The 72,089-nt window shown below is 42.9% G+C and overlaps 3 protein-coding genes across 3 annotated transcripts; all 3 read left to right on the top strand.

Annotated features, from left to right (window-relative positions):
- The first annotated feature begins 31,545 nt into the window (after positions 1 to 31,545).
- On the top strand, positions 31,546 to 33,327 carry LOC134353909 (histone H1-like). The gene is made up of 2 exons (XM_063062427.1): positions 31,546 to 32,154; positions 33,222 to 33,327. Exons 1-2 carry the CDS (start codon positions 31,565 to 31,567, stop codon positions 33,226 to 33,228), a joined length of 597 nt encoding a protein of 198 aa, XP_062918497.1. The 5' UTR covers positions 31,546 to 31,564; the 3' UTR covers positions 33,229 to 33,327.
- On the top strand, positions 32,172 to 53,715 carry LOC134353491 (uncharacterized). Its single transcript, XM_063061496.1, has 3 exons — positions 32,172 to 33,649; positions 48,622 to 49,243; positions 51,134 to 53,715. The coding sequence occupies exons 1-3, from the start codon at positions 33,247 to 33,249 to the stop codon at positions 51,546 to 51,548; spliced, it is 1,440 nt and encodes a 479-aa protein (XP_062917566.1). The 5' UTR covers positions 32,172 to 33,246; the 3' UTR covers positions 51,549 to 53,715.
- On the top strand, positions 48,598 to 55,753 carry LOC134353910 (histone H1-like). Its single transcript, XM_063062428.1, has 2 exons — positions 48,598 to 49,680; positions 53,724 to 55,753. Exon 1 carries the CDS (start codon positions 48,654 to 48,656, stop codon positions 49,245 to 49,247), a length of 594 nt encoding a protein of 197 aa, XP_062918498.1. The 5' UTR covers positions 48,598 to 48,653; the 3' UTR covers positions 49,248 to 49,680; positions 53,724 to 55,753.
- The last annotated feature ends 16,336 nt before the right edge of the window (positions 55,754 to 72,089 follow it).

The raw sequence follows: 72,089 nt of genomic DNA, 5'->3' as shown, positions 1-72,089 counted from the left end.
CTTCTGATCGATAAAGCTCCATCATCTACAAAATGTGACTTACCCACCCCAGTAATATCTCAAAGAAAATATCATTAATCATAATATTAAACAATAAAGAGCTACAAATACTGCCAGGTGGGGTCCAATTATCTCATAGAGGCCCAAATATACCTTACTTACCCTTACCTGCATAGACCATACAAATAAAAAAAAACTCAAAAAATATATAGCCTTCCTCTCACTCCTAATTTCCATAATTTAATCATAGACCTTCCTTCCATAACATATCATATGCCTTTTCAATATCAAAAAAAAGCTGCTAGCACAACTTCTTTATTTACCTGTTCTTTCCTAATATCATCTTCCAAACATAAAACTGAATCCAATGTTATTCTATGCTTCCAAAATCTGCTCAATCTCTCTGATAATGCTTATCACCTCTTTTTTCACAAAATACAATTTGCGCTCTATTACCACATGTTCCATAAGTTTACACAAATGGAACGTTAATGATACTGGTCTATAACTAGAAGGATCCAAAGCAGGTTTCCTAGGTTTTACAATAGGCACTACTGCTGCCATTTTCCATGAAGGGGCGAGATGGACTAAACTCCAAATACATGATTCAAAAATTTTAATATCATCTCAAAGAGAGTTGTCAGCCATATGTTTAAACATACAATAACATATATCATCCTTTCCTGGAGCTGTCTGATCTGTACTACTAATAGCGTTCTTAAATTCACACAAAGAAAACTCTACATCACTAATATCTACATTGCTACAGCTGGCTTCCAACACATCAGGATATTCCCTTAGAGCCTTATCCTTACATTGTTCAGCCTCTTCACTTGAATTATCTCCATTATGAATTGCAGCAAATGACTGAGCCAGTAACTCACCCTTCTCTATTTCAGTAACAATCAGATTACTTACTGGAATGTTATTAACCCCATGAATCCCCCCCCCCCCCATTTTCTTAATCATTCCCAAAACATCTCCAAGTTTAACACAAACAACAGGAATTCTGCAGATGCTGGAAATTCAAGCAACACACATCAAAGTTGCTGGTGAACGCAGCAGGCCAAGCAGCATCTGTAGGAAGAGGTGCAGTCGACGTTTCAGGCCGAGACCCTTCGTCAGGACTAACTGAAGGAAGGTTTAACATCTTTTAACCAAGTTTAACATCTTTTCCAATACTTTCACAAAATGACATCCAGTAAACCCTTTTTCACAACCTTCACCACTTTCCTCACCATGGCCTGTGCCCTTTTATACTTGGAGAGTGATAATTCTTAACTTTCCTAAACACCTTATTTTTCTCCCTAATTGCCTCTTCACATTCCTCCATCCATGATAGTTCAGCCTTTCTTCTATTAATGCCCTTTTTAATAGGAATCACTTCCTCTGCAGTTTGATGAATAATGTGACATAATCTTTCATTACAGAAATCCATATTACAGAAATCAACATTGAGCCCCAACAAACATTCTTCACATAAAACCTTAAACTTCACCCAATTTGCTTTACCAAAATTCCTCCTAAATGTGGCCTCCTGTCCCCTATATAAATCCAAACCCAAGCTTATAAATATAGGAAAATGAACACTCTCCAATGCTTTATGTCACTTGACATTCCACTCACTCACTCCAGCCAGAATGTTTGAAACTGAAGCTTAATCTATAGCAGTTTCAGAACTATTATGAACATTAAATCTCATACCCCTCCCATATTAAGACAAACAAAATGGGACATAAATTTCTTCTACAATCAAAGCATTACTATCATTCCATGAACAACCCCACAGTGAACTATGTGCGTTAAAATCCCCACAACATACAACCCTTAATGAGCTAGAATAACATGTGGTTTCCAACAGATCACCATAAAGTTTTCAACAAGAGTTTTAAAAATCAACTACTTTAATAACGCGACCTGTTGAATCAAACATTTCTACAAGTGCCTCAATATACTTCATTGACATCCACAACTCTGTATCCTATCCCTTTCCTTAGATATCTTGCAACACCACCCCCTCTACCAACTATCCTATCACACCCAATTACAATATAACCCTACAAAGAAAAACTTAAATGTGGTAATAACCAGTTTTCCTGAATACATATAACGTCGGTGGATTTGATAAATCAGAAATAAACTTCTTGACCATGAGAAATCAGGTTTCTTACATTCCACTGCAATGTTCTTAACCACATTATGTACCTTCACAAGGGACTGAAATACAGATACCCCACCCATCGAAGCTTCATTTACAACTTCCCACACAACACCAACTACTTTTCAGCAGCTTTCACTATAATTTTAATTTTATCAGTACAACTAGATGTCTGAACAGTACAATTATCCACTATTTCTATTATAATCAGATTCAGGTTTATTATCACCAGCATGTGACGTGAAATTTGTTAACTTAGCAGCAGCAGCTCAATGGAACACATAATCTAGCAGAGAAAAAATAATTAAAAAAATAATAAATAGACAAGTAAATCAATTACATATATTGAATAGATTAAAAAAGTGCAGAAACGGAAATACTGTCACATCACAAACTTGATTTTATCAACAAGTATCTTTAGTAAGAGAAGTATGATGCCAACATATAGCCTCTGACTTCACATTCTGTTCTCTGACGGAAATTCTTTATCAACATTAGGTTTAACTTTTTGCAAGGCCTCTGCATAAGACTTAGGTGTATCTTACTTTAACCTGTTGAACCTCAGCTGCCTTCTTAAGCACTTCACATCTTCTATGAGCTGCACCAAGTTCTCCACCACAACATTTAAGCTGTACACCTTCACCATCTTCGAACTTATGTTCGCCACCACACTTACTAGATTTAGTTTCCCACAACATACTGCCAAAATATGTCCAAACCTCTGACATTTGTAACATCTTAGCAGGGGTGGAATACAAGCTCATGCATTATAACTAACCTACCCCAAACTAACTTTATCAGGGAGCTTCACTTCATCGAAACATATCAATATACAAATACACACACAGGCGTCTTCACTCTGTGGGCCACTTCTTCAGAACGAAGACCATCATCCTCGACCTCGAGGGATAGCCATGACGACGACGATCACTATAGATAAGCTATCCATCAGTTCCTCATTTCTGACTACTTGCAATCTCTTTACCTCCTTAACCATGCCTCCCAAGGAATGAGATTTAACCTCTTCTAACAAACTTTCCACAGGAACATCCAATATAACACCCCTAAAACTTTATACTTTATTGTTGGCAAACAATTGATACTAGAACGTACAATCATCACAGCGATATTTGATTCTGCGCTTCCCACTCCCTGGATTACAAATATTAAATATTAAAACTATTAAAAATTAATAAATATTAAAAATTTAAATTATAGATCATAAATAGAAAATAGAAAAATGGAAAGTAAGGTAGTGCAAAAAAAAACCGAGAGGCAGGTCCGGATATTTGGAGGGTACGGCCCAGATCTGGGTCAGGATCCGTTCAGCAGTCTTACCACAGTTGAAAAGAAGCTGTTCCCAAATCTGGCTGTACGAGTCTTCAAGCTCTTGAGCCTTCTCCCGGAGGGAAGAGGGATGAAAGGTGTGTTGGCTGGGTGGGTCATGTCCTTGATTATCCTGGCAGCACTGCTCCGACAGCGTGCGGTGTAAAGTGAGTCCACGGACGGAAGATTGGTTTGTGTGATGTGCTGTGCCGTATTCACGATCTTCTGCAGCTTCTTGTCTTGGACAGGACAACTTCTATTTCTAATCGCTCTATTTTCATTAGGCAATATAGACACCATCTTTTTGTCAAGTAGAGTCTTCAATCATAACATCTTCTCACATTGTTTATTATCCTTACAAAAAATTAACACATCACCTCCTCTTAAAGTACAAGCACAACATATATTCCCTATTTCCAATGTTAACTCTGTAGTTAATTTAATGGGTTGACAGTAGAAGTCTGCTCTGCTCAAATTTAAACAATACCTTGAAGTCTTCTTTTCTTTTTTCAAAATATCCCACCTTTCCTCTCCATCACTTGAAATCATTCCAATATTGTTTCTTTTTCTGTTTTCCAGATCTAGACTCAACTTCATTTCAACCTCCTTCCACCAATACACACTCACCCGAACCTTCCAGTTACAGTTCCCTTTCCAGATCCTCCTCACCCCTACCTGAACTTACACTTTGTCCCCCAACATCCCCACCGATTCACAGCCAACACCACCAACCACAACTCCGCCCCCTTACCTCTTCTATTCCCTGCAGCTTAGACGCATCTAGGCATATTACTGCCCTTCGTAGGATGTATAACTAATTATAGAATTTCAAGAAACTCAAATTCTCAAAGATAAACTAGTCGCATGTATAAATTGAATAATAAACTCTTCAATCAGATAGTGGTTCTCTTGGTGGCCAAACAAGGATTTAATAGAAAAACAAAATACATTTAAGTCAGACAGCCTCTTAAACAATATGCTTCTTTCAATTTTATATCGATTACAACTCAGCAAAACATGCTGAGCTGTCTCTGCACTACCACAGTCACATAATCCAGTAGGATGTTTTCCTATACCTTTAAATAATAGTTTAGCCCACAATGCCCCAACCTAAGTCTTGCTAATTTCACCATACCTCTACGATTTGAAAAGTAACAGTCTGAGACCTTTTTAACTAGTGGGTAACTAGAAAAGAAATGCCTTCCCTTTAATTCATTTTTCCAATCCTCCTGCCACTTCTTCTCTATACCTTTTTTTTAAAATCCTACTTCTCAATTCTGCTCCGCCTAGGGGCACTAATTTCTGCTTGCCTGCTCTGTAAGGAAGACTTTGCAATGCCATGCACAATTTCATTTCCCTCCACCTCAGCATGCTCAGGTATCCATATAAATCTGACTTCACAACCCATCTTCCCTACTCTAAACAAAACTATGAGAATCTCAGTAACTATGTCAGGATGAGCTTTTGATTTATTCCCTTTTATAGCCTCTAAGGCAGCAGCAGAATCCGAACAGATGATAACCCTCCATGGTTGAGAGTCTTCTATCCACCATAAGGCCCAGAAGATTGCTAATAATTCTGTTGCAAAGACCTGCCTGTACCAATACGACATTCTGCCCAGGCTTCTCTGGCTCTTCACACCTTAAGAGTTCCCCATGACTGTCATAGAGGGCATTGAGAGGAGAACCAACAAGCACCTGCGGAGATGGTTGGGAGTTCCCCCAAGCTTCTCTTCAGTGGGCCTCTACATTCGTTCTGGGAAACTGCAGCTTCCCCTGTCATCTGTTGTGGAGGAATTCAAGGTGGCAAAATGCAGAGCCTTATTAAGCTTGAGAGATTCCAATGTCTTGGTAAAGCAAGCAGGCATTATAACCAGATCTGGGCACAAGTGGGCAGCCAACGCAACCGTGGAGGAGGCAGTGTGTTCTCTTAAGCTGCGAGATATCATCGGCAACCCCTGCGTCGGGCAGCAAGGCCTCAGCTCAGTTCGCTTCCAGAAATGGGGAAACGCAAGCATAAGGAACAGGCGAGACATGAGACAGGCAGAAGTACTGATCCATGAGGAAGAGAAGTGGATTTCAAAGGCAGTGAACAAGGGTCCCAGGGTGCCTGGACAAAATGGGATCTGCCTAAGCTCAAGATATCATGGGCAGAGTTATGGAGACTGGAGCCCTTCTGTATTTCCTTCCTCTTGCAATCCGTGTATGACACCCTTCCTTCACCATTACATCTGTACACATGGGAGATGAGAGAGGACCCGAACTGTAAGCTCTGTGGTCAAAAGGGGACACTGGCTCATATACTGTCCAGGTGTAAAACAGCTCTAACTCAAGGACGGTATAGGTGGCGCCATGATAAGGTGCTTCTGGCTCTTGCTGACACACTAGAGCGGGAGAGATGCAAGAAGCGGACGGCTAGCACAGATTTGAGGAAGGCCATCACCTTCATCAAAGAGGGAGCTAGGCCTTTCATAACCAAACAACCAAAGCCCAATCTGCTGCTAACAGCCAGGTCTTGGGAGATGAGGGTCGATGTGGGAAGGAGGTTGCAGTTCCCGGATGTGGTGCACACAACCCTACGCCCGGACATTGTACTGTGGTCAACCAAAGACAAGAAAATAATTCAGGTTGAGCTGACTGTGCCGTGGGAGGAGGGATGGGAAGAGGCCCCTCGAGAGAAAGGCCTTGAAGTTCCAGCCCTTAGTGCAGGAGTGTAAAGACAAGGGATGGCAGGCATGGTTGTTCCCTGTGGAGATCGGCTGCAGAGGTTTCCCAGCCAAATCAGCATGGCGGTTGTTGTCAGATCTGGGCCTGGACGAAAGCAGACACCCCACCTCTCCCGGAAGTTCCGGGAGTCTCCCGCATATTAATAGTGGCTCCCTGATGCCCTCAAATTATATACAATATCATGGAAATTAATTTTTTTGAGAGTGAGCGTGAGAAAGCAAGAGAGCGCAAGAGCGACCATGAGAGAGAGCACGCGCACGAGAGAGAGCAAGACTGCGCAAGAGAGAGCGAAAGCAAGCGAGGGCGCGCCATGGCAGAGTGTTCCAAAAAAAATATAAAATGTACATCACCCCAGACTACACTAAAGTGTACCCCTGCCTAACAGGGGTCAAAATAATGAGTGTTGCTCGCTGCACTGTTTGCAACAGTGACTTTTCTATTGCCCATGGTGGGTTAAGACTGTAAAAGACGTGTTGAGGTGAGTTTAACAGGTGTCATTCATTCATTAGCATAGCTAACATTATTTAAACTAGCAGGCTAGCTGCTAAGGAGCTACTCTATTGCAGACATCCCACCTCTCCCGGAAGTCTCCCGCAAATTGATGGTGCTACCTCCCTGAAATGAGTTTTTGTGGGGTGGGATGTCTGCGAAAGGAGCGAAAAAACAAGCAGCTCGTAGGATGGGGGAAGAGGCAGTATGAGCCTCTTGTTAGATTTGGAGTAGGCGAGAGGAGGGAAGCTGGAAGCCAGGAGCAGATGGGCAGTGATTTGGCCACCACTGCTGGCCCACCAACTGGAGAGTGTCGTGGTTAAGGGTCGAAACACTCGGTGAAGGTTGGGAACCACCTGATGACATCTGTTACCTTATAAGGTAACTGGAGAATGCACCCTAACAGGTGTATGTAACAAGTGAGTAAGAAACACCATCTGAAACCTGTTGACCAATATTAACTCCAAGTTGAGACACGTACATCCCAAATCCTGCCTTACCGCCCTCTGGGTCCACTGAACCATCAGTAAAAATCTTCAAATAAGACCCCCATTTATTATTTAAATATTCATTTATGATCAATGCTGTTGAAATTGTTCTTCCTTGAAGCTGAAAAAGGAGATCTACTTCTGGTTCTGGCAAAAGCCAAAAAGGAACAGGTGGCAAGCAAATTTGGTCAGCTATGTCTTCCTCAATCAGTTTCAATTTCACAGCCCAGTTATTAACCAAATCTAAAAATGGATATCTTTTAATTTTACTTTGGCGCTCTGACTTCCCCTGCAAAAGACACTTTAGCAGATAGCTGTGATTGAAGCCATTTAGTTTTGCCCAATACTGCAGGCCCATCTGAACTCGTCTTAAATGTAGAGGCACTTCTCCCATCTCCACACATAATGCCGGGACTGATATTATTCTAAAAGCTCCACAACAGAGTCTAAGTGCTTTGGACTGCACGGGGTGTCTAGTTTTCCAAGCACTGCTGTAGTAGCGGAACCATAAGCAATACAACCATAATCAATAACTGATCTAATCATAGCTAGATATATTAAGTACACAGTTTCCCGTCCTGCTCCCCAGTCACATCCAGCAATACTTACCATAACATTTAAAACTTTCTCACACTTTCCAATTGTTTATCTATATGAACCCTCCAAGTAAGTCTTGCATCAAACCAGACACCTAAAAACTTGAATACCTTGACTTTTTCTAATGCAGAATCATATAGGCACAATTCACAATCAGAAATCTTTCTTCTAAAGCCAAAAATCCTATATTTGGACTTAGAAGCAGAAATCCTGAAACCTCGTTTATTAGCCCAGTTTTCAACTGATCTTAAAGCCTTTTGTACCTGCCTTAATATATAATTGACGTTTCTTCCTCTTTTCCAGATTGCACCATCGTCTGCAAACAACGATTTGCCAAATCCTGTCCCTACCTGATCAAAGATATTGTTTATCATGACATTAAAAAGAACTAGACTAATGACACTTCCTTAAGGGGTACCATTACCTATTTTAACTGACTTGGAGCTTGTTCTGCCTATTCTTACTTGAAATGTCCTTTCCTTAAGGAAATCTTTGATCAAATTAAACATTCTACCTCTAATTCCTGCATCATAGAGTTTAATTAATAAACCATGCTTCCATAGTGAGTCATATGTACTTTCAATCTCTAGAAATACACTTACCATTACTTCTCTATCTTGAAACGCATTTTTAATATCATGATCTAAAAGGGCAACAGATTCCATTGTTGATCTTCCAGTTTTAAAACCATTTTGATAGGCAGCAAAATGACCCTTATTTTGTAAAAAAATAAACAAGTCTGTTGATGACCATTCATCCCATAATTTTACAAAGCACTGATGTTAAAGCTACAGGCCGAATCGAACTAGGACTAGACTTGTCTTTACCTGGCTTTAAAACTGGAACTACCACCACATGCTTCCATTCTACTGGTAATTTTCCTTCTTTCCACACTGAATTAAACAAAGCTAGCATTTCTATTAATACAGAGTCATCTAAATGCTTAAGCAATTCATAACACAGTCCATCCCTACCAGGAGAAGTGTTTGAACCTGATTGGACAGCTTCCTGCAATTCTTGAAAGGAGAAAAACAAATTTATGGAGCTATTATCATCCAATCTCCTGTCCAATTTCCTTTAACATTTCCTGTAACTTTAACATTTCCTTTCTCAAATCACCTCGCTTTCCAGAACTGTGTAATGCTTGGAACACCTCTACAAACATATCAGCCTTTTTCCTTATTGGTTACAGCTTCAATATCTCCTTCCAGCAAAGCTGGGATAGATGGTTTCCTATATATCCCTGACATTCTGTGAATGATTGTCCATAGCTGCTTTATAGGTGTCTCAGGGCCCAGGGTTCCACAAAATCTTCTCCAACTATCCCTGTTACGTACCCCGTAACTGGGTTGCCAAACCAGCAGAAATGGATCACTCAGTTGGAGTCTAGAGTACTAGAACTAAGAAAGTTTTATTAAAGAAACAAGCAACACAGTAATCGAAAGGATAATAAATGCAACAGTTCAGCAATGATAAACACACATGTGCACAGAATTAAGATAACAGGATCAATCAAGCTCTATCGTTGTCTAGGGGTAAATGACCAATTTCAAAGTGACACAAAAGTCCAGTTCAATTTAGTTCAGTTGGCAGTAATGGTTGCCATGGTGATGGACAACGTGGGGGGAGGGAGAGAGAGAACGAGAACGACTGATCATTCAGAACGGCTTCCACTCACAGACCTGCAATATTGCTCACAAGCAGCTTTCGGGCGAGTCCTTTGTGATGTCACCTGAGGTCACAACTGTGACCCCTCCTCCAGATGCGGTCGATCCTCTGCAGTGAACCCGGCACCCAAGCAAGGGCAGACACACACCGGGTTCCCGCTGATTGTACCTTTCCACCCTGTGCGTTTAAGGTTGATCCCCCGATCAGCCGTCCAAGAGCTTCCCACCGACTAGTGAGAGGCGCACCGCTTCCAGGGTCTCGTTACCTCGGGGTGTCGTGTGTGTGTCCCGCCTTAGCGAACCTGTCCCTTTTTATCCCCCTGCTGGGGTATCGCCTGTCCATCACTTCAAACAGTTCAGGGTTCAAAGGGGGAGCCGCTCTTGACAATACCCAGACTGATGGCTCCTTCATTAACATCTCCAAATGCTGCTTCATTGTGTGCCTTATCTCTCCCTCCCCTGAGGATAGGTGGCAGACCACTGCTGATGCCACTGGTGCAAGCCCAGGCCAGCAAACATCTTAATTTATGTGTATTCTCGTCACATCCCTCTTTGCATCTTAATTACTCTCCTTGCTACTGCTCTTTCCTTTTTATACTCCATAACATTATCTAACACTGAGTACTTTCTTAATTTCCTGTAAGTTCTATTTCTGTTTCTTACTGCTATATCACAATTTTTATTCCACCACGGAACTAATGCCTTAGGAACAGTCCATAGTAGAGTAGTCAACTGAGCAACTTTATGAATTATAGAACATTCATTCCAATCGTCTATGGAGCCCTCGCTATCAATCTCTTCTATTATATCCACAGCTTTCTCCTGGTACTCATCCCAACAGGCCAAAGAAAAATTATAGCTAGCAGCCCTCTCCTCAACTTCTACCATCAAATTTCTACCAAATCTACATAATATAGGACAGTGATCACTTCCTTGTGTATATCTGTCCATAACATCCCATTCCCTGACCCTGGCTAAGTTTGAGGAAGTGATTGATAAGTCTAAGTGACTACAAGTATTCTTTAAATCTTGTAGGCCTTCCGTCATTTAGAAGTACCATGTTGTATTTATCTAGAAACTCCTCTACCACCGCTCCACTACTAGGTTTACTTTCACTACCCCATATAGGATTATGGGCATTGAAATCTCCAACCCAGAATACTGGGGATTTTACCCTATTCATAATTTCATCGAAATCTGATAACATCATACTACATGGATTATAAAAGTTAATCACAGTTGTTTGACCACCAGAGCTCCAAACTCCACAGCCACAATTTCAAGGTTAGATTTAAAATCAAGTCTTCTGAACTAGAGTCCTATTTTTATGAAAGTTACACACCCTCCACTAGATTTACCCATTCTGTCAGCTCTCAAACTATCATATCCAGGGATCCAAAATTTAAATGAGGCTTTAATCATGTCTCAAATCAGGCTTGTCTTTAAAAGTTCCAACAAATCTTTTTAATTCTTGACCATTTGCAGTTAAAACTTCTTGCATTCCATTGTAATATTAAAAACATCCACATACTAATTATTGGCCTCTTCATCCACATAAAGCTCCTCCGTACTGACCCCGACAACTGGGAAGTATTTAGTGATTGTTTGTCTGTCATATATTCATGAAATTTTTCTGGTAAAACCTGTTTCATATCAAGGAATCTCTCTGCAGCTCCAACAACTAATTTTATCATATCTGACCTCTTAGTTGTAGTTTTAGCCCTGACCAGTACATCAACAACAAACACCAAAAAAGACTCTTTAGTCATCAACAACATGTCTTAAGGAACCATAGTTGGAGACCTCAGAATGAACTGACTCCCCATCGTTCCAATCTTTTCTTTACTTATCGTTCGCTCTCTATCAACTTTCTTTACTGCCTCAGCATATGATATTTTTTGTTGGTTACTAACAACCTGAATCTGCTTTGTCTTGATAAAATACTCACATCCTCTGAACGCTGCTATATGGTCCCCTCCACAGTTACTGCATTTAGGTGCCGCTGCCTTATTTGCTTTGATATCATGACCCTCTCCACATTTCATACATCTTCTTTTACCTCAACATGAACCAGCAATATGTCCAAATCTCTGGCAATTATAACAGCGCAAGGAAGGTCTAATATATTCTGTAACTTGATGAGACATGCTCCCAAGATAAGACTCTAGTTGGAAGAACATCACCTGCAAAAACCAGGACAGGAGAATCCCAATCACCTCCTTCTCTCAATTTTAATCGGTTGGCTTCAATCACTTGAACACCTTTAATACTGTCCAGACCAAATACCATACACTACCCCAACTAACTCCCTTCCTTTCAGAGTAATACACTCCACTTTCACAACCAATTTTCCCACCATTTTAGCACTGCTATATTGGTCAACGTCTTGCAAAAAATTTTCAGCAATCCATTAGACAAAATCTTGGCCTGGAATCCTTTACCTATTTGGTTCTCTAATGCTGCTACCACTTACAAAGGATTAAGGGCTCTAAATCCTCCTTCCTCTTCCTTCTGATCTTTAATTTTATACAGAACTATAAATTCCTCGAAGTCACCCATTCTCCTCAATTTGTTGTCCCCCATTACATCGGCTCTTTCACTTGATGCACCCCTTTTTTGGCTACCCTTACTTCTAGAGTATTCCACAGCCTCCCACCCTCCTCCTTCAATCTCAACTCCCCCCCCCCTCCTTTGCAGCCATAGGCTACAAACTAACCCTTTCCAAACTACTGAGCTGAATAAAGGGGAAGAAAATTAATTAATAAAATACGAAAAATTAAACAAACAGGCCAACCAAAAGTTAAGGGAAACCACCACTGATCTCCTCTCCTCTTCCCGCCGCCCGTCAGCGAACCGCCAAAATCCCCATCCACCTCCTCCCCTCAGCCCCTCCCGCCCGGCTACCGTCTTCTTTAAAATTGCGATCTCCAACTCCCGATTGGAGCAGTCCTGAGAAGGAGGCGGGACCAACAACGCTCTGACTGGAGATTGACAGCGGATCGGCACACCTGAAACATGGGAAGCTGGCGGCGAGAGGAAGAGAGAGAACAGAAACAAGAACACGGGCGCCCGTGGGTACGCGGTGCAACACCACAGAAGTTACATTTTAGAACAAGTTACTCAAAGCTATACCAGCGTTACCAGAGCAAAACATCTACATCGCCACTTTTCTGAAAAGAGCTATGTGGGATGTTGTAAACAAAATTATTTTATGTATTTTGTGGGCCTCATGATATATACGTGGATATGCATAGCAGTGTCAGTCAATCTGAAAAATTATACACACTTGCTTTATAGTCAGACATCCCACCCTGCAAAAACTTATTTCAGGGAGGTAGCACCACCATCCGCCGCCCCCCCCCGCCCCGTCGACCTCCAAGGGTGTATGTATACAGGATATTTGGTTATGAAATAGCACAAAGAGAGACCAATCAGGATGTTCTCTCTGTCACTCTCTCGCTACGTCTGTCACTTGCCCTCTCTGACTCTCTCTCTCTCTCTCTCTCCCCCTCTCGCTCACTCGCTCTCAAAAAAATTGGTTTCCAGGGTATTGTATATAATTTGTGGGCATCAGGGAGCTGCTATCAATATGTGGGGGGGGGGGGGGAGACTCCTGGAACTTCCAGGATAGGTGGGATGTCTGCATAGTGATTAGACGCAGTACAAAGTAATGCCCCAAAGTAAATGGCATTCATTTGTATTTCACTCAAAAATACAATCTCTCAACTTGTAAACTTTTTTCAAATTTTCAGTATCCATTTTGAGTATGGTGTGTTTTGGAATCTGTAAGTTCCATGTGCAGCCTCGGCCATTGAGGTCACATTCAGTTTCATAACATGGCGCATAAGCTGTACTAATGTTACCAGAGCAAAAGGCATACATTACCACTTTCATGATGAATGCTAGTGGGAAGTTATTGTAAACCAATTTATCTTATGTATTCCATGGTCCTGATGACAATGTATGCATTTACATGACAGTGCCAGTTAAGTCTGAAACATTATATGCATTTGCTGGATAGAAATTATCCATAATACAACATAATACTTCCAGAGGGAAGGAAAAACCATAACATTTCTATTTTGCTCAAAAGCACAAAGTAGTAACTTGTTGTAAACATTTTTATTATAAGTATCCGAATTGCATAGAGTATTTTGGAACCTGTTATTTCCATGTGCAGAGTAGGCCATAGAAGTTGCATTCAGTTTAATATCAAGTTGCACGTAAGCTACACTAGTGTTACCAGAGTAAAAGACATACATTCCTATTTTCCTGAGAAACGTGATGTGGCAAGTTGTTTCCTTCATCCTATGATGTGGACTGTTTGTAATCAGTTATTTCCATCTGCAGTCTAGGCCATACATATTACACGTTAGCTATATTAGCATTTCCAGAACAAAACACCTACATTGCAACTTTCCTGAAAAATGCTGTGTGGGAAGTTGTTGTAAACAACTTTATTTTATGTATTCTATGGTCCTGATGATTATACATATATGACAGTGTCCATTAAGTCTGAAACATTATATGCACTTGCTGCATAGAAATTTGACACAGTACAAAGTAATGTGTCCAGACCAAATATCATACATTTGTACTTGCTCAAAAATACAAACTTCTAACGTAGTGAACATTTTTATTTTGAGTATCCTATGGCGTTGTCAGTACTTCCAGTTGAACTTTGTCTTCTTGTGTGTTTTCCCCCAGACATCAGTCTGTGTTTTTGTATTACCACGTGCTCGTTTGTTTTCATGCCCCATGTGCTCCTGTCCCCGCTCCTGCTCTACTCCGCCTCTCACCTATTTCTCATTATTACCTGTTTTGTGTCACTTCTGTCTCGTGCTCCACCTATCATCTGCCTCTCTGTTTATTGTTTATTTTAGTTCTGTGGTTTCACCTGTTTGTTGCCAGATTGTGCCAGTGAGTTTTCCTGAGCCTTTCCAGCATTCGTATCTGAACTCTGTCTGTCTGAATATCGACTCTGCCTGTTTCCCGATTCTGGGTTTTGAATTTCTCTTGAATTTTTGATCTCTGCCTGAACTTTGATGCTGAGTTTGTTGCCCCTCTGGATTTGCTTCTCAGTAAATATCACAGTGCGCACAGTACTTGGTCTGTGATTGGGTCCCTGCTTCAACGCCCTTACAGGCGTGGAGTGTTAAGGACCCTGTAAGTTCCATGTGCAACCTCACCCATTGCAGCTGCATTCAGTTTTACAATATATTGCACAAGCTACACTGGCACTACCAAAGGAAAAGTCATACATTGTTCCTTTCTTGAAAAAAGCTCTGTGGGAAGTTGTCGTAAATAACTTGATTTTGTGTATTCTATGGACCTGATGACTATACATGCATATGCATGACAGTGCCAGTTAAGTCTGAAGAGTTATATGCACTTGCATCATAGAAATTGCCTACAGTACAAAGTAATGCTTACAGCAAAAATAACATACATTTCTATTTTGCTCAAAAATGCAAAGTGCTAATTTGTTGTAAGCATGTATCCTGTGGTGTGGATTGATTTGGAACCAGTTATTTTCATCTCAGTCTCGACCACAGAAGTTACATTCAGTTTCAGAACAAATTGTACATAAGACACACTGCCATTACTAGCGCAAAATGCCTACATTGCCACTCTCCTGTAAAATGCTATGTGGGAAGTTGTACACAGCTTTATTTTATGTATTCTGTGATCCAGATGATGACATATGCATTTGCATGACAGTGCCAGTTAAGTCTGAAAGTTACATGCACTTGGTTCATTGAATGTGCCCACTGTACAATAATGCTTCCAGAGCAAAAAGCATACATTTTTATTTTGCTCAAAAATGCAAAGTGGTAACTTGTGCCGAACACTTTTATTTACCGTATCCTATGGTGTGGAGTGTTTTGGAACCAGTTATTTACATTTGCAGTCTGGGCCTTACAAGTTGCATTCTGTTTCAGAAGAAATTGACCATAAGCTATGCTAGCATTACCAAAGCAAAACACCTATATTGCCAATTCCCTGAAAAATGCTATGTGTGAAGTTATTGTAAACAACGTTATTTTATGTATTCTATGGTCTTGAGGTCTATACGTGCATTTGCCTGACAGTGGCAGTTAAGTCTGAAATATCATATACACTTGCATCAAAATGGTGCCAGCGAACAACAATCCCTTGGACGACATCTTCCAGATAATAAATCTCTCCAATTATTTCAGTTTTTCTATGCCTTCTGCTTGTTTGTTTCGTCTTGTTTGTTTTACAAAAGCTGCTGGAGCCTGTGACATACGGTTTTGGAACCAGATCCAAGTATCAGTGCTATGATGTTTCTGGAGAGGCTGGCTCATGGAGATCAAAGACGGGGGTTTCGAAAAGGACCGAGAACACAAACTGACTCATGGAAAAGATCAGAGACGAGGCCTGGGGTCATGAATGACTCCACTTCAGAGCAGCAAAGAAGATTAAAGCAACTCTCCCCATCCATACTGCCGTTGGTAGAGTCCCTGGGTGCGGTCACGTGGGAGCCCACGTCGCCATTTTGTCAGAGTCGGTATTTAGGGCGCAGCCGGAACGGAGCGACCGAGTGCGGGACCGGCGTTGATACCGGAGGGAGGATTCACTGTGACTCGGTCGGCAGCCGCCAGTCCGCTTTGTGCCCTCCTCCTGTATCAGGTTGTGCTTAGGCCTCCCTATGCCTGCTGCGAAAGCTGCTGACAAGATGTCCACTCCTGAATCTCCTGAGTACTCTCCCTTCTTCAGTGTGATCGGTGCCTCGGCCGCCATGGTGTTCAGTGCCCCAGTGCCCCCCAAAAAAGATTGAAGCATCGAGGTGAATGCAGAGGGGTCAGTGATGGCTCCCAACGGAGACGGGCAGTAGCGTTAGGACCCTGGTTGCTGATCACTCTTTAGGTCTGAGTTTGTGCAGCTGCTCACCTCATAAGCAGATGAAAAGATGTTTCCCATATTCTGAGATTTATGTGATTATTGGACTGTACTTTCTTCATATTGGTTTTCTTCAGTTTTTCGGTGTTTTCTTTCTTGTGGGTGATCTGTTAATTTTTTGTGTGCAAGAGGGAGTGTGGGGATTTGATGCTACTGTCACTGTTCTTTTTTGTGTGAGGGGGATGGAGATTTTTATTGTTGCTGATCTTTCCTACAAGTGAGAGGGTCAGGGATTGTTTTTGGTGCTGTTCTCTTCTGCGAGTGAGGGGGTCAGTGATTGTGGCTGTTTTTTGCTGCGGTGAAGGGGGTAATTTTGGGGTCTGCGAGTTCTGCTTCTTTTCCTTTTCATACCAGGAGGGGAGAGTAGTTGATGTCTTTTCTTTCATCGACACCCATGATCTTCCTGTTTGCCTATTTGGTGCAGGCAAATATCAGAGTTGCATAGAATATGCATACTTTGTGAATAAATGAACACTTGAAACTTTGAACATTTAGAAATTGCATACAGGGCAAAGTAATGCTACTACAGGAAATAACATACATTTCTATTTTGCTCAAAAATACAAAGTAGTAAACTGTTGTAAACATTTTTATTCAGAGTATCCTATGGCAAGGATTGATTTGGAACCAGTTATTTCCAGCTGCAGTCTAAGCTACAGAAGTTAAATTCAGTTTCAGAACAAATTGCACATAAGCTATTCTAGCATTGCCAGAGCAAAATGCCTACATTGCCACTTTCCTGAAAAAATGTTATGTGGGAAGTTGTTGTAAACAAATTTATTTGATGTATTCTATAGTCCTGGTGACTATACATGTATGTGCATGACAGGACCAGTTACGTCTGAAAAGTTGGGTGCACTTGCTTCATAGAATTTGCACACAGTATATTAATGCTTCCAGAGGAAAGAGCATACATTTCTATTTTGCTCAAAAATACAAAGTGGCAACTTGTTCTAAACATTTTTATTTACTGTATCCTATGTCATGGAATGTTTTGGAACCAATTATTTTCATCTGTAACCTTGGTCTTATGAGTTACATTCAGTTTCAGAAGAAACACGTACATTGCCAATTTCCCAAAAACGCTACATAGGAGGTTATTGTAAATGACTTTCATGCATTCCATGGTTCTGATTACTATACACGTATTTGCATGATGGTGCCAGTTAAGCCTGAAATCTTATGTCCACTTGCGTCTCGGAAATTACACACAATACAATGTAATGCTTCCGGAGGGGGGAAAAGCATGCATTTCTATTTTGCTCAAAAACACAAAGTGGTATCTTGTTGCAAACAGTTTTTTGGGAATCCTATGGTGTGGAGTGTATTGCAACCAGTTATTTCCATGTTCAGTCTAAGCCATAGAAGTTACAATTAGTTTTATAACAAATTGCACATCAGTCATGCCTGCCTTACCAGAGCAAAATAGATCCATCGCCAATTTCCTGAGGAATGCTGTGTGACAAATTGTTTTCCGCATCCTTTGGCATAGAGTGTTTTGGAACCAGTTATTTCCATTTGCAGTCTGTACCCATAGGTCTTTCAGCTTTTTGAGCACCTTCTCCCTTGTAATAGTAACTGCACTCACTTTTCTTCCCTTGCACCCTTCAACATCTAGCTAGTGTCTTCCACAGTGAAGACTGATGAAAAATACTTAATTAGTTCATCTGCCATCTCTTTGTTCCCCGTTATTATTTCTCCGGTCTCATTTTCTAGCGGTCCTATATCCACTCTCATATTTACATATTTGAAAAAGCTTTTACTGTTCACTTTGATATTGTTTGCTAGCTTGCTTTCATATTTCATCTTTTCCTAATAATTCTTATATTTGCTACCTGTAGGGTTTTAAAAGCTTCCCAATCCTGGATGGGACTTGTATGTACTGATTAAAGAACTTGCCTGAACACATTTGACAACCTCTTTCCAATCCAGCCCTTTTTCAGTATGGAGTCCAGTAGATGAGCTCTCCAGCCTGCCCTGTCTGAGCACTGCCACGATATTTTCCCTGACTAGTAATGTCAATGAAAGGAGATATAAGTAGGGTGGCCATTGTTGGAGTGGGGCATTGTTAGAGTGGTTCATCTTTGGCTCAACAGGCTTAGGTAAGAACAGGTTTGGGCAAGCATGAGCGGAGTTCTAAGTACAAAAGAAAATTTATGGTAAGTTGTTTTTTTTTTTCTGTAGCTAGTACGCTAAGAATAGAACTGGAAGTAGTGGTATGTTTCTTGTGTGAAATTTGGGAAAAACTCCAACCTCCCTGATAAATACATCTGCATGAAGTGCATCAAACTGCAGCTCCTTAGAGATCATGTTAAGGAACAGGAGCTGCAGCTTGATGACCTTTGGCTCATAAGGGAGAAGGAGGAGGTAATAGATAGGAGCTGCAGGGAGATAGTTGCCCCTAAGCAGGAGGCAGGTACCTGGGTGACTGCCAGTAGAGGGAAAGGGAATTGGCAGCCAGTGTAGAGTACCCTGCACCCTTTCAATTCAATAATATGTATACTTCTTTGATTACTGTTTGGTGGGGGGGGGGAATGATACCCTACCCCCAGGGGAACCCCAGCAACCAGGTCTCTGGCACTCGGTCTGTCTCTTTAGCTCAGATGGAATGGATGAGAAGAGTAGTGTAGTGATAGGAGTTTCCATAATTAGAGGAGGAGAAAGCGGATCTGTAGACGTGAAAGAGACACCTGGATGGCATGTTGTCTCCCAGGTGCCAGGGTCAGGGATGTCCTGGATCCGGTTCATTGGCTTTCTAAAGGGTGAACAGCCAGAATTTATTGGGACATTTTTGTACCAATGACATAGGTAGAGAAAGGGAGGAGGTCCTGAAGAGAGAATATAGGGAGTTAGGCAATAAGCCGAAAAGCATGGCCTCCAGGGTAGTAACCTCTGTATTGCTGCCTGTGCCATGAGCAGTGAAGGTAAGAAAACTATGATTTGGCAGATTAATGCGTGGCTGACGAATTGGTACGGGGGCAGTGTTTCAGATTTCTGGATCTTTGGGATCTCTTCAGACCTGTATAAAAAAAGTACAGGTTACATCTGAGCTCAACGGGATCTATATTCTTGCAAGTTGGTTTGCTAGCGCTGTTGGGGAGGGTTTAAACTAATCTTACAGGAGGATGGGAACCGGAGTGAGAAGGCTGAGGATGGGGCAGTTGATATACGAGTAGATGCAGTGTGTAGTGAGCCTGTGAGGAAGATCAAGCAGATGATAGGGCAAAATTGCAGTCAGTGGGTGAGTTGACATGTAACAGTGGGCCGAAAACTAAAAGAGTGATGAATATAGGACTTATATACTTATGAAGGTTTTATATTTGCACACTGTAATCAGAATAAGGTAGATGATTTTGAAACACAGCTACACATTGGAAACTATGATTTTGTGGCACGTCCAGTGGTGGCTGAAAGAAGATCATAGTTGGGAGCTTAAAATCAACGGTACACATTGTATCGAAAAGATAACAGGTAGGCATGGCTCTGTTGGTAAAAAATGAAATCAAATGTTTAGAAAGGATTGAAAGAAGTAGAATCATTGTGGGTAGAGTTAGGAAACTGTAAGGGTAAAAATGCCCCGATGGGAGTTATAGACAGACCTCTGAACAGTAGCCACGATGTGAGCTACAAATTACAATGGGAGATAGTAAAGGCATTTAAAATGGGCAATGATGCAATAATCATGGGAGATTTCAATATGCAGGTAGATTGGGAAAATCCTTTTAGTGCTAGATCCCAAGAGAGGAATTTGTAGAATGCCTGTGAGATGGCTTCCTAGAGCCATTATGGTTGAGCCCCCTAGGGGATGGGGATTTTGGACTGGGTGTTATGTAATGACCCAGATTTGATTAGGAAGCTTAAGATAAAGCAACCTTAGGAGACAGTGATCAAAATATGATAGACTTCACCCTGCAGTTTGACAGGAGAAGAAGAAGCTAAAATCGGATGTATCAGTATTACAGTGGAGTAAAGGGATTACAGAGGAGCTGGCCAAAGTTGATTGGAAGGCGACACAAGCAGGGATAAAGGCAGAACAGCAATGGCTGGAATTTCTGGGGGAAATTTGGAAGGTGCAGGAAAGATACATCCCAAAAATGAAGAAGTATTCTAAAGTGAGTGTGAGGCAACTGTTGCTGGCAAGGGAAGTCAAACACAGCATAAAAGCTAAAGGGAGGGCATGTAATATGCAAAAATTAGTGGGAAACAGCAGATTGGGAAGCTTTTAAAAGCAAACAGCAGGCAACTAAAAAGCCATAAAGGGAGAAAAGATGAAATATGAAGCTAGCCAATAATAAAAAAGAGGATACAATAAGTTTTTTTCAGATATATAAGGAGTAAAAGAAAGATGAAAGTGGATATCAAACCACTGGAAAATGATGCTGGAGAGGTAGTAATGGGGGACAAAAATTGGTGGAGGAACTTAATAAGTATTCTGCATCCATTTTCACTGTGGAAAATACTAGCAGTCTTCTAGAAATGTGAGAGTGTCAGGGGGTTGAAGTGAGTGTTATTGCTATTTAAGGAGAAAGGAGAAAGTGCCTGGGAAGCTGAAGAGTCTGAAGGCAGATAAGTCACTCAAGAGAGGTTCTGAAAGAGGCAGCTGAAGAGATTGTGGAGGCATTAGTAATGATCTTTCAAGAATCACTAAATTCTGGCATGGTTCAGGAGTGCTATAAAAATGCAAAAGCAACTCCACTTTTAAAGAAGTGAGGGAGGCAGAAGAAAGGAAATTATAGGCCAGTTAGTCTGACCTCAGTGGTTGGGAAGATGTTGGAGTTGATTGTTAAGGATGAAGTTTGGGGTACTTGGAGGCACATGATTAAATAGGCCGTAGTCAGCATGGTTTCCTTAAGGAAGATCTCACCTGACAAATCTGGTGGAATTCTGTGAGGAAGTAACAAGCAGGATAGACAAAGGAGAATCAGTGAATGTTGTGTACTTGGATTTTTAGAAGGCCTTTGACGAGGTGTTGCACATGAGGCTGCTTAGCAAGATAGTGGTCATGGTATTACAGGAAATATACCAGCATGGATAGAGTACTGACTGAATGGCAGGAGGTGAAGTATGGGAATAAAGAGAGCCTTTTCTATTTGGCTGCTGGTGACTAGTTGTGCTCCACAGGGGTCTGTGTTGGAACCACTTCTTTTTTATTTTTATGTTTTATGTCTGGGTGACAGAATTGATGGTTTTGTGGCCAAGTTTGCAGGCTATACAACAATAGGTGGAGGAGTAGATAATATTGAGGAAGCAGGAAGGCTGCAGAAGGATTTAGCCAAATTGGGAGAATGGGCAAAGAAGGGGCAGAATGAACCTAGAGTAAGGAACTGTATGGTCATGCATTTTGGTAGAAGGAATAAAAGTCAAGACTATTTTTTGAAATGGGGAGAAAATTCAAAAATCAGAAGTGCAAAGGGACTTGAGAGTCCTTCTGCAGGACTCAGTAAAGGTTACCTTGCAGTTTGCATTGGTGGTGTGGAAGGCAAACACAATGTTAGCATTCCTTTTGAGAGGATTGAAATGTAAAAACAAGGACCTAAATGCTGAGGCTTTATAAAACACTGGTGAGGCCATATGTGGAGTATTGTGAGCAGTTTTAGGCCCCTTATCTAAGGAAGAATGTGCTGGCATTGGAGATGTTGAAAGGAGGTTCACAAAATTTATTCTGGGAATGAAAGAGCTATCTTTTGAGCAGTGACAGAAGACCCTGGGTCTGTACTTACGGGAATTTAGAAGGAGGAGGGAAGTCTCATTGAAACCTATCAAATATTGAAAATCCGAGGTAGACAGGATGTGGAGAGGATGTTTCCAATACTGGAAGATTCTAGAACCAGAGGACACAACCTCAGAATACAAGGATGTCCATGTAGAACGGAGATGAGGAGGAATGGCTTTAGCCAGGGGGTGGTGAATCTGTGAAATTCATTGTCATAGGTGGTCTTGGCATAGGTTGACAGATTCTTGAAAAGTCAGGGTGTGAAAGGGTAAGAGAGAAGGCAGGAGAATGGGATTGAGAAGGAAATGGATCAGCCATGATCAAATGGTGGAGCAGATTCAATGGCCCAAATGGTCTAATTCTGCTCCTAAGTCTGATGGTCATAAACAATACAGTATTTATATTCCATAAACAGTAAACAATAATTTATAATGAGCTACCAGAGGAGGTGGTGGGCACAGGAACTCACAAGATCTCTCTGTTCAACAACCCTCCCGTTCCCTAGCATTTATTGTGTCCATCCTGTCCTGGTGTGACTTCTCAAATGGAGTCATTAATTTATACAGCATGGAAATAGGCCCTCTGCTTCAGTTTATCCCTGCCGACCAAGTTACACACCTGACTTGACTTTGGCCTCTGTCTCAAGCTTTCTTACTGATGTACCTGGCCAAATGTGTTTCAAATATTGGAAATAAATGCACCTTAACAACATCCTCTGGAAGCTATTCCACATAAGCCATCAGTAGCGTGAAAGAGTTGTCCCTCAGGTCCCATAAAAACTTTATCCTTTGCCAATACATTAATGCTCTTTATTTTTGGAATTCCCCACCCTGGGGGAAAGGACAGTGACCATCTGCACTATCTACACCCCTCACGGTTATATAAACCTCTTCAAGGTCTCCCCTTAGTCACCTGCACCCCAGGGAAAACAGACCCATTCTATCCAGTCTCTCCATGTAACTCAAACCCTCCAGTCACATCCTTGTCAATCATTCCTACTCCCTTTCCAGATGAAATACATCTTTCCCACGGCTCAGTGACCAAAACTGCACACAGTCCAGCAAGTGCAGTCTCACCAACATCTTGTACAGTTGTAAAATGACATCCAAGGTATTAAACTCAATGCTCTGTCTGATGAAGGCAAACACACTGAATGTCTTCTTCACCACCCTATCTACCTGTATCACCATTCTGTCCCTATTTTACAACACTCAGAGCCCTGCCTGCCATTTGCTATGTAGCCCTGCCCTGAATTAAATGACCAAAATTCCTCATCATGCACTTGTCTCAGTTCAATCCCATCTGTCATTTCCTAACCCACAATCCTAATTGGTCTATATCTCATTGTACACTTGGATAACCTTCTTCACTGTCCAGTAGACCACCCAATTTTGGTGTTATCTATGACGTTATTAATCACATCATTTACATTGTCATCCACACCATCAGTGCCTGTGACAAACAACAGAGCACAGATTCCTACAGCCCACCACTGGTCACGGGCCTCCAATCTGATAAAGGGAAGTGAGGATGCAAATCATCCACAGATGTCAGAGAGTAGACATTCCAGAGGGTCACGGGGACTGGAGGATGTTACACAGTGTGATGCTACAAGGGCATCTATATTTATGTAAGCTCCTCTTGATTTAATATCATTTTTCAAATGCACCCCTCATCTACCTGTGTTCCAGAACAGTCCCAACCTATCCAGTCTCTCCTTATAACACGAGCCCTCCAATCCAGTAATATCCTTGCAAATGTATTCTGCACCCTCTCCAGCTGAATCACATTGGTCCTTGTAGTGAGGGGACCAAAACTGCACAATACCCCAAGTGCAATCTTACCAACATCTTGTACAGTTCAAAGTTCAAAGTTAATTTCATTATTAAAGTGTGTATATGTCACTAAATACTACTCTGAGATTCATTTTCTTGCAGGCATTCAAATTAAAACAAAGAAATAGAATTAATGAACAACTACACACAAAAATGTGCAAATATAATAATAATAATAATAATAATAATATGTGAACATGAGTTGTAGAGTTCTTGAAAATATGTCCACGGTGGTTCAGAAGCCTGTGTGTTGAAGAGTAATCGCTGTTCCTGAAACTGGTGGTGTGGGACCTGAGGCCTCTGTGTCTCCTTTCCAATGATAGCAGTGAGAAGAAAGCATGGTCTGGATGAAGATGGATGCTGCTCTCTTGTTTCAATGTTTTTTGTAGAGGTGCTCAATGGTGGGGAGGGCTTTTGCTGTGCAGGACATGGGCTGCATCCACCAGTTTTTTTATGGGCTTTTCCATTCATGAGCACTGAGAGTACTGTTGCTACTTGAGTCTCCCCTCGGCACTCCAGCACCCCGGAAGTAGTTCCTGGTGTTTCCATATCAGACAGTGATGCAACCAGTCAAGATACTCTCCACTCTGCATCTCTGGAAGTTCCCCAGACACATCCTCTGATGTGATAAATCCCCTGAATTTAAAGTTACCGGGCCTCTCCACCTCTGATCCCCTAATGTGCACCGGCTCATGGACACCAATTTCTTCAACCTGTTGTCAATAATCATCTCCTTGCTTTTGATAATGTTGGATGACAAGTTGTTGTTGTGGCACCTCTCAATAGGATTTTCAATCTCCCTCCTATATGCTGATTCATCGCCATCTTTGATTTGGACAACAACAGTGACTTTCCCGGTGCTCCGGGTGCAGCCTTCTATATATTGGTGAGACCCAACACAGACTGGGAGACTGTTTTGCTGAACACCTACGCTCTGTCCGCCAGAGAAAGCAGGATCTACCAGTGGCCACATATTTTAATTCCACGTCCCATTCCCATTCTGATATGTCTATTCATGGCCTCCTCTACCGTCAAGATGAAGCCACACTCAGATTGGAGGAACAACACCTTAAATTCCCTCTGGGTAGCCTCCAACCTGATGGCATGAACATTGACCTCTCTAACTTCCGTTAATGCCCCACCTCCCCTTCTTACCCTATCCCTCATTTATTTGTTTGTTTGTTTGTTTGTTTATTTATTTATTTATCTATCTGTCTATTTATTTATTTATTTCCCCCTTTTTTTTTCTCTCTCTAACCCTCTCACAATAACTCCTTGCCTGCTCTCCATCTTCCTCTGGTGCTCCCCTCCCCCTTTCTTTCTCCCTAGGCTTCCCGTCCCATGATCCTCTCCCTTCTCCAGCCTTGTATCCCATTTGCCAATCAACTTTCCAGCTCTTAGCTTCATCTGTCCCCCTCCTGTCTTCTCCTATCATTTTGGATCTCCCCCTCCCCTTCCCACTTTCAAATCTCTTACTATCTCCTCTTTCAGTTAGTCCTGACGAAGGGTCTCGGCCCGAAATGTCGACTGTACTTCTTCCTATAGATGCTGCCTGACCTGATGCGTTCCACCAGCATTTTGTGTGTGTTGCTTGAATTTCCAGCATTGGCAGATTTCCTTGTGTTTAAGTTTTCAATGTTTAGGGGAAGTTTTCATGGGTACATAGATGATAGGGGCATGGAGACCCAGCTGCAGGTCAATGGGAGTGGGCAGTTAAATAGTTCACCGTGGAATAGATGGGCTGAAGGTCCTGATTCTGTGCTGTTCATTTTTATCACCTTATGACTCTGAAGGGACCAGAGAGGGGGGAGAGCATATATTTGAGAGGGAGCCAGGCCAGGAGGAGATTAGAGGGAGAGTAAGGGGGTGAAGATCAAGGAGAGATGTGAGCCCAAGGATGAGAATGGGAAATTTGAGGCAGGGAGTTGGTGCAGTAGGCACTGACTTATACTCAGTGTTCCCTGGGCAGCAGGAAAGAAGAGAAGAGGCCGATGTCCATGGTAGAGAATCAGTCAGGCCAACCAGACTCCTTCAGTTAACTTGGGATATCCACATGGCAATGGCAGAAACAAGGGGGTGCTCATCTGATCCAGTTGCCACCTTTTCTATTCTCTCCACATCAACAGACATACCATAGAAGAGGCCCATTACATTCTTCAAAACAGCAGCAAGTGCAGATCAACCCCACTTCAGTTCAGCCCCTGCCACACCACCTGAGAGGTATTTCTCACCTCCACCACTGGGCCCAGACCACTTGCCCTGCGTCCACTCTGGCAGGTTGCCAAGGGATCAACGTCAGTGCCAGTCAGTGGGCTTCTATGTTAATTCACAAATGGCTGTGCAAAACCCTGGATGTCAGATGATTGCGAGGTAACAGCCTGGGAGGAGAAGAGTGAGCTGTCAATCAGAGGAGACACTGAGAACTCTGCATACACTGGACATAGATCACAGAAACTTTACTGAAAAAGGGAAATCACCAAAAGACATTTCATCGTGAAGTCCTTAACCGTGGAAGGGAAATAGACACTGTAACCAAGGGAGAGGATAATACGAAAAACAGAACAATGTGAGAAGAAAAGTTAGACAGAGTTAGTGAGAAAAGACGGTTGAGGGAGTTTGGTATGTGCCCCCAAATCCTAAGAACTTTTTACAGGGGCACAATTGAGAGCATCAGTTCCTGGTATGGGAACTGTAACTCTCTTAATCGCAGGACTTTACAGAGAGTGTTGCGGACAGCCCAGCGCATCTGTAGTTGTGAACTTCCCATCATTCAGGACATTTACAAGGACAGGTGTGTAAAAGGGGCCCATAGGATCATTGGGGACCCAAGCCATCCCAACCACAATCTATTCCAGCTGCTACCATCTGGGAAATGGTACCGCAGCATAAAAGCCAGGACTAACAGTCTCCAGCACAGCTTCTTCCACCAGGACATCAGACTGATTAACTCACGCTGATTTGAGTGTACGCTATATTACATTGACTGTTCTATTTATTATAAATTACTATGATTGCACATTGCACATTTAGACAGAGACGTAACGTAAAGATTTTTACTCCTCGTGTATATGAAGGATTTAAGAAATAATGTCAATTCAATCAATTCAATTCAATAAGAGTCAAATAAGGCCTCCTCTGAAGTAGAGTCTAAAAGTCTAGTTAGCCTTCTCTGGAGTAGAGTTTAAAAGTCTAGTTAGACCTTGCCTGGAGTAGAGTCTTAAAGTCTATTTAGCTCTCCTCTGGAGTACTCTCTAGGCCTCCTCTGGAATAGAGTCTAAAAGTCTATTTAGGCATCATCCGATGTAGAGTCTAGGACTCCTCTGGAAAGGAGTTTAAAAGTCTAATTGGGCAACCTCTGGAGCAGAGTCTAAAAGTATGATTAGATCTTCTCTGGAGTAAAGTTTAAGAGTCTAGTTAGACATCCTCTGGAACTCTATGAGCCTGAAGGTGGTGAAGCCTTGAATTATAATCCTGCTAAGAAACAGAAACTACAGCAAGCTAAAAGTGACCTTGATAGTGGTCTCATAATTTCTGATAACATTTCCAAAATGATAGCAAAGTGTGAAAAATCTCATACATTTAGTGAAAGATTAATAATGCCTGCTGTATCAGAAGTGCTCATCACTGTTCTCAAAATGGATACCAGTATCTTAAAAACAATTCCTCTGAGAAATAACTCTGTAGCTCATCATATTGACAAAATGAGTGAAGACGTTGAGTATCAAATATGCACAGAGCTACAAAAAACAGATTGTGGGATACAACTGGATGAGTCAACTGTGCAAGACAACTAGGCACTGCTAACAGCATACGTACGGTTCATCAAAAATAGAAAAGTTTATGATGAGATTCTCTTTTGTAAAAAGTAAAAAAAATCAGTGAAAAATCAATCGATGATGCGCTCAAAATATATATTGAGGATAAAAGTATTCTGATGAAGAACACAATTTCTTTTGCAACAGATGAAGCATCACATATGACAGGTCGCCATGCTGGTTTAGTGGCTTTGATGGAAAAAGAAATTCTAGGTCTGTTTGCAATCCATTGCGTAATTCATCATCAACAACTTGCAGCCAAAAACCTCAGCCAGTGGCTTTCAACAAAATTAAATCTCATCCATTAAATTGCAGAATATTTTGCTATTATAACAATGAAGAGTTTGAATGCCTGCTTCCTTGCACTTAAGTGCGTTGGCTGTCAAAAGGCTGTTGCTTAAAACATTCCTTTGATCTTTTTGACACTGTAGTTGAGTTTTTGCTCAAAGTTGACAAGAGCTTGGGAAACAAGATTGAACTTCTATGTGAAGATGTGACATACCTAGCCAATCTGACAAAATTAACTGTAAATATGAAACTGCAGGGTGAGAATTTCACTTTAATCCAGGCAAAAAGTGCAGTGTCCACTTTTATTGGAAAATTGGAAATATACAATCAAAACACTGAGAGACAAATGTTCTCACAGTTTCCTTACATGGAAAGTATGGCACTTTCTTTCACAGGTGGTGGTTTGCAAGAGTAGTGCTTATATCTGCAGTCACTGAGGAAGGATTTTCAGAATCAATTCAAGGTTTGAATGATCTGGAACTTCCAGACTGGGTAATAAACTCATTTCCTTGCAAGGTGGAAGAATAGGAAGAGAGCTTGTAAGAAGAAATCATTGAAATACTGAATGATGAAGAAGCAAAAATGCTTTTCAAAAATGTTTTGTGGTATGTGGCTACACTGCAATACAAAGTTTCCTGATCTTTGGAGAAGAGCCAAACCGCCTTCATTGAATTTGCATCTTCCTACCTTGTTGAAAGAGGCTTCAGTGGAGTGAACCATATACTCACAAAAAAGAGAAACCACTTGGACATTGTTACGTATGGGGGCTTTTGCTGTCACAACTTTAATCAGATATTTCAACCATGAATCTCAAGGATAACATTGGTATCAAAGTAGCTGTACAGGACACAGGTACTGTGTAAGTTTGGTTTAAAGATAAATAAAAATTTAAAGCAGAATAATTTTTCTCATGTTAGCATATGTTAGACATGTTTTTTACACTATGGGGGTACTGGAAAGTATATTACGCCTAAGAGGGGCACTGGCAACTATGAAGATACTTTAGGGGTGTGTTGGCAAGTATGAAAGGTGCCTTCGGGGGCATTGGGCTAAAAAAGGTTGAGCAATACTGGTCGAGTATCCTCCTCGAGAACCATCTAAAAGTCTTGTTAGGCCTCCTCTGGAGTAGAGCCTTAAACTCTACTTAGCTCTCCTCTGGACTAGTGTTTAGGCCTTCTCTGGAATAGAGTTTACAAAGTGAATTAGGCCTCCTCTGGAGTTTAGTTTAAGAGTCTAGTTAGGCCCCCTCTGCAGCAAAGATTAAAAGTCTAGTTAAGACTTCTCTGGCTTAGAATTTAAAAGTCTAGTTAAGTCTCCTCTGCGGTAAAGTCTAGGCATCCTCTGGAATACTGTCTGAAAGTCCAGTTAGGCCTCCTCTGGAATACTGTCTGAAAGTCCAGTTAGGCATACTCTGGAATACGACATTCAATTCTGCTTGCTGCATTATGGGAATGAATCCTTAGCTTTCGAGAGGGTTCAGAGTACATTTAGCAAGAGATTAAAGAAACAACTGGAGATCTTTTGGAGGACATTCATATCACCAAGGAGGAGGTATTTGCAGCTTTACACACATTAAGATGGGTAAAAGCCTAAGGCCTGTCAGGGTGCTTCCTTGGACTTTGTGGGAGGATAGAGAGGAAATTATGGAGCCCTTGTGGAGACACTTGCTTCATCATCAGTCACTGGTGAAGTTGCTGAAGACTAGAATGTGCTGTTGTCATTCAATTGTTTAAAAAGTGCAGCAAGGATAAGCCAGGGAATGGCAGGCTACTCAGACTGACATCAGGGGTGGGGAATTTACTGGAGGGGATTGTGAGGACAGAATCTACCAGTATTTGGGCAGATGGAGTCTGATTGTGAGTAGTTGGCATAGCTTTGCGTGTGTGAGGAATCGAGGCTGGGGACTCGTGATGTACCACAGGTGTCAGTGTTGGCACCTTTGTTATTCTTTTTTATATGCAAATCCTTATATTACAAATGCACAAGATTTTACCAGTGAATAAGTTTGTGAAGGACACAAAAGTAGGAGGTATTTTTGATAGTGAAAATGATTACAGGGAGATCTTGCTCAGTTACTGAAGTGTAATTGAGGATTGACAAATGGATTACAATTCAGATGAAGTATTTTGGAAAGTCAAACCAAGGTAGGACGTGAATGGTGGGGAACTTGGGATTGTCACGGGAGAGAGGGATTGAGAAGTACAAGAGCTTTGTTCATTGTAAGTGGCATCACTGGCAGACCGGGCAGTGAAAGAGGTGTTTAGCATCAGTCAGTCAGGGCATTTAATCCGGGAGTTGGGAGTAATGTCGACATTGTATCTGCGCTTTGTTGCTCTATGATTCTACCACCTAGTTTAGTGTCATCTTCAAACAAACTATCCATGTCTTGTACACTCTTTATATAAATGATGAAAAGCAATGGGCCCAGTACCGATCCCTGTGACACGTTACTACTCACTGATCTCCTGTCCCGTAAACAACTTTCGACCTCCTGTCTCCTGACACCAAGCCGAGTATCTATCCACTTCTACCTCTCCCTGGATTCCCATGTCATCTAACCTTCCAGACTGCAGTTTCATTGGGTCTTTGTCTAATTTATGTTTCATTGATGCTTTTCTTCTGAATGCAACGTCTGGAATACGTAATTCCCTCATCAAATCACTGGATTACCCTTTCAAGGAACCCGAACAGATTCATGAGATTATCTGAGGAATTGAACTGAAAAGTAGAGCGATTTTCTGTCAATTCCATCGAATATTGTTGATCAAACAGCGGGACATTGCAACGGTCTTCATCTCTTATTTAAACTGAACTGTGGATCAGGATCATGACTGATGAAAAGCGCCGGCCTCGGGGTGTTACTGATCTGGGAATCTACAAATAACACGCGATAATCCGGAGAGCAGGTCGAGCGGAGAAGAAAAACCTGCGCTGGGAGCCGTGCACCGGGCCAACAGTTGGTGCTGTGAATGTACAGATCTGAACGGTGTGTCAGGGAGAGTGTGCTAAGAGGCCTGACGGCTTAGACTGGTATCACTGTGTTTGTGAGTCCGGTCACATCGCTGGATTTTTCATCCCCACCTAGAGAAAATAAAACAATTTGCCTGCTCCGGGATGGCACAGCTCCCCAGCTCAGTCCTGAAGTGGTAATTAACCGCGATTTTTCAGTTACTTTTATATTTCAGTTGGAAAACAGCGAAAATATCGCGATCGCGGTAGAGAACGAGGTCAGTGCAGCAGTGAAACAGGTTTATATGGAAATTGCTGCGTTTAATTCGGACCAAACTTCCTTTACAGCAAAGAATCCGGCCTCGGGCACAGACAGAGAGCGGTCTGGGTCTTGGGGATGTCCTATTTTAATCGGAATCGGAGAGTTTTTCGGGAGAGAGAAACACAGAGAGACGGAGCGGCCGGGAGCTGACTGCAGGATGTTTCCGCCCCGTCCGCTCGCTGCCTTTAAATTGCTCAGCACCGCCGCCTCTCGCTTCATTTCTCACTCACTACAGAGTACGAGAGAATTTGTGCAGAGGTTCCGACCATGACCGAGACCGCAGAAGTGGCTCCACCAGCGGCACCCGCCACCACACCCAAGGCTGCCAAGAAGAAGAAGGCGGCCGTCCGGACAAAGTCAGCCGGTCCCAAACTGGGCGATCAGATCGACAAGATTGTGGCCGATTGCCGCAGTCAGCGAGGGGTGTCCGTAGCCGCGATAAAGAAGAGTTTGGCCAGCAGCGGCGTCGATGTACAAAAGCTGAAAGGTCAGATCAGGTTGACCATTAAAAGGAAAGTGGATAAAGGCACCCTGGTTCACACTAAGGGCGCAGGTGCCTCCGGCTCCTTGAGGGCCGCTAAAAAAGAACATACCGGGAAAGTCGTGAAAAAAGCGAAGAAACCAGCGGCCAAGAAATCCGTGGCCAAGAAGGCAGTGACCAAAAAATCACCCACCAAGACCAAAGGGGTTAAGAAAACTGCGGTTAAAAAAGCGGCAGCTAAGAAAACAGCGACCAAGAAGACCGCGCAGAAGCCCAAGAGTCCGAAGAAAGTCGCAGCCCCCAAGGTGGCCAAGAAGTCGGCAAAACCCAAGCCGAAGGCAAAATCTGTGAAAGCCAAGAAGACAGCAGCCAAAAAGTAAATACAGTAAAGACCCGAAACCAAAGGCTCTTTTAAGAGCCACCCACATCTCCCAGATAAGAGCTGATCCAGAATCGCGCGATTCCAGATCCTGGTCGGTTTAGATGTCAGTACGAACTAGTTCTAGAAAACCCGGGATCCCCGGTGCCTCGTTGACATTCGGCGACACCGTCCCTTCCCTAGTATCTGAAATAAAATACAGTATCGGATGTTCGGACGGAGACTCAATCGGACACGGATGTGTTCCGCTTCAGTCTCCGTCCAAAGGCCGTTTCTTTCTCATAGATGCCGGGAGATGGTAACACTGCGGAGAAACCCTCTCTCACAGCGCTAATCCCAAATTGGGAGTTCCCCAATTCATGGTTAATATGACTAAAACTGCTGAACTATCGGTGAGGAGAGATTTAGAGAGAGGGATCCGGCTCTGGGAATGGACTGGAGAGGGATGAACCCGGTAACAAGCAATGACTGTCTTCGTATTATTTGTACTTTAAAACATTTTAATATACATATATACTGAGTGTAATAGATTATTTATTTCCCCCCCAAAAAAAACATTTAATATATACAGTAAATAAAATTGATCTCAATCCTCTCCCTATCCTCCCATTTCCGGCAGAACTGAATTCACTCGCCTCAAGAAGCTATTCACTAAATATGCAACCATTCAGATTTAAATAATTGAGAGAAGTAAAAACGATTATTTAAGTGAAGGTGAAATTTGACAATTCATGATTCTATTACTGTAACTAGGCAACTAGCCCTGATAGCTCTAGAAATTGGCGGGCGATTTGAAATTGACCGGACATCCAATCCCTGCAGTCGGATTGGCTGGATTCTGACCCTCAGTCACTAGTTTCCATATTTGGTCACAGATACTATTCCTCAACCCCCACGCCGGACAGCTTCAAACTGATTAAAGAAAGACAGCCAATCGCACTGCTGAGACCCTATGATGGACATCTCCATTCCAACCAATCAGAAGGGGAGCGGGGCGGCCCTTCATCAACTCTTTAAAAGCCAGACCCAGCGTCTGCTCTGACACTTCAATCCTGATATTTCAGGCTGTAATCGCACTGCTGAAGGAGAATGGCTCGGACCAAGCAAACAGCGCGTAAATCGACCGGTGGCAAAGCTCCCCGCAAACAACTGGCGACCAAAGCGGCGCGCAAGAGCGCTCCGGCAACAGGCGGAGTGAAGAAGCCCCATCGCTACCGGCCCGGCACCGTGGCTCTGAGGGAGATCCGGCGCTACCAGAAATCCACCGAGTTGCTCATCCGCAAACTGCCCTTCCAGCGCCTGGTGCGCGAAATCGCTCAGGACTTCAAAACCGATCTGCGCTTCCAGAGCTCGGCCGTCATGGCCCTGCAGGAGGCCAGCGAAGCTTACCTGGTGGGGCTCTTTGAGGACACCAACCTGTGCGCCATCCACGCCAAGCGAGTCACCATCATGCCCAAAGACATCCAGCTGGCCCGGCGTATCCGCGGCGAGCGCGCCTAAACCCGACCTCGGCACCAAGCACAACAAAAGGCTCTTTTCAGAGCCACTAATCCGGCAGAGAAAAAGGGCTATCATTGTCCGTTCACTGCTCTTCGTGTTAGCAAAACTACATTCCCCTCTGACACCCCCCCTCCCATTGGTTGTTTCAGTCAACAAGACGCCCCCGTCTATCACATAAACTTAAATAGATTCAGACTTCCATTTAGTAGCCAGTTTCATTTCTGTTCGAGATCATGATAGATTCACGGGGGCAACAATTTAGTTGCTATAATTTCGGTACCTTCCCACTGCAAACTCCTTTGACCGCGGTTTGAGAAGAGTCCAGTGCATAAAGTTTATACATAGACCGATAGCGAATATAAAGAGTAGATCGGTTTTGGAGGCTAAATAACCTGATATATTCAAATTGCAGAGTTAATAATGCTCGGACTGCTGCTTAAAATAATTTCTATCAAGATTTAATGGGTTAATGCATAATTTCTGCGGACTGCAGATCACTGAATAACTTTCGGCGGGATTTTCAAACTTCCTGTCATCCGGGGAACTGACGGTTCCTCGCTGCTCTCTGTTCATTGGTGAATGAGGCCGCTCTCTGGCTCACTGCGCTCATTAGAAGTGAATGGGAATTCAGAGGGATGGACGGAGCAGAGAGCAGCCCACACAAAATGTTGCCTGGCCTGCTGAGTTTTTTTAGCGTTTTGTCCGTGTTGTTCGGATTTTCTCTTGTTTGCAGAGCGCAGTCTCTCATCTTCCATCTCCACAACCGCCAATTTCCAACGGCCTAGCCACAACCGAACAGAAATCTAGCGCTCCAGATAAACCTGAAGTCTCATGCGTCCCATATTGAAGGTCAGTCAGTAACATTACCACCCTGGATAACTGAGGCAAAATCTCTTTAGTTTTCTGCTCAATTATCCGATGATATTCTGGAAAAAGACAAATGTGAAGAAAAGACCAGAATAATGAAAATTGAGTAGAAAACAGGTCAGGCAGTGTCAAAGAATAGAGGAGCAGTTAATGTTTCAGTCCGAATTCCCTTCATCAGATGACATTCTGTTCAAATTCCTAATTACATCCGCACTTGAGAATAAACCCTTGTGAATGATGCACCAGGCCCCAAATTCCGTGTGTACCTCCAGCCCTTTTGATCTCAGCATTTAAACAACATGCTTTATTGCATATTTTTCCTGCCAAAATGTGCAATTTCACTCTCCCCATCATAAGAAATAGGAGTAGAATTTTGTCATTTGGCCTATAAAATCTGCTCCTCCATTTCATCAACTCTGATCCATTTCCCTCTCAGCCCCATTTCCTGCCTTCTCCTTGTATCCCTTGATACCCTGAACAAAGAATCTACCAAACTCTGCCTTAAATATACATAAAGACTTGGCCTCCACAGCCGCCCGTGGCAATGAATTCCACAGATTCACCACTCTCTGGCTAAAGAAATTCCTCCTCAGCTACTTTCTAAAAGAACACCCCTCTATTGTGAAGCTGTTTCCTCTGGTCCTAGACTCTCCAGCTATAGAACATCCACACAATCAAGGTTTTTTTAAATATTTGATAATTTTCAATTAGGTCACCCCTCATCCTAGCAAATAAAGGCCAGAGCCATCAAACACTTTTTATATGAAAAGCCATTAAATTCTGGAGTCATTTTCATGAAGCTCCTTTGAACCCTCTCCCGTGTCAGCACATTCCTTCTCCGATAAAAGGCTCAGAACTACTCATTATACTCTAAGCAAGGCCTCACCATTACATCCTTGCTTTTATATTTCTAGTCCTCTTGAAGTTTGCCTTCCTCACCACAGATTGAACCTGCAAATTAACCTTTAGGGAATACTGCACAAGGACTCCCAAATCACTTTGCGCCTCAGATTTTTGAATTTTCTCTCCATTTAGAAAATAGTCAACCCTTTCATTTCTTCTACCAAAGTCCATGATCATACACTTCCCAACACTGTATTTCATCTGCTGCTTCTTTGCCCATTCTCCTAATCTATGTTTTTTTGTAGCCACTCTACTTCTTCAAAACTACCTTCCCCTCCACCTAGTCTTCGTATCATCTGCAAATTTTGTAAGCAAGTCATGAATTTCGTCATCCAAGTCAATGAGATAGAATGTAGAAAGAAGTGGTCCCAACACAGACCCCTGTGGAACACTACTAGTCACTGGCAGCCAACCAGAAAAGACTCTCCTTATTCCCACTCGTTGCTTCCTGCCAATCAGCCACTATTTTATCTTTAGTATCTTTCCTGTCATACCTTGGGCTCTTAAATTGTTAAACAGCCTCATGTGTGGTACCTTGTTAAAGGCCTTCTGAAAATCCAAGTATACATCAACTAATTCTCCCTTGTCTATCTTGCTTGTTATTTCTTCAAAGAATTCCAATAGAATTGTTAGACAAGATTTTCCCTTCAGGAAACCATGCAGACTATGGGTTATTTTATCATGTGTCTCCAAGTACCCTGAAGCCACATCCTTAGCAATTGACTCCCCGTCTTGAGATCCAGCACCAACCTGATTTTGCCAATCTGATTGCATATTGAAATCCCCAATGACGATTGTAACAATGCCCTTTTGGCATGCATTTTCTTCTATCTCCTGGTGTAATTTGTAGACCTTATTACTGTTTGGGGTACACACATCAAATTTGCTGGTGAACACAGCAGGCCAGGCAGCATTTCTAGGAAGAGGTACAGTCGACGTTTCGGGCCGAGACCCTTCATCAGGACTAACTGAAGGAAGAGCTAGTAAGAGATTTGAAAGTGGGAGGGGGAGGGGGAGATCCAAAATGATAGGAGAAGACAGGAGGGGGAGGGATGGAGCCAAGAGCTGGACAGGTGATTGGGAAAAGGGATATGAGAGGACCATGGGACAGAAGGCCCAGGGAGAAGGAAAAGGGGGAAGGGAAAAAACCCAGAGGATGGGCAAGGGGTATAGTCAGAAGAACAGAGGGAGAAAAAGGAGAGAGAGAGAGAGAGAAAGAATGTGTGTATATAAATAAATAACGGATGGGGTACGAGGGGGAGGTGGGGCATTAGTGGAAGTTGGAGGTCAATGTTCATGCCATCAGGTTGGAGGCTACCCAGACGGAATATAAGGTGTTGTTCCTCCAACCTGAGTGTGGCTTCATCTTTACAGTAGAGGAGGCCGTGGATAGACATGTCAGAATGGGAATGGGATGTGGAATTAAAATGTGTGGCCACTGGGAGAAATGGGATGTGGAATTAAAATGTGTGGCCATTGGGAGAATGGGATGTGGAATTAAAATGTGTGGCCACTGGGAAAATGGGATGTGGAATTAAAATGTATCCCTTTTGCCAATCCCCTGTCCAGCTCTTGGCCCTATCCCTCCCCCTCCTGTCTTCTCCTATCATTTTGGATCTCCCCCTCCCCCTCCCACTTTCAAATCCCTTACTTGCTCTTCCTTCAGTTAGTCCTGACGAAGGGTCTCGGCCCGAAACGTCGACTGTACCTCCTCCTAGAGATGCTGCCTGGCCTGCTGCGTTCACCAGCAAATTTGAGGTGTGTTGCGTGAATTTCCAGCATCTGCAAAATTCCTCGTGTTTACTGTTTGGGGGTCTGTTTTATAACTCCTATCAGGGTCTTTTCACACTTGCAGTACTTTAGCTTTACCCACAATGATTCAACACCTTCTGACCCAATGTCACGTCTCTCAAATGACTTGATTTCATTTTTTTTACCAACAGAGCCATGTCACCCCTTCTGCGTACCTACTTGTTCTTTTGATACAATGTGTATCCTTTGATGTTATGCTCCCAGCTGTAATCTTCTTTCAGCTATGATTCAGAGATGCCTACAACATCATACATGCCAATCTGTAACTGCGCTACAAGTTAATCGACGTTATTCCGTACACTGCATGCATTCAAATATAGCGGCATCATTCCTGTATTCACCCTTTCTGATTCTGCCTTTTACATTGCAGCTCAGCCTCTCCTGATAGCACATGTCCTGTAAACCAGGCAGCAGCCTAGTAAACCTCTTCCGCACCCTTTCCAAAGCCTCAACATCCTTCCTATAGTGGGGCAACCAGAAATGTATGCAATGCTCTAGATGTGGCCTAATCAGAGTTTTATAAAGTTGCAACATAGCCTTCTGACTTTTGAACACAATGCCTCTACTAATAAGAACAAGCATTCCATAAGCCTTCTTAACCACCTTATCGAACTGTGTAGCCACTTTCAAGGAGTTATGAACTTGGATCCCAAGATCTCTCTGCTCAGTAAAACTGTTAAGGAACTTGTACCTGTACTGTCTTAAATCTTTGCCCTACCAAGGTGCAACACCTCACATTTATCTGGGTTAAACTCCATCTGCCTGGTAAGCCTCTTCTGAAACTGATCTATATCACGCTGTATTCTTTGCCAGTCATCTGCACTGATGTTGATAACTCCACCAATGTTGGTATCATGCAAACGTTTACTAACTCACCCATCTACATTTTCATCCAGGTCATTTATATGCATTACAAACAACAGAGGTCCCAACGCAGATACCTGTGGAACTCCACTAATTACAAGCCTCTAGCTCAAATAAATAATTTCAGCCACTAGCCTATGTCTTCTATGTGCATGCCAGTTGTGAATCAAAACAGCCAATTCGCTGTGGATCCCAATGAATCTTAATCTTCTGCATTATCCTCCCATGAGGTACTTTGTCAAATTCCTGCAGAGAGACTTAGATAGTTTTGTGGAATGGGCAAAGAAGTGGCAAATGAAATACAATGTTGGAAAGTGTATGGTCATGCACTTTGGTGGAAGAAATAAATGGGTAGGCTATTATTTAGATGGGGAGAGAATTCAAAATGCAGAGATGCAAAGGGACTTGGAAGTCCTTGTGCAGGATACCCTAAAGGTTAACCTCCAGGTTGAGTCAGTGGTGAAGAAGGCAAATGCAATGTTGGCATTCATTTCTATAGGTATAGAATATAACAGCAGGGATCTGATGTTGAGGCTTTATAAGGCACATGTGAGACCACAGTTAAAGCATTGTGTACAGTTTTGGGCTCCTTATTTTAGAAAGGATATACTGACATTGGAGAGGGTTCAGAGAAGATTCACGAGAGTGATTTCATTAATGAAAGGGTTACCATATGAGGAACGTCTGGCACTCTTGGACTGTATTCCCTGGAGATCAGGAGAATGAGGGGGAATCTCATAGAAACATTCCAAATGTCAAAAGGCCTGAACAGATTAGATATGGCAAAGTTATTTCCCATGATAGAGGAGTCTAGGACAAGAGTGCACAACTTTAGGATTGAAGGACATTCATTTAGAACAGAGATGTGGAGAAATTACTTTCATCAGAGGGTGGTAAATCTGCGGAATTTGATGCACGGGCGGCTGTGGAGGCCAAGTCATTGCGTGCATTTAAGGCAGAGATAGGTAGGTTCTTGATTAGCCAGGGCATCAAAGGGCATGGAAAGAAGGCAGGGGAGAGGGGATGACTGGAAGAATTGGATCAGCCCACAATTGAATGGCAGAGCAGACTCGATGGGCTGAATGGCCTACTTGTTGGTACAACCATTGTTGATAGAATGTCAGGTGGTGACGAGAGGGCATACAGGAGTGAGATATGCCAACTAGTGAAGTGGTGCCGCAGCAACAACCTGGCACTCAATGTCAGTAAGACGAAAGAGCTGATTGTGGACTTCAGGAAGGGTAAGATGAAGGAGCACGTACCAATCCTCATAGAGGGATCAGAAGTGGAGAGAGTGAGCATCTTCAAGTTCCTGGGTGTCAAGATCTCTGAGGATGTAACCTGGTCCCAACATATCAATGTGGTTATAAAGAAGGCAAAACAGCAGCTATACTTTATTAGGAGTTTGAAGAGATTTGGCACATCAACAAAGACACTCAAAAACTTCTATATTTGTACTGTGGAGAGCATTCTGACAGGCTGCATCACTGTCTGAAAGAAGCTGCAGAACGTTGTAAATCCAGTCAGCTCCATCTTGGGTAACAGCCTAGAAAGTACCCAGGTCATCTTCAAGGAGTGGTGTCTCAGAAAAGCAGCGTCCATTATTAAGGACCTCCAGCACCCAGGGCATGCCTGTTTCTCACTGTTACCATCAGGTAGGAGGTATAGAAACCTGAAGGCACACACTCAGCGATTCAGAAACAGCTTCTTCCCCTCTGCCATCCGATTCCTAAATGGACATTGAATCTTTGGACACTACCTCACTTTTTTTTAATACTCAGTATTTCTATTTTTGCACTTTTTAAAATCTATTCAATATACGTAATTGATTTTCTTGTTTATTTATTATCTTATTTTTTTTTCTCTGCTAGATTATGTATTGCATTGAACTGCTGATGGTGATAATAAACCTGATTCTGGTTCTGCTCCTATATCTTATGGTCTTAGTCGTAGAACGTAGCACATATGTACAGCACATACAAGCCCTTCAGGCTACAATGTTGTGCTGGCCTTCTAAGATCAATCTAATCCTTCCATCCCACATAGCCCTCCATTTTAAAAATATCTACATGCCCATCTATGAGTTTCGTAAATGTTCCTAATATAGCTGCCTCTACCACAATCCCTCTCTCTGTGTAAAAAAAAATCTTACCTCTGACAATTCTCCCTATACTTTCCTCCAATAAGCTTAAAGTTATGCCGCCTTCTTATAGCCATTTCCACCCCGGGAAAAAGTCCTCGGCTATCCAGTCGAACTTTACCTCTTAACACATGCAAAATGCTGGAGGAACTCAGCAGGCCAGGCAGCACCTTCGGGCTGAGACCCTTCGTCAGTCCTGGAATGCCCCAGATAAAGACATGTTAGTTTTTACCCCTGCTAAGTTTGTCTTTTATCAAGAACAAACATTACATTGTGTCAGAAGTGGTGTGAGGATGAAACACAGAGAGTAAATATACTGCGAGCGATTAAGAAAGAGATGCTAGGTTCCAATGGCGAGAAGCTTCCAGCCAGAGGGCACTTTGCGTCCTGCAGCTGCTGTTGTTCACCAAGAATGATTCAGGTAAGAGCCCAAAAATTTGGTCATGTATAAGCTAAGTCCTCCTGCACCTCTACAGGTTACCAGCAATCTAAATGAAAAATGGAAACAGTTCCAACGATTCAATATATATTTATCAGTGAGCTGAGCCGGAAGGGCTGATGAACATTTGAAAACATCTATCTTTCTACATGTAATTGGAAAAGATGCTTTGGACATCTACAACAGCTTTCAAATTGATGAAACAGACTTTGCATTGGACACTCTGATGACAAAATTTGAGTATTTTGTCCCAAGTAAAAATGTCACATTTGAAAGATATAAGTTCTTTTCCTGTGACCAGGAACAAGGTGTTAGTTATGACCAATACTAAACTGAGCTACACACACTGAGTCCTGTGAGTTTGGAGATTTAAGAGACTCACTAGTTAAAGACAAAGTAGTTTGTTGAATCCCAGATAATGTTCTCAGAGAAAGCATGCTCTGTAAAAAAGTTTTAACACTGAAAAAGACTGTGAATATGCCTAGGGCAGCGGAGATCATACAGTCAAAACCTGAGGAGCTGCGCAGTGCATGCTGTAAAAACAGAGGGCAGAACACAAGGCAGTTCCCAAAACAATGGCAAAGCAAAGAGATAGACTCAAACAGCAAATGTGGAGGTAGGCACATCCCAAAGATGTTTACTGCATATGGAAAATCCTGCAATAATTGTGGGAAGTGGAATCATTTTGCAAAGTGCTGTAAAACTGGGGCTACCAAGACAAAGGTGCACACAGCTGCTGAAGAAAAGGAGGAAGACTTTGTAGATTCTCTACCGACGGTGGGTGCTTGTAAATTGGAATGCATTGTTCCAGTGACTGTGAATGAGATAGTAATTCCATTTGAGCTTGACACTGGAGGCCAGGCAAATCTATTATCCATGGATGATTATAAGTCTCTCAAAGTAAAGAGCAAGATTTATTCAGTGAAGTTAAAAGTGACCGGCTATACTGGAAAGAAACTACCAGTAAAAAGTGGCCATATAGTGATAAGCATTAGAGACAGCACCTAAATGCACAGCTACTGATTGCTGAAAAGTAAGTACAGCCAATATTAGGTCTGAGTGCATGTGAAAATCTCAACCTGGTGAAAAAGAGTTTTCATAGTGGCTTCACTGACCAAAAGTGACGAGGAAGGCTGTGCAGATGTCCTGGAAGGGCTCAGATGCTTACCTGATGTAACTTGAGAAACTTGTAACAGCATCCACAAGAGCTCCAGAGAGATTATGCAAGAAAAGCACAAGAACACCACATTCCATAGACATCTGTACCAGTTACACCAGCATGACAGTCAGTATGCCAGTGCTAATCAGAGTGATCATAATGAAGAAGTCGTCATTCTTGCTTCCACATCATGCAGCTTTGGTTCAAAATCTGCCCCTTATTGACTCCTAGATAAAGACTGAAAATCAAAAAATATCTCCATGATCCTCTTCAAAGTTGAAGATGAAAAACAAAAAGGTACACTGACCCAAAAGTCAGGACAACGGCAATAGTTCAACACAAAACAGCAGGAGTTGCTATCTATGATGCACAGCCAACATAAGGAGCTCTGTGAAATGAGACAGAATCAGTTGAAACTTGTGCAAATACTCACTGATCACGTGGATATAGTCGAGGACTCCATTATGAGGCATGTGAAGTAAGTTATGGCCACACAGCAAGAACAAGAACAGAGATGAACCGATAGGATGTAAGTAGAAGGATGTGAAAGAAATAAACATGAATTCTCAAAAAGACACTCATAAAAGTGCAGCAGATGAAAACAATACATCCGAGGCAACAAATGTTAGATCGAAAGGGATCATCAATCCACCACAGAGATGTATTGAAAGTAGCTGTGTGAATAAGGGACTGTATTTGCTTATTACAATTGGTTAATGTACTGCAGGTGTCTTTGTTGGAATGCATTATTACTTCTTGCAGGTTTATGAGGACGCAGAATTGTGTTCCTTTTTTCTTTAAAGGGGGAAGATGTGTTATTATGTTCCCAGTGTGCAATGCAGGTGATTCAACCCAGAACCAGTCAACTGGTCATAGTACTCATGCTGGCTGAACCCATTGCTGCCGTGTCCCAAATAAAGATGTGTTAGTTTTTACCTATGCTAAGTTGTCTTTTATCAAGAACTAACATAAGAAATCCTCCTTCACTCCAGAGAGAAAAGCCCTAGCTTTCTCAACATATCCTCGACATGTTGTCTATTGCAGGCATCATCCTGGTAAATTTTCTGCACCAACTCCAAAGCTTCCAACAATGAGGCATGCAGAGGTAAACCCAATATTGCAAGTGTGGTCTAACCAGCATGTTATTGAGCTGGTGGCTCTTGAACGCAGTCCTCCAACTAATGAAAGCCAACATACCATGCATTTTCTTAACAGCCCTATCAACCCATTCAGCAACTTTGAGGGATCTATGGACATGGAACCCATGATACCTCTGTTCCTCCACACAGCTAAGAATACTGCCATTAATCCTAATTTCTGGCTTGAAAATTGGCCTTCCAAAGTGAATCACTTCACACTTATACGGGTTGAACTCCATCTGCTACTTCTCAGCCCAGCTCTGCATTCTATCAATGTGCCATTTTAACCTATGGCAACATTCTACACTATCCACAACTTCACCAACCTTTGTGTCATCTGCAAACTTTCGATCCAACCCTTCCACTTCCTCATCCAAGTCGCTTATAAAATTCTCAAACAGCTGGGGTGCCAGAACAGATCTCTACAAAACACCACTGGTCTCCATCCTCCAGAATACACTCCATTCTGTCTTCTGTGGGCAAGCCACACTGCAAACATTGTTGTGAATCTTCACTGCATCCTTGCTAATTTACTGACATCCTTCCTATTGTGGTCTCGCCAACAACATGCTTGTGTAATATGAGGTCCCAACTCCTTTACTTAATGCACTGTCTGATGAAAGCCAGCTTTTCATACACCTTCACCATTCTGTGTATCTACATCACTAATTTCAAGGAACAATATGCAAGTATTCCTATGTGCTTTTCTTTAACAACAATCTCCAGGGTCACAACAGTTGTAGTGGAAGTCCTGTCATAGTTTCAGTTTTCAAAATGCAACACTTCACACTTGTCAGAGTTAAATTCCACCTGCCATTCCTTGCCCTCACCATTTCATTGACATCCCGTTGTACCCTGAATAAACATCCCTGTCCATTATACCACGAACTCTGGTGTCACCGCAGTCTACCATATTTCTTGGAATGGAGACTGGAGTGCAACAGGGTTTGGTGTTGGGACGCCTGTTATTTGTTACTTATGTAAATGATTTGGATGCAAATATACAAGGCTTGATCAGTAAGTTTGCAGAGGATACAAAATCAGGATCAGTTGAAAATATTGAAGTATTACAGATGGATATTGATCAGTTAGGGAAGTGGTCTGAGAACTAGCAAATGGATTTCAATACATTTGATAAGTGTGACATGATACATTTTGGAATGTCAACCAAGACTCATGTATACTATAAATGTACAGGCACTGAGGAGCTTAACAGAACAGAGGGATCTAGCAATGCTTAGTTTGCTGAAAGCAACATCACGGGTGGACAGGATGATGAAGGGCACATTTGGCACACTGGCTTATTTTGGCTTGGGTGTTGGTTATGGGAGTTGAGACATTACGTTAGCAGTTGTATAAATTTTTGGAGGACTCTGTACAATTTTGATCATCCTATTGAAGAAAAGACATGTTTAAACCGGTAAGAGTGCAGAAAAGATTTGCAGGGATGTTGTCAAGACTAGAGGGCTTCAGTAATAGGCAGAGATTGATCAGGCTAGTTTTTTTATTCCTTGGAGCAAGGGAGTATGAAGGGAGCACAGTTACATGGAACACTGTAACAGGAAAGCAGCATCCATCATCAAGGAGCCCCGCCATTCAGGACATGCTCTCTTCTTGCTGCTTCCAGCAGGAAGGAGGCTCAGGATCCACATCACCAGGTTTAGGAATAGTTATTACCCCTCAACCAAAAGGTTCTTGAACCAGAGAGGATAACGTCACTCAACTTCACTTGCCTTACCATCGAAATACTCCTACAACCTATGGACTCTCTTTTAAGGACTCTTCATCTCATATTCTCAAAATTTATTGTTTATTTATTTATTTTTGTATTCACACAGTTCACTGTCTTCTGCACATTATTTGTTTGTCTATCCTGTTGGGTGTTGCCTTTCATTGATTCTATTGTGTTTCTTGGATTCACTGTGAATGCCCAAAGAAAATGAATTTCAGTGTTGTAAATGGTGATATATATGCTCTTTGATAAATTTACTTTGAACTTTGAAGCTGGATTGTAACAGTTGTTTCCCCAGCTTAGGGAAAACCAAAAGTAGGGGGCATGAGTTTGGGATGCGAGGGAAAGATGTAAATTTGGACCTGAAGATTAATCTTTTCATTTAAAGGCTGGTGACTGTACGGGCTATCTCCCTCAATCTACATCCACCAAGCCAATCGTGTAACCATTGATGTTCGGCTCACTGACTTGGTCCCTGGCTTATCCTTGCAGCCCTTCATAAGTAAAGTTAAAACATTAGCCATCCTCTCGAGTAAATTCTAAATGCCTAGTTTGGCCTCCTGTAAAGAACTATCTAGTCCTCCTCTGGAAGAGAGTCTAGAAGTCTAGTTAGGCCTCCTCTGAAGTATTGTTCAGGCCTCATCTGGAATAGCGTCTAAGTGTCTAGTATGGCTTCCTGTGGAGTAGAGTTCAAAGGTATAGTTAGGCCTTGTCTGGTGTAAAGTCTAAAAGTCTAGGTAGACTTCATCTGGAGTAGAGTCTAGGCCTCTCTAGAACAGTGTATAAAAATCTAGTTAGGCTTTCTCTTGAATAGGATCTAAAAATCTAGTTAGTACCCTTCTAGAGTACAGCACCACTGGAATTCTGTCTCGACCTCCTCTGGAACAGAGTCTAAAAGTCTAGTTAGGCCTCCTAAAGAATAGTGTCTAGGCCTCCTCTGGAGTAGAGTTTAGAAGACTATTATGGCTTTGCCTGGAGCAAAGTCTAAAATTGTAGTTTGGCCTCCTCTGGAATAGAGTCTAAAAGTCTAGTTAGGCCTCCTCTAGAGTAGAGTCTGACAGTTTAGTTTTGCCTTCTATGGTGTAGAGTCCAAGGGTATAGTAAGGCGTCATCTAGGATAAAGTCTAAAAGTCGAGATAGGTCTTCTCTAGAGTAGAGTCTAGGCCTCCTCTGGAGTAGAGTCCAAAAGTCGAGTTAGGTCTCCTCTGGAATACTGCATTCAATTCTGTTGGTTACATTATAGGAAAGACTTGAAGTCTTTGGAGAGGGTTCAGAGTGTACATTTACTAGGATGTTACCTGGATTAGAAGCATATGCTATAAGGAGAATTTAGGCAAATTTGGGTGATTTCTCTTGGGAGGTGGAGCTTCAGAGAGACCTGGCAGTGGTTATAAGATTATGAGAAGCATTGACAGAGAAGACAACAATTTCCCCAGGGATTAAGTATCTAATATGAGTGGACAAGCATTTAAGATGAGTATGGGAATGTTCAAATGTGTGGTTCAGTGCAAATATTTTGCATGGAGAGTGGTGGATGCCTGGAATGTACTGCTGACACTCAGTTAACCAAGATTCCCATGTAATTTCTGATACCTTCTTCAGTCTCTCTGCTAGTTTAATTTAGTAATGGCAAAGGATTGGTCAGCTCCACTGGTTAGGGCTGTGATCTGCAGCAGGGTCATGTTGGTGGAATTCAGATCCAGACAAGGTCTATTTGAAGAGGTTGTATGAAAGGAAATGAATGAATGGCAAGTGAGAGGAGTTAATAAGTGGAAAAGCAAGTGTCCAAGAACAGTATGTTCCTGTTTGGGTGAAGGATAACCTGGCAAGTATTGGGAACCTTGGCTAATGAGAGATATTGAAGATAGCATCAAGACAAAAAGGAGACAAACACTTCATCCAGGAGATTAGCATCGAGCAAGTCATTTGATAACTATTAGAAGATTAACAATACTCTTAGGAGGGAAACCAGAAGGCAAAGAGAAGGTTTGAGATGGGTCTGGCAGGTAAGGTTAAGGAATCTCCCAAGAGGTTCTCCAGCTGTATTAAGAGTAAAGGGGTGGCTAGGGAGAGGTTCGGTCTCCTTAGAGATCAGCATGTCTGCCAAGATCTTCAGCTGCAGGTGGGTGGGATTTGTAATGAATTTTCACTTCAATGTTTACCAAGGAGAAAATCAATCTCAAGAGATAAAATAAACAAGTGGAGATCTTTCCTAGGACATTTATGTTACCAAGGAGGAGGTACTTGCAGTGCTACAGCACATCAAGATGGGTAAAAGCAGAAGGCCTGACAGAGGATTACAATTCAGATGACGTATTTTGGAAAGTCAAATCAAGGTAGGACATGAATGGTGGGGAACTAGGGAGAGTCACTGGAGAGAGGGATTGAGAAGTCAAGAGCATTGTTCATTGAAAGTGGCATCACTGGCAGACTGGGCAGTGAAAGACGTGTTTAGCATCAGTCAGTCAGGGCGTTTAATCCGGAAGTTGAGAGGAATGTGGACATCGTATCTGCGCTTTGTTGCTCTATGACTCAACCACCTAGCTTAGTGTCATCTTCAAACAAACTATCCATGTCTTGTACGCTCTCATCCAAATTCTTTATATGAAAGATGAAAAGCAATGGGACCGGCACCGATCCCTGTGACTCGTCACTCCTCACTGATCTCCTGTCCCGTAAACCACCTTCGACTATCACCCCCGTCTCCTAACATCAAGCCGAGTATCTATCGACTTCTACCTCTCCCTGGATTCCCGTGTCATCTAACTTTCCAGACTGCAGTTCCGTAGGGACTTTGTCTAATTTATGTTTCACTGATACTTTTCTTCTGAATAAAGCATCTCTAATACGATGTGGCTATGATGCCCTCATCAAATCTCTGGGTTACCTCTTCAAGGAACTCAAACAGATTTGTGAGATTAACTGAGGAATTGAACATAAAAGTAGGGAGGTTTGGTGACAATTATATAGAATTTTGTTGATCAAACAGCAGGACACTGCAAACGGTCTTCATCTCCTATTTAAACTGAACGTTCAGCCCACGTAAGGAGGAGATAAATCTAACACTAACCAGGGATCAGGACTGTGAGGAGCGCCGGTTTCGGGGTGTTACTGAACTGGAATTATACAAATAACACGCGAATAATCCGGAGAGCAGGTCGAGCGGAGAAGAAAACCTGCGCTGGGAACTGTGCACCGGGCCAACAGTTTGCTGTGAATATACAGATTTGAACGGTGTGTCAGAGAGTAAACAAGATAAAAACTGCAGATGCTGGAAATCCGAGCAACACGTACAAAATGCTGGAGGAACTCAGCAGGCCAGACAGCATCTATGGAAAAAAAGTACTGTGGACATTTCGGGCCGAACCCTGAGTCCAGCATTTTGTGGGTGTGTCAGAGAGAGTGTGTTAGAGGGCCTGATGGCTTAGACTGGTATCTCTGTGTTTGTGAGTCCGGTCACATCGCTGGATTTTTCAACCCCACCTTTCGAAAATAAAACGATTTCTCTGTCATGGGGTGGCCCAGCTCCCCAGCTCAGTCCTGAAGTGGGAATTAACCGCAACTTTTTCGTTGGTTTCAATATTTCAGTCAGAAAACTGCGAAAATGTCGCGATCTCGGGTAAGAAGACGACCAGTACAGCAGTGAAACGGGTTGATATAGAAACTGCTGTGTTTAATTCGGACCAAACTTTCTTTACAGCAGAGAATCCGGCCTCGGACACAGACAGAGAGTAGTCTGGGTCTTGGGGATGTCCTATTTTAATCGGAATCGGAGAGTTTTTCGGGAGAGAGAAACACAGAGAGACGGAGCGGCCGGGAGCTGACTGCAGGATGTCTCCGCCCCGTCCGCTCGCTGCCTTTAAATTGCTCAGCACCGCCGCCTCTCGCTTCATTTCTCACACACTTCAGAGTTCGAGAGAGTTTGTGCACAGTTTCCGACCATGACCGAGACCGCAGAAGTGGCTCCACCAGCGGCACCCGCCACCACACCCAAGGCTGCCAAGAAGAAGAAGGCCGCTGTCCGGACAAAGTCAGCCGGTCCCAAACTGGGCGATCAGATCGACAAGATTGTGGCCGATTGCCGCAGTCAGCGAGGGGTGTCCGTAGCCGCGATAAAGAAGAGTTTGGCCAGCAGCGGCGTCGATGTACAAAAGCTGAAAGGTCAGATCAGGCTGACCATTAAAAGGAAATTGGATAAAGGCACCCTGGTTCACACTAAGGGCGCAGGTGCCTCCGGCTCCTTGAGAGCCGCTAAAAAAGAACATACCGGGAAAGTCGTGAAAAAAGCGAAGAAACCAGCGGCCAAGAAATCCGTGGCCAAGAAAACAGGTGCCAAGAAATCTCCCGCCAAGACCAAAGGGGCTAAGAAAACTGTGGTTAAAAAAGCGGCAGCTAAGAAAACAGCGACCAAGAAGACCGCGCAGAAGCCCAAGAGTCCGAAGAAAGTCGCAGCCCCCAAGGTGGCCAAGAAGTCGGCAAAACCCAAGCCGAAGGCAAAATCTGTGAAAACCAAGAAGACAGCGGCCAAAAAGTAAATACAGTAAAGACCCGAAACCAAAGGCTCTTTTAAGAGCCACCCACATCTCCCAGATAAGAGCTGATCCAGAATCGCGCGATTCCAGATCCTGGTCGGTTTAGATGTCAGTACGAACTACTTTCAGAAAACCCGGGATCCCCGGTGCCTCGTTGACATTCGGCGTTGCCGTCCCTTCCCTAGTATCTGAAATAAAATACAGTATCGGATGTTCGGACCGAGACTCAATTGGACATGAATTTGTTCCGCTTCAGTCTCCGTTCAAAGGCCGTTTCTTATTTGAGGCCGGGAGATGGTAGCACTGGCGGAGAATCTCTGTCTCAGCTCAAAGCCCAACATGGAAGTTTCAATTCAGGGTTAAAGTGACAAAACTGCTAAATTATCTGAGGAGAGGGAACAGGCTCTGGGCATGGACTGGAGAGGGATGAAACAAGGTACAGTAATTACCGGGTAACATGTAGTACTTTTAACTATTTTATATATGTATACTTACTTATTTACTTTTCCTATATTATCATGTATTGCATTGCACTGCTGCCGCCAAGTTAATAAATTTTACGATATATGCCGGTGATATTAAACCAGATTCTGATTCAATAAAGAACTCGCGCTTCTGAAGGGCTGCGCGGAGCGCTGTATTTCCATTCTATGTTCGGATCAAGCGTTGGAAATTAGCGGTGGAGTAAAATTGGGACGGAGCTGTAATATGAAATGCCTCTCTCTGCTCCATTACTCCGACACTGTTTCTCTCCGCAGGTCAGGGCGCTGTGTATAAAAGGAGAGGGCGACAATGGGTTTGTCGTTGAGCACGACTTGGAGCGGGCAGAGATAGATAATTTAATTGTTTGCCATTGATTCCTGTGATTCTGTTGCGGCTTTGTTTTCCCCCAAAAAACAATTTAGTAAATGCAGTAAATTAAATCGATCTTAATTCTTTGTTTTCAAGTTTCCGGCAGGACTGAATTAACTCACCTCGAGAAGCTATTCAGTAAACGTGCAAACATTCAGGTTCAATTAATTGAGAGGTTAAAATGCTGATTTAAATAAAGATGAAATTAGATCATTTATTATTATTAATTGTAAGCAACTAGCCCCGGTTGCTCAAAAAATTGGCGGGCGATTTGAAATTGGCGGGCGATCCGGCTCTGGCAATGGACTGGAGAGGGATGAAACATACAGAAATTACCCAGTAACATGCTATGACTGTCTTTGCATTATTTGTACTATTTAATATACATATATATATACTTAGAACATAGAATATTACAGCACAGTACAGGCCCTTCGGCCCACAATGTTGTGCCGAACCTTAAACCCTGCCTCCCATATAGATTATTTATTTTCCCAAAAAAGACATTTCGTATATACAGGTACAGTAAATAAAATTGATCTCAATCCTCTCCCTATCCTCCCATTTCCGGCAGAACTGAATTCACTCGCCTCAAGAAGCTATTCACTAAATATGCAACCATTCAGATTTAAATAATTGAGAGAAGTAAAAACGATTATTTAAGTGAAGGTGAAATTTGACAATTCATGATTCTATTACTGTAACTAGGCAACTAGCCCTGATAGCTCTAGAAATTGGCGGGCGATTTGAAATTGACCGGACATCCAATCCCTGCAGTCGGATTGGCTGGATTCTGACCCTCAGTCACTAGTTTCCATATTTGGTCACAGATACTATTCCTCAACCCCCACGCCGGACAGCTTCAAACTGATTAAAGAAAGCCAGCCAATCGCACTGCTGAGACCCTATGATGGACATCTCCATTCCAATCAATCAGAAGGGGAGCGGGGCGGCCCTTCAACTCTTTAAAAGCCAGACCCAGCGTCTGCTCTGACACTTCAATCCTGATATTTCAGGCTGTAATCGCACTGCTGAAGGAGAATGGCTCGGACCAAGCAAACAGCGCGTAAATCGACCGGTGGCAAAGCTCCCCGCAAACAACTGGCGACCAAAGCGGCGCGCAAGAGTGCTCCGGCAACAGGCGGAGTGAAGAAGCCCCATCGCTACCGGCCCGGCACCGTGGCTCTGAGGGAGATCCGGCGCTACCAGAAATCCACCGAGTTGCTCATCCGCAAACTGCCCTTCCAGCGCCTGGTGCGCGAAATCGCTCAGGACTTCAAAACCGATCTGCGCTTCCAGAGCTCGGCCGTCATGGCCCTGCAGGAGGCCAGCGAAGCTTACCTGGTGGGGCTCTTTGAGGACACCAACCTGTGCGCCATCCACGCCAAGCGAGTCACCATCATGCCCAAAGACATCCAGCTGGCCCGGCGTATCCGCGGCGAGCGCGCCTAAACCCGACCTCGGCACCAAGCACAACAAAAGGCTCTTTTCAGAGCCACTAATCCGGCAGAGAAAAGGGCTCTCAGTACTTGTGTTAGGGGCACGCTATTCCCCCTGTAGGTGTTCAATAAGACTTCCCCGTTAATCACACAAACTCCAAACGCAGCCTGAAAGCGGAGAATCAGTAGTTCTGTGCCGTTTACAGTTCGCAATTGTGGGTATGTTTTCCCAGGTATTTGCGGTTCCTGTTTAGGAGATGGGCTATAATAAATGCAGTTCTTCATTTTGTAACCAGTCCCATTTCTGGTCGAGTCCGCGATGGGTTCACGGGGACACAATAGTCTGCTGACGCTGGTATTCAGTTGCTTTCACAGCAAACCCTTTCTACATAGACCGACCGCGACTATAAACTGAATCGGCTTTTCGAAGCTCAATAACCAGAAACATTCAAGCTGGTGAGTTAAATAACACGTGGGGTGTTACTCTAAAGTAAATCATCGTATTAATGATTCAAAGCATTTTGCAGATTACAGATCAGTAAATATCTTTCGGCGGGATCTTAAAGTGTCCGGTTGTCCGAGAAACCGATATTTCCTTTCGACGCCTTTCTTTCTGCTTCCTTCATTGGTTTGCTGCGTTCATCAAAAGTGAACGGGAATTCACCTCCATGTCACAACCGGGCGATTCGTGACTCGGCACTGCTCAGTCTGTGTTCGGAACGGTTTCAATCCCGTGGCATAATTGTCAATAATTACCTGACAACCTCATCCACTCACGAGGAATTCTGCAGATGCTGGAAATTCAAGCAACACACATCAAAGTTGCTGGTGAACATAGAAACATAGAAAATAGGTGCAGGAGTAGGCCATTCGGCCCTTCGAGCCTGCACCGCCATTTATTATGATCATGGCTGATCATCCAACTCAGAACCCAGCCTTCCCTCCATACCCCCTGACCCCTGTAGCCACAAGGGCCATATCTAACTTCCTTTTAAACATAGCTAATGAACTGGCCTCAACAGTTTGCTGTGGCAGAGAATTCAACAGATTCACCACTCTCTGTGTGAAGAAGTTTTTCCTAACCTCGGTCCTAAAAGGCTTCCCCTCTATCCTCAAACTGTGACCCCTCGTTCTAGACCTCCCCAACATCGGGAACAATCTTCCCGCATCTAGCCTGTCCAATCCCTTTAGGATCTTATACGTTTCAATCAGATCCCCCCTCAATCTTCTAAATTCCAACGAGTACAAGCCCAGTTCATCCAGTCTTTCTTCATATGAAAGACCTGCCATCCCAGGAATCAATCTGGTGAACCTTCTTTGTACTCCCTCTATGGCAAAGATGTCTTTCCTCAGATTAGGGGACCAAAACTGCACACAATACTCCAGGTATTGCAGCAGCAGCAGCAGGCCAGGCAGCATCTCTAGGAAGAGGTACAGTCGACGTTTCAGGCCGAGACCCTTCATCACGACTAACTAGTAACTAGATGCTGCCTGGCCTGCTGCGTTCACCAGCAACTTTGATGTGTGTTACCTAATCCACTCGTTTCTTTGAACTTTAATCACACAATAAAGAGTAAACATTCAAAGAAAAATGCAGGGGGATGGGGTGGAGACAGAATCAGAGAATGGCCTTTCATTTTCCATCTCCATAACCAGTGCTCCTGATAAACTTGAAAACGCACACGTCCCATATTGAAGGTCGGCCAGCAACATTACCACCCTGGATAACTGCTCAATTCTCCGAAAACTAACTGATGAAAAAAGAACAAATGTGAAGACTAGAACAGGGAAACCTGAGTAAAACGCGCCAGGCAGTGTCAGTGAACAGAGAAACAGAGTTAACGTTTCAGTCCGAATTCCCTTCATCAGATAACACTCTGTTCACATTCCTAATTATATCTGTACTTGAGAATAAATCCTTGTTAAAGTTGTACCAGGGCCCCAAGTTCCCTCTTCACCTGCAGCTTTTAGGCCACACGCTTTATTGCATATTTTTCCTGCCAAAATGTACAACTTCACTCTCCCCGTCATAAGATATAGGAGTAGAATTATGCCATTTGGCCCTTAAAGCCTGCTTCATTTAATCAAATCTGATCCATTTTCCTCACAGCCCCATCTCCTACCTTCTCCCTGTATCCCTTGATGCTTTGAACAAACAATAATCTATCAATCTCTGTCTTCAATATAGGTAAAGATTTGGCTTGCACAGCCACCTGTTACAATGAGTTCCACAGATTCACTACGCTATGGCTAAAGAAATTCCTCCTTATCTCCTTTCTAAAAGGATGCTCCTCTATTTTGAGGCTGTGTCCTCTGGTCCTAGACTCTCCCACCGTAGAAAACACCTTCTCCAGATTCACCTTATCAAGGCCTTTCAACATTCGATAGCTTTTAATTAGGTAACTGCTCATTCTAGTCAATACAGGCCCAGAGCCATCAAATGCTCTTCATATGAAATGTTGTTCAATCCTAGAGTTACTTTCATGAACCTTCTTCTGTGAGGGGATCCTGGAGTGTCCCTATTAACTGGAGAGAGACATTTATCATTGATGGTTTGTTTGGAAAGGAGAGAGAGACAGAGTTATTTACCACCGATATGTTGCTTTTGAAAAGAGAGAGAGAGAGAGAGAGACGAAGATTAACGCTTGGACTGTCACTTTAAGGCATTGAAAGTAACTTTGGATTTTTACTGAGTTTGTAGTTGGAGACAGCACCGAGCAGCTCAAAAGTTGCTATGGTGACCGAAGGCAGTGTTAATTAATGGACACTCGATGTTATGATTTTCAACACATTGTTGATATTTCTTTAATGACTTGTTGCCTGCTTGTGCACTCCTTTACAGACAAAGGAGGGAGGGACTCTTTGAATGACAGGTGATGCTCAGCCTGGTGAAATAAATGGGAGGTCAGATGATACAGACCTCAGGACACATGATCTGGACATGGAATGAGCATTGTTGTGCCCGCAGAAAAAGTGGGTTTTGGAGGATCGATCAGGCGGATCGTTCCAAATTGCTATCCATCGGTGAGGAAGGGGTTGACTGGTGGGGAGCTGTCTATGTGTCCACCCTCGCCTGGGTGATAGCTCCACCACAGAAGACCAGTCCCCTTGGTTAAAGTCACAGTTGGTGACTTGTAAAGGATTTTCGGAGGACGACGAGAAGATTGACGGCATCAGCTCAGCTGAAGACTCAACTCACTCCCCCTCTCTCCACCACTACTCAACTAAATACCACGAACTGAACTGAACTGAACTTTACTCAACATCGTAAGACTGTATCTTTTTACCCCTAGACTTAAAGAAGCTTGGTTTTTTCATACATATATATTCCACACTTACTTTTATATATAATCATTGCTAACATGTTTGATTTATCTACATTTATATTACTGTATTGCGTAGTTACTAATAAATATTAGTTTATAGCAATACGAGACTCCAAAGTGTTTTCCATCTCTGCTGGTTTCTTTATCCCCGTCACGGGGTTCGTGACACTTCCAACTCTCTCCTGTGTCAGTACATCTTTCTAAGATAAGGGGCCCAAATCTGCTCACAATGCTCAAAGTGAAGCCTCATCAGTCCTTGCACTTGCATTCTAGTCCTCTCAAAATGAATGCTAACATTGCATTTGTCTTCCTCACCACAGACAACTGCAAATTAACCTTTCGGGAACACTGCACAAGGACTCCCAAGTCCCTTTACACCTCAGATTTTTAAAATTTCTCTCCATTTAGAAAATGGTTTATGCTTTTATTCTTCTACCAAAGTGCATGACCATACACTTCCCAACATAGTATTCCATCTGCTGCTTCTTTTCCCATTCTCCTAATCTGTCTATGGCCTTCTGTAGCCTTTCTACTTTTGTAAAACTACCTGCCCTTCCAACTAATCTTTGTGTCATCTGAAAACTTTACAACAAAACCAGCAATTCTGTCAGCCAAGTCAATGACATACAATGTAAAAAGAATTGGCCCAAACACAGACCACAGTGAAACACCACTAGTCACAATATACCAACCAAAAGGTTCATTCCCGTTTTGTTTCTGCCAATCAGCCATTGCTTTATCAATGGTAGTATCTTCCCTGTAATATGGCGGCTCTTAGCTTGTCAAACAGCCTTATGTGTGGCACCTTGTCAAGGGCCTTCTGAAAATCCAAGTACACAAAATCAGCCAATTCTCATTTGTCTATCCTACTTGTTATTTCTTCAAAGAATTCCATCAGATTTGTCAGACAAGATTTTCCCTTGAGGAAATCATGCTGACTGTGGTCTATTTTATCAAATGCCTCCAAGTATCCCAAAACCATATCCCTAGCAATCACCTCTAAGATCTTCCCAACCACTGAAGTCAGACTAACTGGCCTATAATTTCCTTTCTTCTGCCTCTCTTTCTTTTTGAAGAGTGGGGTGACATTTACAATTTTCCAGTCTTCCTCACATCCCCCTCATAACGTTGTCAAAGCTTTGCCCAATTATGTGACACATGCGTGTGTGTGTGTATATGAGTGTATATGCAAGTGATTATGTAAATAATGTATATGTATGTATACATAGAACAGTAGAAACAGTCCATTCGGCCAACAATAATGTGCCAAACCAGCTAAAAAGCAAATCAAAAACAGCCAAACATTAACCCTCTTACCTGCACCATGTCCATATCCCTCCATCTCCCTTACATCCACGTGCCTATCCAAATGTCTCTTAATAGCCTCTAATGTATTTGCCTCTACCACCATAGCAGGCATCCATGACTTTCTGAGTTTCTAAAAAAACTTACCCCTCACAATCCCCTTGAATATTCCCGCTGTCACCTTCAAGGTATGCTGTCTCTCTGTCCCTATTAACCTGTTCCATCTGGCTTGATATCATACTGATATCCATTTCATCTCTGTCATTATTTTCTGTAAATTAACATGAACTTGCTTTTCCCTCCCTTTCTAAATTCTGACCTGAAATGTTTACTATAGGTGCTTCCTGAGCTGCTGAGAGTATCCAGCATTCTCTAGTTTAGTTTCAAATTTCCAGTGCCAAGGTTTGTTTTTGATCTTTCCATCATTTAAAACTAATTAGTTAAAGGGTTTCAACCTTACTGGATTATATATTCTTTCAACTTTTTTCAATTATTCTCTCTTTTAAAACATGGATGATTGGAATTGTCACCCTTTCTGTACTGGTGCTTAATTCTATTTTTCTTTCCAGCTGAAGTCCCTGTTAAGCCCTGTGTGCAGTGATTGCTTGTAGTGGCTGTCAGATTGACAGTTCAGTCTGCCCCACTTCCCAGTCTACGGACAGGATGTCATGTTACGTGATGCCACATCACAGGATTGATCACATCACTGACATCATTCCAGTGGCCCACAGAGGGGGAGCATACTGGGCCCAGGGTTGGAGATGAAGCAGGGTCTGAACTGAAGTGGGGGTTGGTCTGTACTTGCTGTGTTTTTGAAGACTGAGAGGTTATATAATGGGCTTTTCTTGTGTGCAGGTTGATGTGGAGAGATAGAGAAGGCAGCAACTGGATCAGACGAGCTGCTCCTTGCTCTCTGCCATTGCCATGTGGATGAGGCCGCGGACTGGTGGAGTATGGTGAGCTTGACTGCTTCTCCATTGTCCTCTTCTCTTCCTGCCTGCTGTACCAGGAACAGAGAGTACCTGTCAGTGTCTTACTGCACCAGCTCCCTGCCTCAGGTTTCCCATTCTCATCCTCCATGGTTCTCACCCTCTTGACACCAAAATTGATGGTATCCTGATCGTGAAGTAGGTCATCCAAGTTACAATAGGACATACATCAACTATAAAAATAGGCAAAGAAATGTCAGGTAGAGTTAAATGAGGGCAAAAGAATTGACAGTAAATGAAAGTGCCCTGGAGATTGTTGCAAAATAGAGGCATCTAAGGATAGAATTTCTAAAAGTACCAACATAGGTGGACAAGGTGGTAAAGAAAGTGCTTGACTTCACTTGCCTTCACTAGTCGGGCCAATGAGTACAGGAGTGAGGATGTTATGTTATAACTGCACAAGATGTTTGTGAGATTGCACTTGGGGCACTGTGTGCATTTCTGATACCCTACCTCCAGGAAGAATGCAATTCAGCTGAGGAGGGTGCAGAAAACATTCACAAGGATGTGGCGGGGACTGGAGGACTTGAGTTACAATAAGAGATTGCATGGGCTGTTTTCTCTGGAGCACAGGAAGATGAGGTGTGAGTTTAGTGGGGTATTTCATTGTATTTCAAAAGGTAATCATGGATCGATAAACAATTGGTTGTCTATTGTGTCTGATGATGACATGCATGAAAGTTTTTAAAGTGGAGAAGCCATTGCACTGGGAACATTCCACTCTTTTGACCTCAGAACTCAGGGTTCAGTGGTATGAACAAGCATCACAAACTATGGTCTTCCTTGGTTACAGTGGATGACCATGACATCTGTGCCTTGTCATGCCTTTTGCTCTCCATAAAGCATTGTAGTATCGCCTTTCTGGCCATGGGACCTCACTGTAGATTTCATCTGCCCAGTCTACCGGAGCTGACCGTGTGCTGGGTTAGGCATGTACCTATCTCACCAAGGTATGAGACCATCAGCTACCCTCACCTAGTTTAGCCCTCCTGTCAAAGTGGTGTACCAGGGTGTGGCCACTGTTGCATGCATACAGCTACTAAGAGACACACGTGAGAGCTGAGTGTCCAGTAGGGTCCAAAGGTGCTCTGGAATGGACACAATAAGCCCTTTCACCAGAGGTGCTCCCCCTTTCTGGACATCCCTTATACCTAGATAAACAATTCAACAGGATAAATATAAATTCTGATGTAGCCACAGACTCTGTACTTTCCTCCAGTCCCTGCGACGCTCTCTACATCCTTGGCCCCTCACTTCCCATTTTAGATTGGAGTACTCTGCTCTGTTGTTTCTCACATGCATTGATATGTGGGTCAGAAAGTAAATAATAAACTTGCAGGTGACACCAAACTGGTGGTACGGTGGACAGTTCCGAAAGCTGGGATATAGATTAATTAGACTTTAGGGACAACTTACTGACACAGAAAGCGGTAGATACATGGAATAAGCTACCAGAGGAAATAGTTCAGGCAGACACAATAACGACATTTAAACAATATTTTGAAAAGTACATAGGAAAGATTTAGAAGGATTTGGACCAAATGCAAACAAGTGGTACTGCTTAGATGGACACCCTGATCTGGATGAGATGCGCCAAAGGGTCTGTCTCCATACTGACATACTAAATGATTCTGTGACAGGAGATGTTACTGAGACAGTTTTGGACTAGCTGTCCATGTGTGAACATCAAAGCCATTACTGAAAACCATGTGAACCACGACACACACTGCTCTTATTAATATATTTGCTTATCTCTTTTTAAAAAAGGCATTAATTAAATTATTTAGATGGGTCTCCCATGAACCAGTTTGTACTGACCATGACTAATCAGTCCCTGCCTTTTCAAGTGAAGATCATTCCAGTCCCTCAGAATATTTATCCAGTGTTCTCCCTACTATATATTTGACAATAACTGGCAGCTGCCTTGTCCCTGTAACCATTCTTGAATACAGATCCCACATCTGATATCCTCCAGGCCCACACGGCGCCCTGTGAGACATCCTCCCTCCTTACTGCAGTGAAAATCTCCTTTATTAATCTTGCAAATGTCATCTCCTTTTTTACGTTCCTCCCTATCACCTGTGAACCTGCTCATATTCAGAGTGGTGAGTCTCCAGGGTGCACCTGGTTTACAGCTGAGATGAAAAAAGCCAAATATCTTTTACACATTATAATTGTATTTACTTTTACAGTTTCCTCTGGCAGTTCATTCCATAGACCAATCCATTCTATGTGGAAAGGCTGCCTCTCCAGTCCATTTTAAATCATTCCTCTTTCGCCTTAAATCTTTCTTCTAGTTGAAGATTTCCCATCCTGGGGCAAAAAAACCTGTGATCATGAAAAACTATGCTACCCCACGATGATTTACCAATTTTTGTAAGGTTCCTCAGACTCACAACCTGTACATAATGAGGTTTAAAATAAATGAACTGGACTATATCCACTATTTTTATAGTTTTTTTCCACTCAAGGGCATTGGTGTTCCAATCCAGACAATGCTGCAACCTGTCAGAATACTCTCCACCGCACATTTACAGAAGTGTGTAAAAGTTTTAGATGACATGTGGAATCTCTGCAAACTTCTAAGAAAGTACTGTAGAGGCGTTCTTTGTAATTACACTTAGATGCTGGTCCCAGCACAGACCCTCTGAAATGATGACACCAAGGAACTTAAAGTTGCTGACTCTCTCTACCTTTGATCCCTTGATGATGACTGGCTCCCCACCATCCAGACCATCTCACTGATACATCGAGAAGGGGATCTCTGATTCCCACACCAACAGGTTCAGGAACCATTACTTCCCTTCAACCATCAGGTTCCTGAACTACTCTGGCAATCTTCACTCACCCCAGCAAGAACTGAGTCCAAAACCTATGGACTCAGTATTGTTTATTTATTATTATTATTTGTTTTTTTGTGTATTTGTACAGTTTGTCTTTTGCATATTGATTGTTTCAGTCTTTGTGTGTAGTACTTCATTGATTTCAGTGTATTTCTCTGTTCTGTGAATGCCCACAACAAAATAAATCTCAGGGTAGTATATATGTACTTTGATAATAAATTTACTTTGAACTTTGAATTTTTGAGGGATGTGCACAACTCTAAGTAGTTTTTTGTTGTCTGGGATAGAGCAGTTACCCTACCAAGCAGTGACCAATCCAGGTAGGAAGCTTTCCATGGTGCATCAAAAAAACATGTGTACTCTGTCCTTGATCCTGGAATACTTGATGCCCACACCGGATATATGGTGAGGGGTACATATAACTAATACTGTCAAGATCTCTGAGGGCCCAATCTGATTCCAACATATCGATGTAGTTATAAAGAAGGCAAGACAGTGGCTATACTTTATTAGGAATATGAAGAGATTTGTCATGTCAACAAATACACTCAACAAGTACACAAGGAATTATAGACCGGTTAGCCTGACGTCAGTGGTGGGAAAGATGCTGGAGTCAATTATAAAAGATGAAATTACGACACATCTGGATAGTAGGAACAGGATTGGTCCGAGTCAGCATGGATTTACGACGGGGTAATCATGCTTGACTAATTTTCTGGAATTTTTTGAGGATGTAACTATGAAAATGGACAAGGGAGGGCCAGTGGATGTAGTGTACCTGGACTTTCGGAAAGCCTTTGATAAAGTCCCACATAGGAGATTAGTGGGCAAAATTAGGGCACATGGTATTGGGGGCAGAGTACTGGCATGGATTGAAAATTGGGTGGCTGACAGAAGATAAAGAGTAGCAATTAACGGGTCCCTTTCGGAATGGCAGGCGGTGACCAATGGGGTACCGCAGGGTTCAGTGCTGGGACCACAGCTGTTTACAATATATATTAATGATTTAGATGAGGGAATAAAAAGTAACATCAGCAAATTTGCCAATGACACAAAGCTGGGTGGCAGCATGAAATGTGAGGAGGATGTTATGAGAATGCAGGGTGACTTGGACAGGCTGGGTGAGTGGGCAGATGCAGTTTAATGTGGATAAATGTGAGGTTATCCACTTTGGTGGTAAGAACGGGAAGGCAGATTATTATCTAAATGGAGTCAGGTTAGGAAAAGGGGAAGCACAACGAGATCTGGGTGTTCTTGTACATCAGTCACTGAAAGCAAGCATGCAAGTACAGCAGGCTGTGAAGAAAGCTAATGGCATGCTGGCCTTCATAACAGGGGGAATTGAGTATAAGAGCAAAGAGGTCCTTCTGCAGCTGTACAGGGCCTTGGTGAGACCACACCTGGAGTACTGTGTGCAGTTTTGGTCTCCAAATTTGAGGAAGGACATTCTTGCTATTGACGGAGTGCAGCGTAGGTTCACAAGGTTAATTCCTGGGATGGCGGGACTGTCATATGTCGAAAGATTGGAGCAACTGGGCTTGTATACTCTGGAATTTAGAAGGCTGAGAGGGAATCTTATTGAAACATAAAAGATTATAAGGGATTGGATACGCTGGAGGCAGGAAGTATGTTCCCGCTGATGGGTGAGTCCAGAACCAGAGGCCACAGTTTAAGAATTAGGGGTAGGCCATTTAGAACGGAGTTGAGGAAAAACTTTTTCACCCAGAGAGTGGTGGACATATGGAATGCTCTGCCCCAGAAGGCTGTGGAGGCCAAGTCTCTGGATGCTTTCAAAAAAGAGATGGATAGAGCTCTTAAAGATAGTGGAATCAAAGGTTATGGGGATAAGGCAGGAACTGGATACTGATAGTGGATGATTAGCCATGATCACAGTGAATGGCAGTGCTGGCTCGAAGGGCCGACTGGCCTACTCCTGCACCTATTGTCTATTGTCTATACACAGGACATCTTTAGGGAGTGGTGTCTCAGAAAGGCAGCGTCCATTATTAAGGACCTCCAGCACCCACGGCATGCCCTTTTCTCACTGTTACCATCAGGTAGGAGATACAGAAGCCTGAAGGAACACCCTCAGCGATTCAGGAACAGCTTCTTCCCCTCTGCCATCCGATTCCCAAATGGACATTGAATCTTTGGACACTACCTCACTTTTTAAAAAAAATATACAGTATTTCTGTTTTTGCACTTTTTAAAAAATCTATTCAATATTTGTAATTATTTACTTGTTTATTTTTTAAATGTTTATTTATTATTTATTATTTCTCTCTCTGCTAGGTTATGTATTGCATTGAACTGCTGCTGCTAAATTAACAAATTTCACGTCACATGCCGGTGATAATAAAGCCTATTCTGCTTCTGAAGGGTAGTGCCATGCGCAGAAGACAGAGCCCAGAAGGACTCGGTGAACCTAGCTGGTTCTGTACAGCTGCTGGCATCAGCATTGGTGCATAACAGGGAATAACCGCATTCTCCACAGGATCACTACTCTCACCCTCTCCTCATACTCAAAGGGTTTGGAGTCGACCTCAAACCCTTCTTCCACACATAGGACAGGCAGAGGATTTGGGACAGGGCACTCTGTGGGAACCGGCTGCAGCCAGTCAGCCCCTTCCCCGACTCCCCGCATCACAAATCAGTCCCGCTACCCATCGTCAGACCCTTCTTTTCACAGAACTGCATAGCATGAAAATAAACCCTTCAGCTGAGGAGCACAGGAGTTGAGACATTATGGCGCTGTTATACAAGATGTTAGTGAAACTGCACCTGGAGCATTTTCTACAGTTTTGTAGGTAAGGCAGATGAGCTGAGAACATGGACAATTACTTGGAATTATGATGTAGCCATTATTGCCCAAACAGAACAGACTGGATTGTTTGTCTACTCAGGAAATATGGGTGGAACTGAAGAGTGAAAAGGGATGATGAGGTTAATGGGTTTACATTATAGACCTTGCAATAGGCAGTGGGGTTCAGAGGAACAAATTTGTAGAGAAATAGCAGAGAGCTGCTAGAAAAATAAGGTTGTGATTTCCACATATTAAATGGTACTCCCATGCTGTAAATGGCTGATGAACGAATTAAGTATTTTGCATCCGTCTTCACGGTAAAAGACACTAGCGGTATGCCGGAGCTTTGAGAGTATCAGGGGGCAAAAGTGGGTGTAATTGCTATTACTAGGGAGAAAATGCTTGGGAACCTGAAAGGGCAGAAGAAAATAAATTATAGGCCAGTAAGCCGGACCTCAGCAGTTGGGAAGATGTTGGAGTTGATTTTTAAGGTTGTGGTTTTGGGGTACTTGGAGGCACATGATAAAATAGACAAAAGTCATGGTTTCCTTCAGAGAAAAACTTGCCTGACAAATCTGTTGGAATTCTTTCAGGAAATAACAAGCAGGATAGACAAAGGAGAATAGGTGGGTGTACTTAGATTTTCAGAAGGCCTTTAACAAGGTGAAGCACATGGGCCTGCTTACAAGATAAGAGCCCATGTTGTTATAGGAAAGATACTAATTAGAGGATAGAGGATTGGCTGATTAGCGGAAGGCAAAGAGTGTGAATAAAGGGAGGCTTTTCTAGATTGCTGCTGGTGACTAATGGTGTTCCAAATGTAAAAGCAAGAATGTAATGCTCAGACTTTATAAGGCACAGATGAGGGCTCACTTGAAGTTCTGTGAGTAGTGTTGGGCCCTATATTTAAGAAAGAATGTGCTAACATTGGACAGAGTTCTGAAGAGATAAGAATAATTCTGGGAAGCTCAGGGTTATCATATGAGGATCTGGGCCTGTACTCACTGGAATTTAAAAGGAAGGGGGGGAGGGAATCCCATTAAAACCTATTGAATGTTGAAAGGTGTAGAGAGAATGTAGATAGGTGTAAGTATAGTGGGGAAGTCTAGGACCAGAGGGCACAGCTTCAGAATAGAGGGACGTCCATCTAGAACGGAGATGAAGAAGAATTTCTTTAGCCAGAGGGTGGTGAATCTGTGGAATTAATTGCTACAGGCAGCTGTAGAGGCCAAGTCATTGGATGTAGTTAAGGTGGCACTAAATAGATTCTTGATCAGTCGGGGCATGAAAGGTTACAGGGAGAAGGCAGGTGAATGAAGTTGAGAGGGAGTGTGGATCAGCTATGATGAAATGGTGGAGCAGACTTGAAGAGCTGAATGGCCTAATTCTGCTTTTATGCCTTATAAATATTTATTAGACAGGGATGATTAGAGATGGCCAATATAGATTTGGGTGTGGTAGGTCTTATCTAACCAATCACATAGAATTTTTTTGTGGATTAAGGAAAGATAGTGGACACTGTTTACACAGACTTTAGCTCGGCCTTTGATATAAAGTCTCGCAAGGGAGGCTGGTCCAGAAAATTAAGTTGCTTGGTATTCAGGATGATGTAGCAAATTGGATTAAGCATTGACTTTGTGGGAGAAGACAGAGACTGGTGCAAGATAGTGGTCTCTCTAATTGGACGCCTGTGTCTGATGGGATTCTGCAGGGATTGGTGCTGGGTCTGTTGCTGAATGTCATTTCAGAATTAGAATCAAGTTCAATATCACTGGCAACTGTTGTGAAATTTGTCATTTTGCAGCAGCAGTACATTGTAAGACAAAATAAAACTGAATTATAGTAAGTACATATAAAATAAATGGGTTCATTGACCATTCACAAATATGATGACGGGGGGAAGAAGCTGTTCCTGAAACATTGAGTATGTCTTCAGCTTCCATTTACCTCCTCCTTGATGGTAGTAATGAGAAGTGGGTATGCCCTGAGTGATGGGGGTCCTTAATGATGGATGCTGCCTGTCTAAGCCATTGCCTTTTTAAGGTGTCCGAAATGCTGGGGATGCTAGTGCCCATAATGGAGGTGGCTGAGTTTGCAATGTTCTGCAGCTTTTTCTGATCTTTTGCAGTGCCCCTCCATACCAGGTGGCGATGCAATCAGTTAGAATGCTCCCATAGTACTTCTGCAGAAATTTGTGTCCTTGGTGACCTACCAATTCTCCTCAAACTCCAAATGAAATATAACCACTGCTGCCTCTTCTTTGTAATTGCATCAATATATTGGGCCCAGGGCAGACCTTCAGAAATATTGACACCCATGAACTTGAAACTGCCCACCCTCTCCATTTCTGATCCCTCGATGAGAACCGGTGTGTGCTCCTGCAACTACTCTTCCTGAAGTCCACGATCAATTTCTTTGTGTTACTGGCGTTGAGTGCAAAGTTATTGCCGTGACACCACTCAACCAGCTGATCTGTCTCACTCCTGTACGCCTTCTTGTCACCATCTGAAGTTCTGACAATAGTTGCATTTGCACCTAGGAGGAGAAGATGGCGGCGCGATGCAGCATGCGCGACCTCTCCGGTGATGAATATCTGTGTTAGAGTGAGTTTTTTTGGGTAGATGATTTGTTTACACTTAAATGACTTTGGCCACCAGACTTCTATTTGACAAAGTACTGTGGATTGAGTCCACAACAATGCGCTTCCTAAAAAAGTGTGAATACCAGGAGCTTCTGGCAGCATAGTTTGACCTGATGCTGTAGTTTCTAAGACAGTATTATCTATACATTACAAATATTACTTGTCTTCTATGTTAGCACGTAAAATGCCAAAATGTATTGTGGATTTAACTAAAGGCTGTGGATACCAACCCAGACATGTTGGTGTCGGAAGGAAAGGATGAAGTCCGAAGGTGTGACATTTTGTAAGTAGCTTCAAGAGGAAGCATTGTCTATAACTTTTAAAGTAGCAATTGCCTTTGTGTTTAACATATAAATATCGAGCCCACATTGGACTAGCAGACCTTTCTACAGAAAGTGTCTCCGTCCGTATGATGCCTGCTGTACCTTGTGTGGAATAAAGAAGCTGTTTTGTATCTACCAGTGACTCTGTCTCTCCGGTGATTTCATCCACGCTACAGCAATCTATAATCTGTCAAGTAGGAGGCCATGCACAATTCTGATTTGATGGAGGCAGATGTGAGAGCACGGAGGAACATCTGGTGAAACTTCTGAAATGCCTGTTTTGCTGCCGCTGCTACTGTGTGATCTGAAATCTCCGGAGGGGAAGGCCCCGAATCCTCGGCTTTGCTTGTTGCTCAGCAGTCGGGGCAGGATCAAAGCGCTTGGCAGAGATGGTGCTCGGTGTCGGAGGCTCGAAGTTTTTGGACGGACTCAGAGTCGGACTGTGGTCGGGTGCTTCCAGGATGCTGCATCAGCAACTTTGCAGCGCTGGAAGCTCATGGCAGGGAGAGTTTCTCCCTTCTACCGTCTGCGTGAGATGCTGGGGCTATCGGGACTTTGAGACTTTTTTTTACCATGCCCATGGTCTGCTCTTATCAAATTACGGTATTGCTTTGCACTGTTGTAACTATATGTTATAATTATATGGTTTTTGTCAGCTTTAGTCTATCTTGTGTTTCTGTGATATCATACCAGAGGAACATTGTATCATTTTTTAATGCATGCATTTCTAAATGGCAATAAACGAGGACTGAGTGTCCTCATAACCTAATCTAAAATCTAAAAAAAAATTCATAGATGCTCTTTGACTATGCCTGGCCACACAGTTGTGGCTGTAGAAAGTAGAAAAGTGGGCTAAGCACACATCCTTGAGGTGCATTAATGTTGATTGTCAGAGAGAATGAAATGTTATTTCTGATCTGCACAGACTGGTCTCCTGATGAGGAAGTCAAGGATCCAGTTGCAGAGAGAGGTACAGAGGCCCAGGTTTTGGAGTATCTATATTAATGGCTTGAATAGTAATGTGGTAAACTGATTCAACAAGACTGGGGCTGTAGTGGACAGCAACGCCTCAATGCCTGCAGCGTGATCTGGACAATCTGCAAAAATGCGTGGGAAAATGGCAGATGGAATTCAATGCAGATCAATGTGAGGCATTTCACTTTGGAAGGACAAGCCAGGGTAGGACTTACACAGGAAAAGAAGTTTGGATAGGTACATAAATGGGAGGTGTATGGAGCGGTATGGTCTGCGTGCTGGTAGATCAGACTAGGCAGAAAAACATGTCAGCGTGGTCTGGATAGGCTGAAGGGCTTGTTTCTTTGCTAAAGTGCTCTATGACTCTACATACCATTGCTAAAAACCTTCATCAGTAATTTCCCTACCACTGATGTGAGTCCATAGTTTCCAGAATTATCTGTTCCCCTTCTTGAATAATAGAACTTCAGCTTCTCACTAGTCCTCAGGGAGCTCACCTGTGGTTAGAGAGGACACAAAGATATTAGTGAAATCCCCAGTAACCTCAGCCCCTGCCTCTATCAATAATCAGGTGCATATCCCGTCAGGCCCTTATACACCTTAATGTTCTTTTAAAGACCCAACACTGTGGTCCTGTATTTAAACAAATTTAATAGACATTTGGATCGGTACAGGGATAGGAAAGGTTTAGTCATACAGTCATACAACAGGGAAAAAGGACCTTTCCACCTGTATGTCCTTGCTGTCTGAGATGTACATTCATGGTAATTCAATGTCTTAAAGGGGATGGATCAAATGCAGGCAAATGGGACTAGTTTAGGTGGGCACCTGGGTTGGCATTGTGACGAGAATACACATAGATGTTAGCTGTCCTGTGAGATCAGCAGTTGGTCTGCCACCTGTCCTCAGGGGAAGGAGAGATGAGGAACAATGGAGCAGTGTCTGGAGATGTGTAATGAAGGGACGGGAGAGAGAGCTGTCTGGAGCGGCTCCCCCTTTGAACCCTGAACTGTTTGAAGTGATGGACAGGTGATGCCCCAGCAGGGGGATAAAAAGGGACAGGTTCGCTAAGGCAGGACACACACGACACCCGAGGTAACAAGACCCTGGAAGCGGTGCGCCTCTCACGAGTCGGTGGGAAGTACCGGACCTTAAACGCACAGGGTGGAAAGGTACGATCAGCGGGAACCCAGTGTGTGTCCACCCTCGCTTGGGTGCCGGGTTTACTGCAGAGGATCGACCGCATCTGGAGGAGGGGTCACAGTCGGTGACCTCAGGTGACATCACCAAGGACCTGCCCGAAAGCTGCTTGTGAGCAATATCGCCGGTCTGTGAGGGGAAGCCGTGTCTGAATGATCAGTCGTTCCTGTTCTCTCTCTCCCTCCCCCCACGTTGTCCATCGCCATGGCAACGATTACTGCGAACTGAACTAAATTGGACTGAACTTTTGTGTCACTTTGAAATTTGGTCATTTACCCCTAGACAACGATAGAGCTTGATTGATGCTGTTATCTTAATTCTGTGCACATGTGTGTTTATCATTGCTGAACTGTTGCATTTATTATCCTTTCGATTACTGTGTTGCTTGTTTCTTTAATAAAACTTTCTTAGTTCTAGTAATCCAGACTCCAACTGAGTGATCCATTTCTGCTGGTTTGGCAATCCAGTTACGGGGTACGTAACAGCATGCACAGGTTGGGCCAAGGGTCCTGTTTCAGTGCAGTGTTACTCTACAAATTTTTAAACCTTTTATCAGGCCACTGCTCAGCAACCTGCCCTAAGACCATAAGACATATGAGAAGAATCGGGCCTTTTGGTTCTTCAAGTCTGCACCAGTATTTGATCATGGCTAACTTATTTTCCCTCTCAACCATTCTCCTGCCTTCACCCTGTCACAGTTGACACCCCTGATAAACAGGAACCCATCAACCTTCTGCTTTAAATATACCCAATGAATTGGTCTCCACAGCCATCTGTGACAATGAATTCCAGAGATTCACCTTTCTGGCTAAAGAATTTCCTCATCATCTCTGTTCAATAGGGACATATTGAACACCACTAATTACTGGCAAGCAACCAGAAAAGGCCTCCTTTATCCCCACTTATAGACATCTGCTAGTCAGCTAATCTGTTGTCCACACTGGTATCTTTCCTGTAATACCATGGTTTCTTACCTTGTTTAGCAGCCTAGTGTTTGGCACCATCTCTATAATAGCCACAACTGCAGAGAGAGGCATAGAGCAGGCATTTTCCCAGGGTTAAAATGCCTAATACCAGAGGAAATGCATGTAAGGTGGAAGGGATAAGTTCAAAGGAGAAAGGGCAAGATTTTTTTATATATTACACAAAGAGTGGGTTTGGTGGGGGGAGAGGGGTTTTGAGCATCAGTCTCAGGACAAGATGCCCCCATTCCTCCTGTTCCATTCCCTCATCCTCTGCTTGCTCCACATCCTGTCCAACCTCAATCAGAGCACCTCCTCAATTTCCCAACTCCAAGGACCTGGAGACCCATCCTACAGCATTGTGAAACAGAGAGACTGAAGAGCGCGAATAACATTCTAACTAGTTGTATCATGGACAGTGAAGAAGGAGCAAAAATTACAGGGGCAATCTTGATCATCCTTGGTATGTGGCCGAGGAATGGCAGATGGACTTTAATTCAGATCAGTGCAAGGTCAAATCCAAGTACAATGTTCACAGTGTTGAGGAAAAGAGGGACCAAGGTGTACAAATACACAGTTCACTGAAAATGTAATCACAGGTAGTGAAGAAGGTTTTCGGACATTGGCTTTCATCAGTCAGGGCATTGAGTATAAATGTTGGGAGTTGAAGGTGAAGGGCAGTGGTGAGGCCATGCTTCAATTACGGTCACAAACAGGAGAAAATCTGCAGATGCCAGAAATCCAAAGCAAGACACAAAATGCTGGAGGAACTCAACAGCCAGGCACATCTATGGAAAGGAGTAAGCAGTCGACGTTTCAAGCCAAGACTCTTCTTCAGGACTTGGATTATTGTGTTCCGTTTGGGTTGCTATACTGTGTTACAGAACTGGAAAAAGTGCAGAAAAGATTTACAAGGATGTTGATGGGAGTGGAAGGACCGAGTTGTAGGAGAAGTACTTACTGCAATTCAGTTTTTTTTCCCATTATGTATAGCATTGTACTGCTGCCACAAAGACAACAAATTTCACGACACATGCCAGTGATACATACTACTAAAATTCTCATGCTCTATTTATCTGTTTGTGACCTCCAGTTAGCCCAAATGGTGCATTACAGTGGCACTTTTTTTGACTAAGTCGACTTAAAATGCACTAACTTACAGAATGCATGCAAAGTTCAGGGTTATATATTCATATAAAATTGCTCACTTGTCAATCAACAGGCCCCACTTTCCACAATCCAAGCCGATTCCACCTTTCATGGAAACAGCGACGCCACACCATGATGCATGCACATGGCCAGCATCAGCAGTGGCTCACGATGCTCATAGCAGCGACACCGACCGTAGCAAAAGGGCAGGGCTATCATGTCCATTTAGGAGAGCGCCAACCACATCATCAAGAAAAATCAGCATCCTGGAGGCTTTGGTGTTACTGCTTTGTTTCTCCTATCAAGCATTAGGGTAAAAAAAATATGGACAGCCTAATTATACTGCATGGAAAGAGAAGGGGGACATTTGGGGTCAAGAGATGACGCCAAACATCGTCGGGAAGCGGCAAGGAGAAGGAGAGAACAACAATCCGATGAGGCCAGGGCCGCATGACTCCAGGATCAAAGAGTCAGGACAAAAAAGATGAGAGAAGAAGAGACAGAGGAGGAGAGGCATGCATGTCTCCAAAATGACAACAATAGGCACAGAAGGAGGAGAAGAACAAGAATCCAATCAGGCCAGGGCCGCACAACTCCAGGATCAGAGAGAAAGAACAAATGGTAGAAGAGATGAAGAGACGAAGGATGAAAGGGCTGCGCGTCTCCAGAATGACAAAAACAGGCAGAGAAGGAGGAGAGAGGAAAAGACAGAGGAGAAAAGGAAAGAGCAACTCGAGAATATGCGGCAAAGAGTAGCCTATTGAATAATGAGCAGAGAATAATGTGTGACTGCTTGGAAAGGAATCTCTCTCAATGATTTTCATTGATACACCAGGAGGAATGGGCAAGACATTTATGATCAACTTGATCCTCACTAAAGTTAGGGGAGATGGAGATGTTGCTATTGCTGTAGCATCATCAGGTATTGCAGCAACATTGATGCCTGGTGGTAGGACAGCGCATTCAAGATTCAAAGTACCCCTCAAGGTCAATGAAGATGCCCTTTGTAACATGGATAAAAGCACCAATACTGCAAATTTACTCCAAAATGCGAGGCTTATTGTCTGGGTTGAGTGCCCCATGATTAGGAGGGAAAGCTTCAAAGCAGTGGACCGGACTCTTTGTGATGTATGCGGCGAGAATGAGGCCTTCGGGGGTATTTTAACCATTTGCTGTGGCGACTTCCATCTGCTTCTAGCAGTTGTGAAACGCGGAAATGATGCTGATGTGGAGAATTCACGTATAAAAAAATCCTACTTATGGAGAAGCTTCATCAAGTTTCAATTGAAGATGAAACATGCGATTGAGTGAGGGAGGACGATATTCTGAGTTCTTATTGGATGTTGGAGAAGACAAGATTGAGAAAAATGAAAATGATGAAATCGAATTACTTGAAGATATGATTCTGCCAGCAAAAACTATAGAAGAATGCATTGATTTCACCTACCCGACATTCGACAATCCTGCAGAACTGTTCTCGAGGAATTCTACCTTGGTTCCTCTGAATGAAATGATGCGAAAAATAAACCTTACATGCATTAGACACTTCCCTGGAATCATGAAAGAGTACTGTTCCTTCAAAGCCGTAAGTGAAGGAGCTATCGCCACTCATTTTCCAACAGAATTCCTTGATTCGGTCAGACTCTCTGGATTGCCACTACGTGAACTGGAATTGAAGAGGGGATCTCCCATCATTTCAGTGAGGAACTTGGATCCACCAAGGCTTTGCAATGGAACGTGAATGATGGTGGAAGAACTGCACGACAATCTCATCGTAGTAAAGGTAAACATTGGTGCGTTCAAAAATGTCATTGTCATGATGCCAAGAATTACTCCCAATTTATCAGAAGGGGAAGATGTCCCTCTTCAGCGGAGCCAGTTCCCGATACAGTCATGCTTTGCTATGACTATAGGTAAGGCGCAAGACCAAACCATGGAGAATGTGTTGATTTATTTGGAGAAACTGGTATTCCAGCATGGTCTATGTGGCTTTAATCCGGGGAAAAAGAAATGAAAACATTAGAGTATTCTTGAAGGG

This window comes from Mobula hypostoma, chromosome 11 (genome assembly GCF_963921235.1).
Source record: "Mobula hypostoma chromosome 11, sMobHyp1.1, whole genome shotgun sequence".
NCBI lineage: Eukaryota > Metazoa > Chordata > Chondrichthyes > Myliobatiformes > Myliobatidae > Mobula > Mobula hypostoma.
Note: the sequence above shows the minus strand (reverse complement) of the source record. Positions and strands in the feature narration are given on the sequence as shown.

Bases quoted from the DNA above. Each gene is read 5' to 3' on its own strand.
- LOC134353909 (XM_063062427.1), top strand. From the start codon at position 31,565: ATGACCGAGACCGCAGAAGTGGCTCCACCAGCGGCACCCGCCACCACA.
- LOC134353491 (XM_063061496.1), top strand. From the start codon at position 33,247: ATGGCTCGGACCAAGCAAACAGCGCGTAAATCGACCGGTGGCAAAGCT. The intron at 33,650-48,621 runs GCGCCTAAACCC...CACACACTTCAG, and splicing joins CCGGCGTATCCGCGGCGAGC to AGTTCGAGAGAGTTTGTGCA. The intron at 49,244-51,133 runs GTAAATACAGTA...GCACTGCTGAAG, and splicing joins AAGAAGACAGCGGCCAAAAA to GAGAATGGCTCGGACCAAGC.
- LOC134353910 (XM_063062428.1), top strand. From the start codon at position 48,654: ATGACCGAGACCGCAGAAGTGGCTCCACCAGCGGCACCCGCCACCACA.